Source organism: Lygodium microphyllum, chromosome 1 (assembly GCF_053477565.2).
Source record: "Lygodium microphyllum isolate KBCC chromosome 1, Lygodium_microphyllum_v1.1.10, whole genome shotgun sequence".
Lineage (NCBI taxonomy): Eukaryota > Viridiplantae > Streptophyta > Polypodiopsida > Schizaeales > Lygodiaceae > Lygodium > Lygodium microphyllum.
Window position 1 is genome coordinate 106546676 of NC_141135.1, and position 72089 is coordinate 106618764.

The following is a 72089-nucleotide window of genomic DNA, read 5'->3' on the forward strand; positions in this document are numbered from 1 at the left end:
TGTCAATAAGTCCATCATGGACAAGTTAAATTGTGTTCCCACAGACTTACAGCAGCCCATTAGAGTTCAAGTGGCTAATGGTGAAGAAGAAATCAACACACAGATTTGCCCACAGGTTTCTTTGCAGTTGGCTGAAAATTTTGAAGCCAAAGTAAACTTGATCACTCTGGAAATGGGGCCCATAGATATTGTACTTGGTTGTGATTGGTTGATGACATTAGGCAGGATCACTATGGATTTCTCACGGTTATATATGGAGTTTATCTCCAATGGACAGCTTATCCATTTACAAGGAATTCCTAGTAGATCTGATTTTCAGCTTATCACCATTCAACAACTCAAAAGAGAGTACAAGAAGCGATCACAAATATTTGTTTTGCATTTGAACAAAGAAATACAGGATCAACCTAATAATTCAGCAAACCATCCAGCCTTGACAACTCTTCTTGAGGAGTATAGAGATTTGTTTGGAGTACCTACTTCATTGCCTCCTAAGAGAGCGGTGGATCACCCCATTGATTTGGAGCCCAACTCAAAGACAATCAATAAGCCACCTTACAGATTCTCAAAGTGTGAACGAGAGGAAGTAGCCAAGCAAATCAAAGAACTTCTTGAAAAGGGATTCATTGAACCAAGTTCTTCACCTTATGCATCTCCAATCCTGTTAGTTAAAAAGAAAGATGGATCTTTCAGAATGTGCATTGACTACAGGGATCTCAATAAGATAACAGTGAAGAACAGGTATCCTATACCTAGGATTGATGATTTTCTTAATGAGCTTAAGGGGGCTCGATTCTTCACGAAGATTGATTTGAGATCAGGGTATCATCAGATTCGCATGCGAGAGGGTGATGAAGTCAAGACTGCTTTTAGGACTGATCTTGGGCTCTACCATTTCTTGGTGATGCCATTTAGGCTTACAAACGCTCCAACTACCTTTCAAAGCCTGATGAATAAGATATTGCAACCTTTCCTCTTTCAGTTTGTCTTGGTGTTCTTTGATGACATCTTGATCTATAGCAAGACTTTACAGGATCACTTGGCACATATGAGGAGGGTTTTTGATGTGTTGAGACATCATAGGCTTTTTGCTAGGGAGAAGAAGTGCTCTTTCATGCAGACTGAAGTGGAATAATTGGGACATATAGTCAGTGAAAAAGGAATACAGGCTGATCCCAAGAAGGTGCAATGCATAAGAGATTGGCCAATGCCTACTACTACTACCTCTCTTAGAGGATTCCTTGGTCTATCTTCATTCTATCGCCGATTTATAAAGCATTATGCGGCAATTGCAGCTCCTTTGACTGACAGGTTGAAGAAGGAGGCTTTCTTTTGGGATGCTCTTGCAGATAGCAGCTTCAACAAGTTAAAGGAACTTCTTACTTCTGCTCCTATCTTAGTATGCTCGGATTTTTCTAAAGAGTTTACTATACAGTGTGATGCCAGTGGCCATGGCATTGGGACTATTTTGCTTCAGGAGCATCGAGTAATTGCATTTGAGAGCCATAAGCTTATAGATAAGGAGATGGCCATGAATGTTTACGACCACGAGATGTTGGCTATCCTACATGCAATCAAGAAGTGGCACCATTACTTATATGGCAGCCGATTCAGAGTACATAGTGATCACCCGGTACTCAAGTATTTCCTTACTCAGTCAAATCTCACTCCAAAGCAACGTCGCTGGGTAGCTACATTAAAGAATTATGATTTTGGCATCACTCATACAAGGGGCAAAGATAACATAGTGGTTGATTCTCTTTCTTGTATGTGGGCTTGCAAAGTTTCAGCTATGACAGAATTACATAATGACTGGATTGAAGAACTACAGGAGGCCTATCTTTTAGATGAGGAATTCTGCCAAATCTTTCAGAAATTACAGCAAGGTCTTATGGAAGAAAACTCGCATTACCAGCTTAAAAATAGTCTTATTTGGTGGAAAGGCAAGATTGTTATTCCCTCTACTTCTTCTTTTAAGCGGAAAATTATGGAGGAGTTACATTCTTCGCCTTTAGCTGGACACTTGGGAGTTTTCAAGACTTATGACAGGATTAGCAAAAGCTTTTATTGGAAAGGACTGTGGAAAGATGTCAAGGACTTCGTTATGAAGTGTATGCCTTGTCAGCAAAATAAGGATAGCACCCATAAGCCAAGAGGTTTGTTACAGCCATTGCCTATTCCTACGGGTAAATGGACTCATATTACTATGGATTTCATTACTAGCTTACCTACTACTAAGAAGGGGTGGAATAGTATTTATGTGGTGGTTGACAGACTCACCAAAGCAGCTCATTTTATCCCAACAAAGATTCAGTTTAATGCTTCTCAAGTGGCCAACCAGTTTATGGAGCATATTTTTAGACTACATGGATTACCGCAGGTGATTGTCCATGATAGGGACTCAAAGTTTATGAGTAACTTTTGGCAGGCGGTATTTACATCTATGGGCACTAAATTGGCTCCATCTACGGCTTATCATCCTCAAACTGATGGACAGATAGAGAGAGTTAATAAATGGTTGGAGACTTATCTTCACCATTTTTGCTATGATGTCCAAACTTCATGGGATTCTTGGTTACACTTAGCTGAGTTTGCTTATAACAATTCCACTCATGCGAGCATAGGAGTTTCACCCTTTGAGGCTTTGTATGGTTACAAGGTGCCCTTACCCACAGTCATCTTTAATGAAAAGATCAATCCTCATGGGAAGGAGGAGTTGGAAAGAATGCAAACCCTTCTTCAGCAATGTAAGGTGAATCTAAGGAAGGCTCAAGATCAAATGAAGATGTATGCTGATGAGAAGAGGAGGCCTTTAGAGTTCCAAGAAGGAGAGCTGGTTTTGTTGAAGGTGCCCAAATCCAAGTACTCTATGTTAAAAGATGGATCCAGTAATAAGCTTGCCCACAGATTTTATGGCCCTTACAGGATCCTTAAGCGAATTGGAGATTTGGCATACAAACTAGAGCTTCCCTCTTCTACAAAGATTCATAACGTCTTCCATGTTAGTCAGCTCAAGCCCTATTATGGTGATCCAGTGGATATAGTTGATGAGCTGCCACCCATTGATGAAGATGGTCTTGTTCAGTATATCCCAGAGGCTGTTATAGGTCAGCGTGAAAAGAAGCTTTGATCACGTTCTATTGTGGAATATTTGATCAAATGGAGAGGTTTACCATCTGAAGAGGCTTCTTGGAGACTTGATTCTATATTGGAGGAGTATCTATACTTGAGGGAGACATTGGTGGGGTTGAAGCCTATTGTTTATGGAGCTAGTAATGATGCAGACTGGTTCAGGACAGCACGCTATTTTAGAACAGTTTTTATCGTACCTAATTTTCAGAATTAAGCTATCTATATAAGCTTAAAGTACTCTTCAAGAGCTTCGTTTTGATATATGGTACATCTCATTTGGACACTTCTATCAAAAGTTATGGCAAATTTGGTCCAGCAGGGACTGTTTACTCAGCAAGCTGTCTACTTTGTTCTGGGATTATTTGTTGAAGACTTTATGGCTCCATTTGCTTCTGAAGTATTTCAAATCATGTATACAGCTGAGGCTTACTTCCGTTCTTCAAATTCAGCTCATGTAGTGGTCATTTTTCATTCATTTCCCATTTGTAAAGCTGTAAAACAGAGTAGTACTCTGTTCTATCCATCTTCTTTCTAGTTGTTTCTAGGTTTGTTTTTGAGGACAAAAACTTTTGGGAAGGGATGGATTGTAAGAAGTTGGGAATAACAAATTAGTGTTAATAATATTGATATTATGCCATGTCACACTGACATTAGTATAAAAGGAGAGAAGATGTAATTTTTCACATCTTTTTGACACATTAATACAATTACAGTCTTTCTCTCCCTTCTTGCTCGCAGCTTCTATGGCTTCCCCTTCTTTCCTGTATTTCTCTCTCTAAATCTATTATTTCTCTCTCCTCATCACGCTTCTTCTCTCTTCCTGCAGTATTTCTCTCTCTTCTGCAGTCTTCTCTCTCCTCTTTCTCTCTCCCTAGTTCTCTCTTTGACAGTGATGAATAATACGAGTGCATAAAAATAGAAAGGAGAAGATGGAGCTAGTGCTAGTAATTACATGATAACCATTTGAAAAGTGGGGGATAGATTTTGTAGGGCCTATAAGTCCTACATCTCAATATTTATAGGACTATTGATTACTTGACCAAATGGGCTAAGGTTAAAGCCATGTGAAAGAATGATGCATGAACGACAATAAACTTATTATGGGAGCACGTGATGTCATGGTTCAACTACCCGATTGAGATTGTAAGTGATGAGGGTACACACTTAATCAATGAGGTGATCCAGAAATTGCTATCCACATTCATGATTATACACCAAAAATCTTCCCCATACTACTCACAAGCAAATGATCAAGGTAAAGCTATGAACAAAAACCATGTAAACATTCTAACCAAATAGTCTCTCCTTCTTAAAGTGACATGGATAATAAACTTATGGCATCACTATGGGCATATTGAATAGCTTGCAAGATTGCAACTGGCTAAGCCCCCTTTAACTTGACCTATGATACTAATGCAATCGTGCAACTTGAATTCTTTCTCAATTCTTTGTCCCTAGAGCTGCTTTAGGCCAGCTATACAAGAAAGGTGGGAAGGCCAAGGGGCTTGGACCAACCACTTAGTGGAACTAGAATGACCCATGATACTAATGCAATCATGCCACTTGAATTCTTTGTCCCTAGCTTGAGGCCGGCTATACAAGAAAGGTGGGAAGGCCAAGAGGCTTGGACCAACCACTTAGTGAAACTAGAATGATTCTCTAAAACCTAGTTTAGTAGCAACACATGCTCTAATTTGTGAAAAAGCATGATGAAAGATCTACTTTGATAGATATGTCAAACAATAATGTTTTGAGAAGCGTGATCTTGTTGCTCTACTTCATTAAGGGGCATAACAAAACTATGAAATTCTAAGGCCTCTTCCCTTTTTGAGTGCATGCAATTAGTAGAGCTAGCAAAATTGAGCTCTAAACATTGGATGATGAAGGCATAGGCTTCTTTAACAAGAGTTGAATAAAGAAATATTATCCACTACCACATCATGAAGAAACCCTAATGGCATTACCTCCTACTGCCATATGGGTTGCTAGAATCACTAAGCTCAACTTTGCAGATGAAAATCCAATACCACCAACTTAGTTGAGAGTCACCTCATGTATTACTTTTTTCTTTGCTTTGTTTTTTTTGCAAGTATTTCTTGTAAGTTGTAGCTAGGAATGTTATAGAACAGTGGCAATTTCCCAACTTCCAAAGACAACCAATGCGTCTTTCTTTGACCTGCCTAATTCAAAGTTAAATTCTAGTTGCAAGAAAAAGTCACTCGGGATAGAGCAGTAATTTGCCGAAAGCCTTTTAGGTGGATATATGCATTGGGAGTGAAATTTTTTCCATGTCACTTTCTTGATCTCTGTGCTCAAGCACATCTAGATTGTCTTCACCATTCTTACATTCATTACTTTATTGACCTCCTTTCACTGCATATGGGCTGGATTAGCCCATTGTGAGAGGTATTGCACTATGTGTTGGGCCTTCCTCCCATCCAAGATGATCACTAAAATCTTTAAGTGCTCATATGCCTTTCAAGTGCATTTGTTGTATGCTCTCTTTAACACTATATTAGGGAATTTGGAAATTTCCATGTACTTTCGTAACCCCCAATACCTTTATTATTTGACCACATGGTCAAATCTTGTTGTCTTACTTAAAGGTGGAGTCTACCCTAAATACTATATAAGCTACCATTCCAAATCCCACTTTCAAATATAGATCAAGATTTAGCCACGTGGTCAAATATTTATCACTTATTTGAAAATAGGACTTGGAATTTTTTTTAATTCTCTAATATGTTGTTATTTTCTTTTTGTCATGCTCATCTACCCCTTGTCATTGATCTTCACCCTCTACCACATTGCCTTTAAAATGGAAAGATTTATCATGTTACTCTCCCACAAATTGATTCAAAGAACGATAATGGGTATGAGCAACCGGATGCAACATATAATAGGAGATATATAAATGCAACGATTAGATAGAAAATAAGTCACTATAAAGAGATATAGATATATAAAACATGTTTGCACCATAACAAATTTGTACCATGATAATTCACAAAATAAGTTAATATGCAATGAAAGTTAACAAATAACAAGTTCACCAAAAAAATTGATAATGTATTTTACAAAACTTGGAAAGGATTGGGCTAAACTATTCAAAGAGGGTGGGCTATGACAAGCTCACCAAGTAGCCATTGAGTCTTTGCAGCATCTGAGTTCCACTCTAATCTCAAGAAAGCATTCAGATCGATGAAGGACACTCTTGCAACCCTATCATCTAACTTCATGTGATCCCTTGCCTTCCATTCTAGTGATACATGAAGTCTTTATTGTCTAGACCATCCTTCACCTACCTAATTAACCACTGGCACTAGCCAAAGTGCTAGAATTTGACAAGGGAGATGAAGAGCCTACCAAGCACATAGACATATGTCTCCTTGCTATATGTGGATTAACAGAGTGGATTATAGATTTTGGGCTTAATACATGGTTTATTTCTCCATTCTTTTTTTCCTCTTCACCTAGTACATGTGGCTTCGCATCAAACATATTAGTGCTCAAATTGAAAGTTGGCCTCACCATACCAGATGAGAACATCATGCCCCAAATGATAATACCCACTCTCATGGTAATATCCCTAGTAAAGTATATTACTATATTTTTCCCATGAAGGCTCAAATGGATGACGCTATCAAGAGTTTTCACATAAACTGAAAACTCCTGGAAAAACTTTAGATTGGTAGGATGTTTTATAGCTTTGTTATTTATCTAATTGTTTGTTTTCTTGTGGAGCCCCAAGAGGAACACCAAGCAAAAGGGGATTCTACTGAAAGAAAATCTATCTTGTAACATCAACAAGCTTTTATTTCATTCTTTTGATGACCAAAACAAAGAAAACAACAATTCTTTACGCAACATCATAGTAGATATCTCCCACGGAATTGATAGAATCAATCATAATATTCAACATCTTCATAGAATCCATCAATAGAACAATGAACACAAAAGAATACACCATTTTTGAATTGAAATTAATCACATATTATTCATCTTCAATGTCTTCATATTTTTCTCTCTCAATCTCTCATATACAGTTACATTGTTTTGATAGAAACGGCTATCTCTGGCTCTCTCTCTCTCTCTCTCTCTCTCTCTCTCTCTCTATCAATAGTACATCATATCCTCATTACAATACTCTCATAATGACTCTTAATAATCCTTCTTAGGTCGTGGATGCACCTCCCAAGAGGTATGTCTGATGTGAAGAGGCACCAGAGCTACTACAGTGTCTCTTCATATAGCTCACTATTGTCAGTGTCACTCTAGTCTTCTCTTCAGTCTTCAGCAGCTGCTTCTTCCATTTGTTTTAGCTCTTTTGAACTTAGATTCATCCTTTTCAAAAGTTAGAAAACTTTCCCAAAGTCAAGCATACATTCTACAGAACACTTACAGAAGATCTAAAGAACAGTACAGTACAGTACTAGAGCAGATACAGAACAGATACAGAGTAGAGACAGAGGCTCTACAAAAGGTTTACAGAGGGTTACAGAAGGTCATCAAAACCTCATAGCTCATACTAAAACCATTCCAAACTATCAAAAACTATTCATTAAGCTTTCAAAAGATTTCAATCTTCATCAAACATCAATCCATGCTTCATATAGAAAAAAATCAGAACAAAACAGAAGCTATACAGAACCAATCAGAACCTCAACAAAACCTATAAGAACATTACAGAGCTTCATATCTCCATTGAGAATCATCATGAGCTTCCAAATCATAATCAATATCATCCAAAACACTCTCAAACACTTTCATTAACAACTATACATCACTCTAAATCTATCAAAAATTAATAATTCAGTCATCAAAAATAACAAAAATCAGTAAAAAATTCAGTCTTTTTCCACTCTCAACATATCCCCACACTTAGAAAGGAAGAGTCCTCGTGACCTAAGGAAAAGAAGAATATACTTTCATTAAAGAGCTCAATTTCGATCTTTAATAGTATCTTCAATAATCTCGCTAAAGCACCAGGACCCCAACTTATCACTTGTATCTCTAAAAAAGAATACTACTAAAGGAAAACTTCGTTATTCATTAACTCATATGATAATGATTTGAAAGTCATAACAAATTTGTAAAGGATATAAGAGATTCGTCTTCAGCTTTCCATCATAGGCTTTCCATCCACTATCAATAGTTTGAAAAGAGCTCTCGAACAAATTATTCAACCAGCACGAACTTATCATATACAATTATTACAACACACACAAACACTAACACAACCATCTGAATGACAGCTCCAAAAAAAGAGATATATATATCATTAAGAATCATCCAAAATACATTGCAAAGGTATCAATGAAGGTGATCCCTCTTGAAGGTTTGGTGGTTTCGAAAATGATCCATGGAGAAGGACTCATCCTCAAATATCTTTGGAGGATTTTGAAATAAATGAAGATAGCACATCCTTTCTAGCAAAACAAGGTATCTGCTAGGTAGACATAGGGCATGAAAATATAGGACATCCAACTGTTGGGAATCAAAGTTCACATTGACATTCATACAAAGCTTTGGAATGGCCTTTTGATCGTTATGGGAATGCCTATGCATATATGCTAGATACCAAGCAAAATGAGCTGTCAATCTCACTGAAGGATCTAGAGATTGTGAATATTGGTGAGCAAAATGGAGGTAATTCTGGTATGCTTGACTAGCAGTTGTCCAATCCCCTAGAATTAATGGCCAGTTAATCTGTGGTCCCGTGAGAGAATCAGTCGAGCTCCATCCTCTTCTTCTCGCAATCTGCTGATTAAATCCTTCATACTCACTAACCAACTAAGGGGGTTGAGAAATAGAAGTTGCAGGAGATGGAAGTGGAATAAGTAAAAGAGGATGAAGAGATGGGTAGGCAAAATCATAAAAGGAGGAATAAGGTAAAGAAGGAGTGGCTACAAATTTAAGTGAATCAGTTAGGAAAGATGTCAATTGATAAACAGGAAAAGTAGAAGGTATATGGATAGATGGAGAAGGGCATGGTGAAGGGAAAAAAACTCGATCTTCGATAAAAGAACAATAGGTAAATATAGGAATTTGAGGAAAACACTGAGGTTGGAAAAGGAGAGATAAGATAGCTGCTGAGTTAGATTGATAAAGGGAAAGATAAGTATCATAGCGATGGGCCATTTGTTGATAGTACAATAGGCTAGGAACAGAGGGACCTAAAACAAATCTTCTTTGATAGACATAAAAGAAGGATGAATCAAATGGATGGTTCTTGGAAAGATAAGCTAGGAGATCCACCCTCAGTTGGTTAGTACTCTGCTCATAAGTAGAAGTTGTATTCTGACATTGATTCAGGACCACAAAATCAATCATTGAATGCCATGGATTGTTAAGGCAAGTAGCCATTTTTGAAGAATAACACTGGAACATGTCTTCTATCCTCAACTCCAAATAGTTGACATATAAAACAGCTTGCAAAACCATATCCCCCACATATCAGGCCAGATCGACACCATCTGAAATCAACAGATCACCTCGTAGATATATGTAAGACAGCAATATGGCATCCGTCATCACAGAATCTTCAAAAACCATATGGACCACTTTTGCCAGCAAATCAAAAGACCAAGCCTCACTCCAACCATCCTCTGGAAGAGGAAGATCCATCGTTGAAAGCTTCATATAGAAGGCCAACTTCTACAATTGATAGTGGACAAAGAAAGAATGGTCCGGAGGAACATACTCCTGAAAGTGCTCAAATGTAGACTACAACAAATCCATCCTGGAGTGTAATATTTCCACTTTATCTTGAAACAAGGGACACAATGTGGCTTGTCTCTGCAAGTCATGCTTTCGCTATAGGCTCAAAAGCCAGTAGGGAAGAATAATCCCTACTGATCAACGTGACATACTAGATAGGAGGAGGAGCGTAAGGTACCATTCAGATGGAAAACACACACACACACACCACAAACACAGACAATCACAAAGAATGCCTATAAAACAACAAAATAGCTATAAAAAAGAAATCGATCAAAAGAAGTACACACACAGACGTAACTAACCAATTTACCACCCCAAACAATCCACATCCTAGAAAAAATTTGGCATGACCTCTACACATATGTGATCGAAAACTTCATGTGATGCAACAAGCAATCACTCAAAATCTCGTATCATGAAAAAAAAGAGAAAAAAACTACAAACCGCATCCGTAATTGTAGCACATAAGCAAACCATTATACCATAAAAATCTAATCAGGACCTAACCATAGCTTTGACCAAATATTTCAGCTAAGAGGAATTTACGTGCCCATCCCACGAAGCATGTTTATTAAAAAGGGGAAAAAAAGTGCAGTGAGGAGAAATGGTTTTAATGAAAGGTTCATTTTAAGAAATTATTAACAATGGGTGAAATTTTATTAGGTTATAAACCTTAATAAGAAAACGACGGTTCCTTTTTAAAAATTTAATTACAATTTATTAGGGTGAAGTGGTGCTTTAATGAAACTCGGATTGCAATTCCCAGACTGGGGTCTCTAAATGCAAATTCATTAATTAGAAATTAATGGTGATGTGGAGTGTTTTTTTGCCAGCGCGTGCTTTTTTGTGATGGTTGATTTTTTCTTAAAAAAAATTAAAGTGCCTCTGAAGCACACGTAGCATGTGCAAAGTGAACGGCTCGTTGATTTTCAAGTTATTAGAAACTGTGTTTAGCACGAGCACGTGTAAAAAAGTGAGTGAATAAGTTTCATTTTAACAATTAACTGTGGTTAAGAGATGATGAAAATAAATCAAGCTAAAAAAAAAAAACCTGATAGGGGTGTGTATGCAATAGACTGAAGGCACACGGAGTAGTCCCAAATGCAAGGAATCTAGTAAAAAAAACAAACACCACTAATTAGAAAAAAATAAAGCACCTTAGTGTGTTTTTTTAAAATTTATTTATTTATTTTCTTTTAAAAATAAGATTATAATTTAGGTGTGTTTGTATTGTGTATAGTGTTTGGTTTTGTTTTTTTTAATTTTTTAAAAAATAATTAAAACAGGATATATGACACATGAATATGTTGTAAAGTATAAGAGTGGGATTTCAGCAATCCAACAAGTGTCAACAATGTGTGTGAATTTATCCATGATTTTTCAGTTGTTTTTTGGAATTTAAAATGAATTTTCATGAGATGAAGTATTAAATTTTAAAATTTTGGCTTCAAATAATACTTTGGCCATTTATGGAAGCATTTCCAATTGAAAAATTATTGGCAAAAAGAGCAAGGGGTTTTGTGAAATTTTTTGAAATTTTTTTGAAAATATTTTTGAATTTTTACTAATTTTTATTGAAATTCTCTCATTTTACATGTATTTTTGAAGTAATTTTGAAGTTTTGAACTTTTTGCAATTTATTTTCTTGAATTCCCACTTTAGAAAATTTTGCAAATGATTTCAGCAATGGTGGAAATTTTTAAGGATTTTTTTTGCAAATTTTTTAGATTTTAAATGATTTTGCGGGTTTGGAAACTAAAAGGTGGTACTCGAGCTGCGTGTGAACAGCGGAGGATGACTACGTGTGAATGGATGACTGCAACATACCACCGCACGGACAAATCGGAAGCGCGTCCTCACGCATAAACGCCCGTGATCCATACCCGTATACTCACACACACCGAAAGGGGCACACAACATGGGAACATGGGAGGGAGAGGGGAGGGGTTCTGCGGGTGGAGAGGGGGGGTGGGTGGGAAGGGGCGTGGGTAAATTTGGAGGGGAGGGCTAAAAATAGGGGGGGGTGTAATTGGGGGGAGTGGGGGTAAAATTGGAGGGGGGGGGGGGATTTAGTGTGGTGGGGGCTAATTTGGTGGGGGAAGGCCCAAGTTTGGAGGGGTCGGCTAATTTTGGAGGGGGGGCCCAAAAATGGCGGGCGGGCGGTTAGGTGGGGAGGAGAAGGAGGAGGAGGGCGAGGCGGAGGAGGGTGGAGAAGGTGGAGAGGAGGAAGGAGGAGGGCGGGGCGGAGGTGGGTGGAAGAGGTGGAGAGGAGAAAGTGGGGCGGAGCAGGGTGGAGGAGGGGGAGAGGAGGAAGGAGGAGGAGGGCAGGGCAGAGGTGGGTGGAAGAGGTGGAGAGAAGGAAGCGGGGCGGAGGAGGCCCAGCAAGAAGAAGGTAGGCGGAGAGCAAGAGGAAGAAGCCGAGGCGAAGGCGAGAAGGAGGGAGAGGGATGCTAATGAGTGCGGACGAAGAGGAAGGATGGAGCGTGCAAGTAACCGTGTGATGTTTTTTTTTTGTTCTTTTCTTTTTTTTTTGTCTTTTTTGTTTTTTTTTAAAGTGTGGGGTCGTGTGTGTTGTGTGGTTTTTTTTTGTGCCTCTTTTTTGTTTTTTTTTTGTGTTAATGGGTTATTAATGTGTGTTGGGTTTTTTAAAATTTTTTTACTTTTTTGTTTTTGTTGTTTTTTTAAAAATGTGGGTGGTATATATATATATTTTTTGGTTTTTTCTTTTAAAGTTTTGTTTGTTGTTTTTGTTTTTTTTAAATGGAGTTTTAAATTAAATTTATTTCTTTTTCTTTAAATAGTGTGTGTTTTTTTTTTTGTTTTTTTAAATGGGTGTGAAAAAGAATGCACCTGCGCGCGGGGCGGGAGTAAAAAAATTTGTAGCGGCAGGATTAGATAGGGCAGGGAAGAAGGTGGAGAGGAAGAAGGAGGAGGGCGGGGCGGAGGTGGGTGGAAGAGGTGGAGATGAGAAAGTGGGGCAGAGCAGGGTGGAGAAGGGGGAGAGGAGGAAGGAGGAGGAGGGCAAGGCAGAGGTGGGTGGAAGAGGTGGAGAGAAGGAAGCGGGGCGGAGGAGGCCCAGCGAGAAGAAGGTAGGCGGAGGGCAAGAGGAAGAAGCCGAGGCGAAGGCGAGAAGGAGGGAGAGGGACGCTAATGAGCGCCGACGAAGAGGTTCTTTTCTTTTTTTTTGTCTTTTTTGTTTTTTTTAAAAGTGTGGGGTCATGTGTGTTGTGTGGTTTTTTTTTGTGCCTCTTTTTTGTTTTTTTTTTGTGTTAATGGGTTATTAATGTGTGTTAGGTTTTTTTAAAAAATTTACTTTTTTGTTTTTGTTGTTTTTTAAAAAATGTGGGTGGTATATATATATATTTTTTGGTTTTTTCTTTTAAAGTTTTGTTTGTTATTTTTGTTTTTTTTAAATGGAGTTTTAAATTAAATTTATTTCTTTTTATTTAAATAGTGTGTGTTGTTTTTTTTTGTTTTTTTAAATGGGTGTGAAAAAGAATGCACCTGCACGTGGGGCGGGAGTAAAAAAATTTGTAGCGGCAGGATTAGACAGGGCAGGGACGACGATGCATGAGCCACAAACGCCACGGGGGTGTCTCGAGGCGCGTAAAACCAAAAACAGGCGCGTTCACACGCGACACGAGAAACGCGGCCAGACGGCAAAAAGGAAGAAAAATTAATAAAACTCAAACCGCACATCGGATTGAAAAACCATAAAAAGGAAAAATGTGTTGAGAGACGAGGGAAAGATGATAGAAAAATGTGACACGAGTTCCGAGGCAAAATCAGGGTGTTCACATGGAAAAAACACAAGAAACAAGCCCGAAAACACATACATGTATTAATATCGGAAAATCCGCGGATCGGAATGAAGTGTGGAAAGAAGTAAAATTGTGCAGAACAATGTGTCCAATAAGTCTACCATGGAAAAACACAGTTCTGATCAAGATAGGATGCATTCACATTGAAAAAACCCAAAAAACGGACATGAAAATGGAGTCAAAAATTAATACGGGAAAAACCGTGCATCGGAATAGAGGATAGTAAAAAGAAAAAATGTCTGAAAGAAAGGGACTCATAGGGTTGGGATGTCAAAACTCAGTTTGGAGGGAATGAGGAAGGGTTCACATGGGAAAAACACAAAAAAGACACCCGAAAACACTCGAAAAAATTAATAACTAAAAATCCAATAGTCAGAAAAGGGGGGAAGAAAAAAAAGGAAAAGGCTCGCAGCACACAACTATCAAGTCAAACTGAAAGTTTGATGAAAAGAGGGCAGGTTTACATGGAAAAATGTGAAAAATAGGCACGAAAAGGGCTCGAAAACCCACAAATTTTAATAGCGGACCAACCGTGCTTTGGAAGGACAGGGTGTAAAAAGGAAACAATGTCAGGGGGAATGGGAAGAACAGGGCTGGTACATTAGAAAGCAATAAAGACATGTTCACATGAAAAACCATCCAATTTATGGGAATTGCTTCAAAAATTAATAACTTTAGAACCATCTATCCGAATAGGGGTTGGTAAAAAGGAAAAATGAGCAGTTCAAAGGGACGAACAGGGCTGTAAGGTTGGATGTGATTCTCAGTGAATGTAGGGTGCATTTGCATGGAAAAATTGCAAAATAAAGAATAAATGCAAACGGTCAAGGAACAACTTCGAGGACAGGGTGAAATAGAATAGAGGAGTGGGGAAGGGACCCCATCAAGGTAAAATGAAGTCATGGCATAGATGCATGATCATAGCAGGGTATATGCATGGGGGTATACGACATAGATGCGCAGGGACGCGTCCCCACACTTAAAACCTTAACATGAAGGGTAAACCGAACATTAAGGACCTAGTACCACACATTAGACCAACCACGAACGTCCCCACACTTAAGACATGACCATCACTGAGAAACAGAAGGTGTAGGGTTAGAAAAACTTGGCCCATATTGCCGAGGAGGAATGTTGACTATCGAGGTTGCATCTTATATCATTGTCGGCTGTAGGAGGTACCAAGGTGTCTTCACAACACATGTCCGTCGTGGCAGGGACTATGCGGTAGCACCCAAGGAGGTAGCTGGTTGAAGGAATTGCAGGAAATTCATCGATGACGAGGGATATTACACTCAACTTATGATCACTCAAAGGGGATGCAAGAACAGTCACTCGCTCCATTACTAACATCACTCAAGGTAATAATGATGGGATCTGAAGCTCACACCCAGTTGGTCGGCAAAAGGGATAGGGAAATGATCATTCTCTGTCTTCAAATTGAGCTTTCGAAAGTCCACACATATTCAAAGTTTCCCGTTCTTTTTGGGTACTACCACAATGGGCGAAACCCATTCACTGTTAGCCACGGGATAAATGAACTCGGCTTCTTCAAGAAGTTTCAATAATTCAGCCTTCACTAGAGCAGAATAATTAGGATTCATACGTCTTTGTCTTTACCTTATAGGTTTGGCATCAGGCTCTAGGTCAATGTGATGTTGACATACTGTGGGATCAATCCCCTTTAGATCTTTGTATGACCAAGCAAACACGTCTAAGTTCTCTTTTAATAAGTCTCACAAGACCACTAGTTCTTCTTCTGGAAGATTGAGAGCCACTTTCAGGTGACGTTTGGTACCATCAGTATCCAAGAATGTTACTTACCTTTCACCTTCCACTTCGCGGATGAATATCCCACGGATTGCTTTTGGAAAGAGGTCTGACTCTTTCAAGAGAGTAGTGCCTTCGTCTAATGTTCCATTAGAACTAGTGTCCTCCTTCTAAACAGATGACTCATTTGTCTGTTGAGGTTGCTGGAAGGGTATCAAAGCTTTGTTTGCTTCTGTGTAAGTGGTAATTTCTTCTAGGCTTAGGGATTTACCTTTAGAGGATGCGTCAAGAATGTCACATAGCACGGACCTTCTAAAGGCAGTGGCTCTGATGGCTTTGGCTTCTTTTGACAAGAGGCATCATCATCGTCTTTTCTCCGGACTGAACGGTCAGGGCAATAGGAGCCACTAGTGAACTTAATTTTTATGCCTTTAATCCATTGCTTATACAGATTTTGCATACTTTGTGGTCCTTTGGCCAACCCAAATGGAACCGTGGTCATTCCATCCAGCACCCTGAGATCTTCGACTTCTGAGATCTCTGTAGGGACATCAACAAGATCATCCCTTATCAGAGGAAATTCTTCATCTACACTTTCATAACTTGCTTCGTTTTCTTCCTCATCATTTTCATCCTCTTTCTCTGGAGGCTCTGTCTCTGCTTCTGTATAGGCTCTGTAGGAGAAGAACAGATCTTCTGCCTCAGCATTTGCTTCTGCTTCTATCTTTGTTACAGTCACTATCTCTGTGACTGTCTTTGGTTTTGTCTCTGACTTTGCTTCTGCTCTGTCTCTGTCCTACATCTGCTTTGTCTCTGTATCTGTTACTGCTCTGTATCAGTTTTGTCTCTGTTCTGTCTCTGCGACTATCATGTAACAGGGAGAACAATATATCCATGCTTCTATTTCATTGTCAAAGGTGATTTCAGAAGTCAATTCGATTTGAGGCAGGAGATATTCTCCCATGGACAAGGACTTTGCTTCCCTTGGCAGTTGGCTTACAATGGCCACTGTTAGGGACTGTGCCTCTATTTTCTTAGGAAAGATCTGTTTAATAGCCTCTTCATCTCCTGATGTACCATCTATTACCTCATTGGAGGAGTCAGTAATGACTTTGATGGATGTGGATCCATTGCCTTTTTGCGATCCATATAACTTCAACACCACTTTGCTGGGTCCTCTGCCTAGGGTTAGGGTTCCTTTGAACCAGTTCGTCCTGGCTCTTGCTTCAAAAAGCCAAGGCCTTCCCAACAGCAGAGGGTATGAGGTCCCATAAGAATTTGGTTTGACCACTAAATATGTCAGCCAATAATCTTTTCCTACAAGGGTTGTTTTTACGTATGGGAGGATGCCCAACGGTTTAATTCTGCTTTGGTTTGCCAATTTGATAAGCCACTGTGTAGGTTGAATTCCTTGCAACCCTAACTCCTTCATTGTCACATCTGTCATTATGTTTATTGATGAGCCTCCATCAATCAATACATCTGAGATGAAGCATCCTTCTATCCATACACTAATCTCTGGGGTTCCAGGATCTAGGAAGGCGTTAGCCACATCTACTTCCTTTACAGGCTCTGGGGCCTTATTGGTCTTGGTTGCTATTGAAGGAGCGATCCTTAGTCCACGTCTTCTTGTCAAGATGCTTTTGAATTTATTTCGGCTGCTGGGAGACAACATTAGTAACTGTCGGAATGTTAAGTTTGGTTTAAAAGTGTCGAGGTCTTTTACCAAGTCATAATCTTTGATATTATCCACAGGCTTCTCCAACTTGCTGGGGAATGGGGCTACACCCATTTTCATCTTTCCTTTTTCTTCTAATAATTGCACCATCGGCACTTCCTCTGTTTCTGGAGATTCTTCTGCATCATCTATCTCCTGGACCTCTGGTCCTGTTTTCGGGATTGTCTCTGTGACTCTCTGTGGCACTACAGTGCTATGTACTGCAATGTTCTGTCCTGTACTGCTCTGTCCCTCTATTGGTAGGTTGAACTTTACAGTCTTGGCAGGAGAGTTTTTCTCTTCTTGCACAACTGGTCCCTTCTTCTTGGCGCGCGTGACAACGGCAACTTCCAACTCTACCAAATTGGAGGTAGGCTCTTGTACCTTCTGTTGGCTATCAGTGCCATTGACCTTTACAGGGGCTAGACTTGGACAGTCCTTTGCAGTGTGGCTTTCTCCTTTGCATTGGCTGCATAAGGGCTTGTAATCCGCAGATCGTCTAGGGTTTGGACAATTTGGGGAGATATGACCCTTTTCTCCACACCTGTAACATTCCACCTCCAATCTCTGACCACTGCCAGACTGTCGTCCCCTCTGTAACTTTGAGAGGGAAACCTCCTTGGACCAAAATTATAACCAAACTCCCTAGGATTTGATCCAATATCTTGTGTTGTCATTTTGGATTCTAGCAAGTTGAATCGTGCATTTTCATCCTTTTGTCTTCGTTCATGCATCTCTTTCAGAGATTAGATATCCTCTATATGGTTCTTTCGCAAATAGTAGGAACAGAAGGCTCCAGGAATGGTTGGTTTTCAAGTACATTCAGTAGCTAAATTTCTTGCTTGATGACACTTTCCACACCATGTATTAGAGCGCATCACATCTCTTCCAACTCCCGCAGGAGTGGATATATTGGCGGTATTCACCTTCAGCGTCTGTAGTTGCTCTATAATCACATCCATAAGCTCTTTCTTGATACTTGCAATTGAGTTGGATAAGTATCCTTCAGATTTTCACCTCCTAAAGTACTTGTAGTAGGGTTTTGGGAAGCTTATGTAATTACTGCATACACTGGTTGGGTCGATCAAGAGGGTCCTCTGTTCTGGTTCTAATTCAAAGCTCCTGCTGAGACTTGGGGTTGTTGATTCCAGTTGGTAGGGTTCCACTATTGTGGAGTCGCCATTGGAGGAACTGTTTGAGGCCACTGTTGTTGTGGTTGAACCATCATTTGAGGCACTGTCATCTGTGGTGGCCACAGTGGATTAGGTGCATTATACTGCGGCACTGTTTGCATTTGGGGATAGGGGTAGGGAACTGTCCCTGGGACTGCATTTGGTGGGTATACCATTCCTGGCATAGGAGGAGGTAAGACTCCTCTTCCTGGAGTCATTGAAAACCTTGCTTCAACTTCGTCATACAATCTTACACCTTCCACTGCAGCTTGCAGATTGACTGGTCTTCTCAATTCCACAAACTTGCATACTTCTAGTTGTAGGCCTTTGAGAAACAATCCTTTTTGAATGCTTTCATCCAAGTGATGCTTAGTCCATCTCTTCAGGATGGATTCCATTCGCGAGACATAAGCTTCTAGTCTTTCTCTAGAGGACTGACTTAGGTTCATGAACTCCTCTCGCAGCCGCTCTTCAAAACCTTCACGCCTGAATTTAGTGAGGAAGGCCAACTTCAGGTCGTCCCATGTGCCAAAATTTCCTGCTACTTGTCTCTCATACCACTGAAATGCCGCGCCCTTGAAAGTGGCGGGGAATATTGCTAACCAATGCTCAAGGGTTCTGACATTGTTAGCCACACATGCTACCATAAATTCTGCTACATGAAGATCAGGGTCTTCATTGTACTCTCCCTTAAAAATTGGCAATGGGACTACATTTGCTGGCTTGTCATCAATATTTCCAGGATGAATCTGACTAGGAAGGGAACCTTGAGTCACCATGCGAACTTCTATAAAGAGTGCTTTTAGGGCGTCAAAGGAAGCTTCTGTTGGGAGCTCATTCTTAGGTTTGATTTTTGCCTTCTCTCTTCTTACGTACCTCGGGACTCATTCTAACACTTGCCTCTTGATTGCGTCATTCATCAGGGGCTTGACTCCAACCAGTTGGTCTGTACTCAATAGGATTGTATTAGAGAGGGGCTTCAATCTCTAAGGAATTCTCTGGCCAACATCTCTTCTACTTCCTTCTTTTCAACATCTCTGAATTTGGCTTTCAAACCACTACAGAGGGGGAGATATTCCATTCTGAAAGTATCAAAACTCATTCTTCTTAGGATCGTTGTTGTGTCATTATAATAATGCCAGCTTCTGAGGGTTTCAACAGTGTATGTTGTGAAAAACACTCCGTCTACCAACTTCGAGTGGGTTGCTAATTGAACAAACAGAAGATTTTCAATGCACCAAGCATCCCACATATCTTGCTGTTGAGCATCCATGAACAAATTCCAACTCTTTTCCTTCTTATTTTTGTGAACCTCCACAGACCATGACTCCTGAAGCTTCTTCACGATCTCCCACTTGATGATGTCTAGAAACTTCTCAATGAATACCAAATCTTCCATGGATGGTCATTCTCTATGTTTCTACTCTTCAGTTTGTTTCCAAACAATTTTCCACCAAGATGCAACTTTCTGCTGCTTCAACAGGAAGAGGAAACAGTCCACCACATAGAGCATGCATCAGATGGTGATATGTTTCCGCCATTGTGAGATGAAATTATTGTGGAAAGTGGCTTTGATAATGAGAATCTCCAACTCTTCACTGGAAGAAGGAACTTTGCAAACATCCATTGAATTCTCATCTTCTTGGCAATGCCATTTCCTTCATTTTCAGCCTCTTCTGATGCTTGTTGATGGCAAGTCTTCCCCGACTGCGCATAAAAAACATGGAGCCCCAAGAGGAACACCAAGAAAAAGGGGATTCTACTACAAGAAAATCTATCTTGTAACATCAACAAGCTTTTATTTCATTCTTTTGATGACCAAAACAAAGAAAACAATAATTCTTCACGCAGTATCATAGTAGATATCTCCCACGTATTTGATAGAATCAACCATAATCTTCAACATATTCATAGAATCCATCAATAGAACAATGAACAACAAATAATACACCATTTTTTAATGGAAATTAATCACATAGTATTCATCTTCAATGTCTTTATAGTTTTCTCTCTCAATCTCTCATATGTAGTTACACTATTTTGATAGAAATGGCTATCTTTGGCTCTCTCTCTCTCTCTATCAATAGTACATCATCTCCTCACTAAAATAATCTCATAATGACTCTTAATAATTCTCCTTAGGTCGTGGATGCACCTCCCAAGAGGTATGTCTGATGTGAAGAGGCACCAGAGCTACTACAGTGTCTCTTCATATAGCTCACTACTGTCACTGCCACTCCAGTCTTGATCTCTTCAGTCTCAGCAGCTGCTTCTTCCATTTGTTTTAGCTCTTTTGAACTTAGATTCATCCTTTTCAAAAGTTAGAAAAATTTCCCAAAGTCACACATACATTCTACAAAACACTTACATAAGATCTACAGAACAGTACAGTACAGTACTAGAGCAGATAGAGAACAGATACAGAGCAGAGATAGAGGCTCTATAGAAGATTTATAGAGGGTTAATAGAAGGTCTTCAGAACCTCATAACTCATACTAAAACCATTCCAAACTATCAGAAACTCTTCAATAGGCTTTCAAAAGATTTCAATCTTCATCAATCATCAATCCATGCTTCATTTAGAAGAAAATCAAAACAAAATAGAAGCTATATAGAAGGTATACAGAACCAATCAGAACCTCAACAGAACCTATTAGAACATTACAGAGCTTCATATCTCCACTGAGAATCATCATGAGCTTCCAGAACATAATCAATATTATCCAAAACACTCTCAAACACTTCCATTAACAACCATACATCACTCTAAATCCATCAAAAATCAATCATTCAATCCTCAAAAACAACAAAAATCAGTCAAAAATTTAGTCTTTTTCCACTCTCAACATCTTGTATTGTAGTTGAATTTTTGTATTTGTTTATTTTAAGAATTGTTTTTGTCAATTTTTTTTGACTTTTTTATCACGGAAATTTGATAGCCTTGGTCAAGATTGGTGTTTTCCTTGGACAGATTGGAGTTGGAGTTTGTCGGTAGCTGTTGATCATATTGAAACATGTATGATTTTTGCTGATACTCTTGCACACGATAGGGATTATGGGTTCACTAGCACTTCACGTTGCACTTGTCAGATACACTATACTTGGGGGTTATCTCCCAATTTTATCACATACTTACATGCCATGGGTTGGGTTGATGCATGTTTTGCACCATCGTTGAGCACTTGCATGACATGATGCCTACTGCTACAATTATATGCAATAAATCTTAGATGCATGTAGTGCACTTGAGAGAGCACCCTTCATTGTGCACACACAGTTCTTTGCACTCACTAGAGTTGTAACTTAGTATTCTTTTGTCCTTAAATTAAAAATAATTTCCTTCAAATTCTTTTTCAAGGCATTTTATCATCATGAACCCATGGAGTGCAAAGATTAAGGGTCATGTATAAATCCATGAACCAACCTTGAACTTCTCCTTTCATTGAGTTCTAATCTTTATCTCTTATTTTGAATAAGGTTAGCCTTGTAATGCAACTCTAATGAAAAATCTTTTAACAAAGTCTCTTTGCGGATGATTCCATTTTTTCTTATAGAAAATAACCTTTAATTAAAAATAGGGACCCTCTATTCTATGGAAAGGATAAAGATAGATGTAGAAAATAGGCTTTCATTTGTTTATGGGGGTTTCTAGAGAAGATAGGCTAAAAGGAAAAATGAAAGCTCTAACTTGTAGCAAGAATAAAAGTTTCAAGAGTAGAGAACTTTAAGGAAATTATACTTTCTCAACACATATGTGACTAAGCATTTGAGTATATTTTTGAAGCATGGATTTTTCGAATAGGAAACAATTGCACTAAATCAAAAGTAGGTAACTATGGAAAAAAACATTATTGGGAGACTCAAGGGGAGGTTTGAAGACAAATTTAGAAGACTCGTGCCTTTGGTATCTTGATTTTTGATAATATCATAAATGAGAATATTTAGATATCAATGGGTTATGGGAAAGCTCCATTGGTCGATATCAACATCAGCCCCATCTCAGGAGTTGGATGAAAATGCAATCAATGAAAAAGACATTTTTCATGAAGGATATTAAGGTGATTACTGCAAAGCTTCAGGCAGAAATCTTGACAGGGTCATTTGGTATTCTTATTATGATGGGTCACCTTCTATAAAGGAAGTTACCATACTATTTTGCACATATAAAAGATCATTTGAGGATGAGGGAACTTTGAACACTTCAAGAGACTTTGATGGGATTTGGAGCAGTTGAAAGCTATTTGCATAAAACAAAATATGAAGTTCTCTATTGTGAACGAGTATGATGAAACCTCGGTCATGATTTTTGACTTTGAGGCCCCATCTAGTTTTCTGAACCCAAGGAATAATATGCCTTCACTCTGAGGGAACTTTATGATGCTACAAGAAATCATGAGCTGCAGGAAGATGTTCCAAGGTCCAGGCAAGAAATTCAAGGATATGTTCTTCATGTGCTCTCACTTACTTATCAAAAGTTGCCAAGGCTTGTACTTGTTAAGGCTATCAATATTGAAGGTTTGCCACTTGACAAGTTAGAGAAGAAAATTTCTTGGATCCACTTGTATTTATAGTAGTTCGGTTTTAGATTGAGCATGCAGATTTTACTATAGTCTGTTTATGAAGAAGATATAGACATGTTATGTATTGTTGGTTGTGCTTGTAGATGACTTGATCATTACTAGAGATAATAACCATGGTATTGCTGAAATTAAATCCATGTTACAGGCTCACTTTAAGGGAGTAGTAGGGCAAGAGACATGCAATAGCCTAGGAGAAGCCGCTTGGATAAGCCACTTGTAGGAGTGTATCCTTGAAAATCAGATGAGTGACTCAAGACACCAGAGACAAAGATCTAGGGAAGACATAATCCTCAGACCACAGAGGGAAGGAACAACTAACCCGGTTGGTCGATCGAAAAAGGATGTACTGTTGGAAAAGTTATACACTAGACATACAACTTAGATGCAAATTTATACCCATTTGGGTCTTCTCCAATGAATATTTCAATCTCTGCAAAGGTGTTCATGGCATTTCAAGCACCCATACTAGTGATATTTGCCTTGACAATCTATAGATCTGCTCATGTTGTTGAGTCTCATTCCAAAGTGGATTCAATGGAGTTTTATGTGAAAAAGTAGCACAAGAATATCTTCAAAATTAGGCTTTATCAATTGACTTGTTGTGTGATGCATAGTTTCACATTTTTGTATTTATGACAACACCAATGTCCAGTTAGTGATGTTTCAAGATCCAATTAGATTAGTAGTGGCAAGAGAACAATAATATATGGTCAATTCCCCTAATAATATCGTGGATGAAAGTCCAAAAGTAATGTTAAAGAGGATCTTAAACATGCAAAAACAAGTAGGCTTACAAGTAATATGAATCAGCATTCTACGGATGATGAAACAAGTAGTAAGGGTCCCAAATTAGCAAAAGATACTCTAAGCTCAGAATCATTGGCGGAAACTTTGAACTTGGAGAGTGTTGGGAATGCAGATAATGTTAGCTGCAAAGATCGAGCTTATGGAGAAACACAATATTTTTAAGATGGGCAAGTTCTAAATAGTAGTAGTGACCAATCAAATGTGGAGTTTTTAGTGAAGCCATTTGTGGATGCTTTCTCATAGGAATACCATGTCTTTGGCGACTTGGAGGAGTCCAAGCATGATGATTCTCTTCAGAGACTTTGTTACCACAGAAAACTTGTAAAGCTTTGACGAAGACAGAAAGATATGTTTTTCCGAGTCAAGATAACATGCCCAGATCACTTCACTCAATTGTTGTAGTAGTAGGGAAAAAGACAATCAATAGTCAGCGTTCATCAAGTATCAACCTTGCTTAATAAAAAAATCTTTAAGGCTAATAGTCAAAAAGAAAATGTGAAGGAAAACGAGGAAACATTTTTGTAAGCTTTATGGAAAGCTTGAAAGTTTAAAAGCCTTTAGGCTTTTCAAGTATTCAAAATGATAAAAGCTTAATGAAAAGCTTTAAACGTGGGTGTACAAAAAGAAGAGAAACTATATAAAGAGGGGAGAGAGAAAAACATTACGAGCTCTTCTCTTGAATGCAAAATTTGTATCTTGTGTGAGGTGAGAGAAGGGTCACATGCAAGTGTGTGGGGACTTGTTGTGTTGGTCGAAGCGTTTGAAAAATTGGATGCAAAAGTTTCAAAGTGTTGTAACAAATTTCAATGAGGTATGAGAACTTTACGTAATTGGTGTTTTCACGAAGTTTGTGTTTTTGAACATTGTGCAAGGTGTTAGATGCTCTACCTAGTAACACAATATTAGTGAGTTTGGGAATCTCCCAATTCCCAATTTTTGAATACTAAAAAGGTGGCACCCAGAAAACATGCCCATAAGTTTCTCGAAACCATATGATGTGACCTATCATTGGAAAGTGCTTGAAAAATAGAATCTATTGAGCTTATAGAACACTCAATTTCAAGTTATAATGTTCAAGTTATGATAAATCCAAAGATTTGACCACATGTCCCAAATTTATGAAAAATTCCCATATTCCCCAATATGGTGTTTAGTACAATTTTTGCTATGTTTTTAAAGCTACAAGAGGTATAATTGGTCATTTGTTTTGGTGTGTTGGTTGTGTTGTGGTTTTCACAATTTGAAAATTCTTGTTTGTGTTGTACTTCAACAAAGTCAATTCCCTAACTGACACTCCTTGATGTCTCATTTTCAGGTTGTGTGAGAGGCTTGTCTTTACACACCACTCATTAAACAACATTGACATGGTGCATGGCCTTCATCCCATCCACAAATGCATGAATGATATTGGCCATGTAAAAGTAAGAAAATGTGAAGCCTAAGAAAAAACGTCTTGGATGTACATTGCTATTCGATGTCAAAATTGTAATGGATTTGAAAAAGATACTTAAGGAGCCCATTCTAAACAATGTTTCTTGGTATTGTGAAGAGGGAGTTTCAGGAGAAAATTATTGATATTATCAAGTCAAAGAGAGAGATTGTTGAAGATCATATGTACAACATATTCATGTGTTTCATGAATATGATGCACGTGCTATAATCAAATTGGTTGGAATTAAAAAGCTGTAGCTTTGTTTACAAAGAAAGCGTAAGATGTTGAAGAAGAAGTTGAGTGTTCAAAAGATAATTGTTCTTAACTGTAAGAGATTCCTAGAGTACCAAAACAAAAGAAATTACATGTCAGAGAATGCACATAACTTGCATAGGTTTTGTCCAAACGAGATAAAACTTTACCATAGAACATCCATGGATGAGAACAATATACCTGTAAAGTTTTGTGAAGAAAATCTTAGGGCTTTGGTAGAACAAGCTCTACTCTCATAAAACACATGAAACTCACTTTGTGTTTATATAGAGGAAATGAAATTTCACAGGGTTACAGATAGGGCAAGCAACAATGAGGCTGTAAGTTTTTGTTAGGAAAGAAGAAGCGGGAAAAGAGATATGATAAATTTGAGTTCCGCCTAAGAAAGAGGGGGAAACTAAAAAAGGGAGAAATGAAAAGTCAAACATTAAAAAATAAAAAAAATGAAAATTCGATTCAGAAACTTCCAAGAAGTGTCAGTATTGTATTCCCCACATTTCCCCTTATTTTATTGCTAAGGGAAGATTTGGGCCAAGATATGGCTAGAAGATTCATGTTACAGGATTCATCTAGAATCCCAGCTCTCTCATTGGTTAGGCCTATATTTCTTTATTCACTCCTTAAGGGGCAAAAAAGAGAGTCCATATTTTTCCTAATGCTTCTCATAAAATATACGACAAATTGACATCTTGGCTCGCTAACCCTGCTTTTGTAGTTGGCATCATTGATAAATCAGGTGTAAGGTGTGAGATTGTCTCAATTAGTTTGAGAACTTTTGTGAGGATATGGTTTGCTTAAAAGAGTATAATTTGGTGTTTTACACATAACAAACAATGCACTCCGCACATAATGATGTGCAAAAACCCAATAGTGGCATGTAAGTATGGAATATGCATGACTATTAGGCCTTTGGAACAACACTAGATTGATTTAAAAAGTCAATGGTTAATAGTGATTGATTTACTAATCCACTCTATTTTATGCTTTGGTAGTAGATTATGTATAAACCCACACCTTGGTTTACCAAGGAATATGGTAGTCTATCAATGTACTAATAAACTCAAGGAATGAAGAAAATCCATTATCAAGCTCGTATTAGTTATTTTAGCCATAAAAGAAATGGTAGAGGAGTGGAGAAAGACAACAATTTAGAATAATAATACAAATGAACCTATAGAAACCTTGTCTATAGAGCTAACATGAAGGAAACACTAATAATACCAATGGACCTATAGAAACCTTATCTATAGAGCTAACATGAAAGAAACACTAAGAAGATCTAAAATTAACAAAGCAATGCAAGATTTGGAGAGACAAACGAAGAAGAAATGAATCTTAATATAATTCTAATGCAATAGTGAAACATACTATGCAGTGACAACCTAGTTAAGGCAAGGAAAGGCTTGCACTACAACAAAAATGAGGCATAGACGCGCATGCTAGACACGCAAAGTCGAGCGCGTCTATCAGTGGGTCTATATGTTCGTATAAAAGAGCGTGTAAATAGACGCGAATTTTGCATCTATATATCCACGTAAATAGATGCCAATATAGACGTGCCTCCAAACGCGTAATTATTTAACCACCTAAATTTGGACTTAATATAATTAAAAAACTAGCGTTAATAATTATTTAACCACCTGAAATTGATTCTTGAGTATACACGTGTGCGCATGATAGAAACCATAGAATTAAGAATACACATTAAATCATTGAATAAAAAAACTGGAGTTAATAATTATTTTTGCATTGCTCTCTAATGAATGGCAGTTCCTCCAGTTGACAAGCCTGATATAAGTAATTAGCGGCAAGCGACAAAAACCTTATTATACAATTAGTAGCAAGCATTGCAATATGTATATCGTAATTTTTCTACTTGAAGATCGTGATAAAAAATACTTCATTTTTATTATGAAAAATTCAATTCAGCTTTAAACTTGACTATTGATTCTTGAGTATGCACGTGTGCGCATGATAAAAACCATAGAATTAAGAATACACATTGAATCATTAAGCAAATTAAGTATGTTACAGTGAATGATCCATCTCATCTTCAATGAGATTAGCCCTTGCTAAACTATCTACTTCTGGGTCTATGTTACCAAGAGGAAACGAAACAAATAAGTCTATCCCACTATCAGATGTGTTGCTATATTGCTCAATAACTTCATCAATATCATCGACAATCACATTATTGTCTTCTTCTGCATTTCCTTGAGCATCCTCGCGAGGTTCATCTTGTACTATATCACGCATATCATCCATTATGGTGTCATCATGTACATCATCATTAATTGTTGAATTGTCATCTGCTATCTCCATGTCGGTAATATTACCATGTATTGGTTTTGAATGATTAGATATAGGGATGACATACCACCATCGGTTATTGTTTACCATTGGATGATACACAACCTGTATTTGAAAAAAAAAAGCAAAAAACTTAAATACTTATTATATTATGTATATGTATCACATGTATACATATTAAAAAATTAGCTTTTGCATATATACCTGCTCGCATTGTTGAGGTAGTACTAATGTGTTATTCTTGTTTTAGTGAAATTTTGTAGAGCCAATGATTACAAAACCACTTGGATGACATCTGATTGTGCGATGCTCACCATTTGTTACCACTTCTTTAAACCACTTCACATCCAGTACATATATAAAGAATTGTCTGAAGTCAAGCCTTAGAGTATCTTGGATCAAGCCACAATAACCTTCCATGCTACCATTGGCATCCTCGAAGTGAGCAAGGATACCACAATCTTGGGTATTTCTCTTTTCATCTATACGTTGAGTTCGAAGATGTTTACCCTTACACCAAATAGCATTAAATAATGTGCACTAGTAGTAAAAGATAAAAGATCAAACATATCAATTATTTATATAAAATATAACTTATAGAAACAAATTAATTGATAGTATCTCTCACCTTTGATAAGCAACCTCGTGTGTATTTCCACTCTTCTTGAGATATATTAATTTCCTCCTCTTTTTCCATTCTCTCCATTTCCTCATGTAACCAATCTATATCAATATGACGTGGGAGCGCATTTAGATGATCTAGAAATGAGACATTACATCCATATCTGGTGCGAAATGCTGGTCTTTCACTTTTTCTTCTTGCCCTTGCTTCATTATATAGTGTCACCCATTTGCTCATTACATCACTATTGAGCACACAAAAACTATTTAACTTACGAAGTTCTTCTTTTGTTAGCACTTTACTCATTCCTTTTCCTTGAGGTATTATAGAGGTCATCCTCAAGTCTTCATCATCTTTCCATAGTCGTGGTTGAGAGGGGTCCACTTCAGCAAGATATTCAAAGATATAAACAAGGGATGATTGCACTAACCAACCCTCATCCATGCTTCCCTCAGGATGTGCTTTTTGCCTCACAAAATCTTTCAAGGTTTTCATGAAGCACTCAAGAAAAAACATCCACCTTGCATGAACTGCCCAACAAAGTGCGATCTCATCAATCAAATGTACGAGTAAATGTAATTGAGTAGTCAAAATGGATCGAGGAAAAATTTCCTCCACCAAACAAACCACCTCAACAGATAATACTCGAGCATCTTGCAATGTGTTTGGATCAATTTCCTTCGAGCTCACGTATCTGTCAGGATGTATTTGACAATTGTTTATTTTTGTGTAGAAATTCAAAGATATATAATGAAAAAATACAATGTATACACACCTCACAAGCTCTCTCATCTTGTAAATGATATCACGTACATCTTTGGATACACAATGGGATATGCTAGTAGGAAGTACGAACTGAATGTAAACAATATTTATAGATCAAATGATTAGTTGAGGAAAAAGTCATCATACCCCAAAGTTTACACATAGTTACTCCACTAATTACTATATTCATGGTTAGAGATACCCTTACTTGAATCATTTTGTGCCAATCGTGGGACTTCAAACCAAATAGTTGCTCCACACCTCTTTTCTTTTTCTTTATAAAGGCTCCCTTGAGACATCTCATACATCCTGTGGGTGTTTGAAAGCTACATATTTGTTCCTTCACTATTTTTTCCTCGTTCTTTGACAACATCAAAGGTGCATGGGGTAGCTCAATCTTTCCTCTGGGTCCAATGCGTGGCCAGGCTCGTCTCATGCGACCAATTTTATGTAGTAAATTCTCCGTTACATTGACTGAATCACGAGCCCCTATCAAGTGATCCCATAATGTAGATACAACATTTTTGAATATGTGTATGGGGTCCACTAAGTGATTGATCTTGAGTTCAGTCCAGTACAGAAGACAAAAAAATATAGAGAACCTAACAAACAAACAATATATTATGTAAACAATTCATCATGCTAGATACTTTAAAGTCAATCGAGAGAAATGCACTTCTTACCGACTCATGCCGAGTGGAGGGTGGCTGTCCGCATTAATCCATCTCTCCTTCCAATCTTGAGTGGTCATTCCATTAGTAGGGAGAACATATTTGGGATGGTCAATAGGAAGAAATCGATGATGATTGTCGTAGATAATCTTCTTTAAACATGCCGGTGTCGTATTGCTGCGCATTCGAGGTGTGTAAACCACCCAAAAGTCATGTGTGTGATTTGATACGTTGTACATACTTAGTTGTTATGTTTGCTCTTTCATTCTATGCCGAACAGGGAGAAGAATAAGGAATTTTGGTAGACTGGTAACTCGAGATGCAATCTCATGGGTACACTTATTTCAAGATATGCCGATTATGGGCTTTGTGAGGATGTTTCCAATAATTACAAATGGATGAGGCTTATCAAGTATTTGACAGACTTTCAGAACAAGGGAACGAAGTCAGTTTGGTTTTGAATGCCATACATGTAGGTAAACTTAATGAAGTTGGGACATCATCCCTGTATCTGTTCCTCCCTACTTGTCATGGTGCGCCCCTAATTGGATGAAGAGGGAACTATGCAAGCTTGTGTTGTTTGGTTGGACTGTATTTGAGCCAGACTCCACCATTTCCAATGGGCTAGCTGGTAGTCCGAGGAAGATATAGAAGAAAACCTCACTTGTGACCCAATTGGTCATATCGTGGTTCTGCTGCTTCTTGTCAAAGTTCATTGGTATATGCTGTTGTGACTAAGAAATTGCTTTGATGCAAAGGATAATGATTTGATTAATGACTGGCACTTTGGTCACCATCTTGTGATGTAATGACAATCCAAAAAGATTGGTTTGGACCGTGCTCATATGACAGTGCTTGCTTTCTTTTATCCTTCAACCTATATTTCGGAGGAGGAACAGGGTCTAAAAAAGGAAGAAAAGCAAATGGCTATTTTTGAAAAGGGAGCTTTTTGAATCGAAAAGAAAGAGGGAAAAGCAAGGAGTCTGAAAAAGGGAGAAAAAGGAAGACAATACTCGGCGCAGAAATCTGAGGAAGAGAGAGGATTGGGGGAGAAAGCTCGGAAGGGAAACTGAGTGCTGAAGTCTTGCTGAAGAGAAAGGATTGGAAGAGAAACAGGGAAGATGGCGGAACAGGAGGGAGCATCTGACAGACTTCGCAGCTGCTAAAACGGAACCCATATATGGTATCTTGGCATCCTAGAGCCTGCGGCGGCTCTCTTTGTGTCTCTCCGTGGATCTGCTCAAAACCTTCACCAAATATGATGGTTGGGGATTGAATTGGAATGGGGTATACATCTGAAGCAACATGAGGCATTGGATTACTAGTCATATGCACGCATGTGAGTGTGTTTGCTGTGAGTGAATCTGAGGGGCCAAGATTACAATTCGAGGAAAGGGAGCTATGAAAGAAGGAAAAGTGCATTAAGTGATGTTGCTGCCTGTCTGGTGATACGAATTTTGAGCAGACTCGGGCGGAGCAGATAGCTACACAGCTGGAGTCTGGTAACTTGGAGCTTGAAAACAGTGAGAGAGAGCGTTCTCCTTCTCCACCACCTATTTATGATTCTCTGGGGCACAGAGTCAACACTAGAGAGGGAAGAAAGCGAGAGAAATTGGACATTGAAAGACGTGAAGCTATTGGAGAATGCATGAAGTTAAATCTTTTTTATAAACCCCCATCTGGATTCAAGGCTGTTGCTAAAGAGGCCAAATTATTTATTCCAGCAAAGGAATATCCTGGCTATAACTTTGTCGATTTGATTCTGGGACCTCGTGGAAATACTCAAAAACGAATGAAAGCAGAAACAGGAGGCCATCAATGAAGACTATGGTCCCGACAGACACTTCTTCACGTCGTTGAAGGAATCAGCCCAGAAGGCAAAGGAGTGGGTCTGGACTCCGAGCGAGAAAGAACTCGCGGAGATAGAGAGGAGAAGGCGTTTGCTTGAAGCTAAGGAGAGCAACGATGGTTGAGGCCAGGGATTGCATATTGAATGAAGTTGCAATTGTTGCAGGTTTATTTTTTTTCGGCTTGCCAACAGTGTTTGGCATGTCCATCCCGTATTTCTGTTTACAGGACAGAATGCTCATGTGAAGGATTGATGGAAGGCTACGAAGGGCTAGTTCTAGTTTTTAGGAGTGGAGCAGAATGTTTTGAGCTTGTTGGTGATTCAGCATAGCTTCCATTCAGTGAAATTTATATTAAACTGTTTGACAGAGACACCTTTACAGCAGATGATCCTCTGGGGGCTGCTGTGGTTCCATTGAACAAAGTGTTTGTGAAAGGATTTTTAACTGCCAATCTCTTACAAAGTACTCGGGAAACAAGGACAATCATAGGGAGAAGTCCAAACAGGCTTTAAATTTGATGTCCAAGGTGGAGTTTTAAGACAAATTCAGTGCCTTTGACTACAAAGTTTGGTCTCACAATTGAAGATGTGCTTTCTCTTTCTGCTATCAAGGCTGCTTATTGTTCCACAGGATTTGTTGAATCAATGATTTAAAGAGTTCCAAGAGAAGCTTCATAGGGATACAGACTACATGAAAAATTCGTTGATATGAGTCTTTGTCTTTGTCAAGACGTTTATTGAAGATGCTCCTAATCAGATGTAGCTGATTGTATGTCTCATATTATCTGAAATTGAGCTTTCAAATTGAATCTTATATCGCTAGATTGATCTTCTATCTTGAAATTTATCAAGGTCTTCTGTAGACGCGACTTTACTTTCGAAAACCCTTCGACATCTTTGGTGAACCCGACGTGAAAGCGTCGCACAAATTTCAGGATGGGAGATACTTCAGCCTCTATTTCAGCTTCCTCTACAACTCCAGCTGCCTCTACTTCAGCTCCATCAATGACTGCTGCGTCAAGTACTTCAACGGAGGATCTAAAACAGATTTTGCAGAATATGTCCATGTATATGCAGCTCCAAAATCAGCAAACACAAATGTATATGCAGCAGCAACAACAATTGCATCAACAGCAGTTGTCTCAGCAAAGACAACTCTATTCAGAGCAGGAGAATGCAAATGGCGCGACTAAGGCTATTGAAGCAGTTGAGACTGAGAAGAAGCTATTTGACGGGCGTAATGTTTCAGCATATTTGAAGACATATGAGATCAAGATGGGGTTTTTTGGAGTTCCTGCTGGACTTATGAGTAAGTACTTCCTTCGTCTTGTCACACCTGCTTTGAGGACAAAAGTGACTGATCTTTTTATTCAAAATACACATTGGCAAGATTTTAAGAAGGCTCTAAAAGAAGAATACTTCCTTGAGGACTTTGCTATGGCTACTCGGCGGTCATTCCGAGAGTGGGTCTACATGCCAAACAAGGGTCTTGCTGCTTCGGAGTTGATTTGAGAATTCAAAGAGAGGTATAGTCAGCTTGATGCCATTGAACAAAGAGCATTGGATGTTGAAAAAGTTGAGCTTTTCTTGCAAGCTGCAGATCCTGCTCTTCAAGAAGAATTGGGTGAGCTTCTTGAAGATCGCACAAAGCCTATGGGTCTTAAAACTGATTGGCAGGATGCTCAGGATGCAGTCTCGACTTTGACCAAGAGGAGGATATGGAAGACTCGCTTACAGAATGGTTCCATGACACCTACACCATCATCAGCTCCTATGCCTACTTCTATCCCTGTTATTTCTTCTCCTCCTCAGCCAGTTTCTTGGCCTATGCCAGTGCCTACTATTTCCACTCCACCTATTCCTCCTGTTCCACGACCGATGCCTACACCTTCTGCTCCAAAACCATCCGCTCCATCGGTGCCTACCTCTATTGATGACATAATCAAAGGCATCACAGATTTGACACTTGAGTCAGTCAAAGCGGAGTTGGTGGGTAAGTTGAAGGAGCAGTTTGCTTCAACTGTGCCTACTACTTCTTCTAGTGCTCCTACTGCACCTAGGAGTGCTCCTAGTGCACCTAGGAGAGATCGGAGATGTATTTGGTGTGATAGTACGGAGCATCAGCATTGCAGGGATTGTGACTCTTTCCAGGATGCAAGGAGGCAGAATTTGGTATATTAGGGGCAAGATGGTAAGATTTGGTTGACTGAGACAGGAGCTCCACTTGCTACCAACTTTGGTAAAGGTGGAATGAAGAAGTTAGTGGAGGACATGGCTGCGCGTACTTCTTATGTGACAGCTAGAGGTGATGCTTCTGCATATGGAGTACAGATTGAGAAGGGATCGGAGACTCAGTCCACACTATGGACTTATGCTATGGAGACTGCAAATAAGGGAAAAATTCAGCAAACTGTTTTGACTAGTGCAGGCTCTAGCATCAGATCAGAGACAGGTTGGGACTCGCCTGTTGACAGGTATTCTATTTATGCTTATTTGGCTAAATCTCATGGTGCAGATGTATTTGTTGAGGAGAAGCGTAAGAGGGATGAAGAAAATCCAAGTGCAACTAAGAAGACTAGAGGGGGTGAGTTTGTTACTCCACCTACTGCAGGACCGTCTTCAAGACCAGGGCCAGATCGACAGATGGAGGATGCTCAAAAGAGAGAAAAGAGGCAAGAGCCTAGAGAGAGAAAGCAGCCAGGATTCAGATTGATGTCCGATATTGAGACATCTACAGACATGAAGAAAATCTTTAATGATAAGATACTTGGCAGTGAGGTGACTTTCACTATTTCTGAGATTTTGGGCATCTCAAAAAGAGAGTTTCAGGATCAGTTTCAGGAGGTCCTGAAGAGGAAGAGACATGCATTGGCTACCACTGACACACAGGGAGTTTTGATTGGAGAGTTGGATGAGGCTGATGATGAGGTTATGGTTGATAATGCTTCTGTTTTTCCGCAGGTAGAGAAGAGGGTTCAGCCTATGCATTATGCTGAAATTGATGAGCCTGTTTTGATACCGCGTAGTCACTTTTCGCGGAGCCATTGGGCTAGGGCAACTACAGAGACGATGGTAAAGGTTGGTGAAAAATAGGTGCCTTATGTTGCATTGGTTGATCATGGTTCAGAGATTAATCTCATAGTACATGGAGTTTATGAGAGTAACAGATGGCCTATGGATGTAGAGCATGGGTGGCGTATAAGAGCCGCCAATAACACTGCAGGTGATTTATATGTTGCTTGCCCTAGTGTCAGGGTTTCTATTGGTGATGTAGAGGAGGATTTTCATTTCTTTGTGCACGATTCATGCTCTTATCCCATAATTCTTGGTCAGCCATTCATTACAGAGATGCGCATGGAAACAAAGGTCATGGATGATGGATCTGCTTATGCACGGATTCGCAGTAAAGATGGTATGAGAGCAGTTCAGTTTATGACTGTATGTGTGAACCATGTTAGAAACAGAGATACTCTTTGAGATGCACCCTTGCCCACTGTGAGGGATTCGGGTTTTCATTAGGTACCGCTGTTTCGCGAGACGACGGTGGTACAGAGGAGAGGAGATTGGAGTTCTCGCCTCCTGGCAACAGCAGTGTTTTCTCCTCCGGTTATGTGGGGATTTCAGCAAACAGTTCGATGAGCTATCAGAAGAATTCTAGGTTGCCTAGAGCTGCCAGGCGGTATATATGCAGGAAGGAGAAAAATTTGAAAAATGCAGGAATTTTGGAGGATGATGAGCACATAGATGGTATGTATGACAGTGTGATTTGTGCAGATACGATGGCAGAGATGGGAGATATGCTAAAAACTGATATGCTGAATTGTCATGGTAATGTATTAGTGCAATCCCTGGACATGTTTAATGAAATTGTAGATTTTGTGTCACAGATTGAGTCAGAGGCTGAGGAAACTCAGCAAAGAGTGTTGAATGCTGAAGAAATTCAGCAAACAGAGTTTCCAGCTGGTTATGATCAGCTTTCAGAGAGACAGAGGGCTGAAAATTTTCAGCCAACAGAGTTTACTGCTGAAATATTTCAGCATTCAGAGTTAGGGGCTGTTTCTATGCAGTCCATAGAGCAGAGGGCTGAGAATATTCAGCCATTGGAGTGCAGAATTGCTGATTTACAGCAAGGTTTATGTAATGCAGAAGAGCATAATGAAGCCAGGGTTGACACGAAATACAAAACTGTGGATAAGAAGGTGAAGCCGGTTGCTGTACCGCTTCCATTTGACATTGATCAGCAAATAGAGAGGGCTGCTAAACAGCAAATTTTGAGGAATCCGGAGCATATTGGTCATAAATTTTCAGCAGAGATACTTGCTGAATTGAAAATTGGAAATGGTGATTTCTTGTTACCCATAGAGGAGAAATGCTTTCAGGATATGCTTGAGCATCATGGAAGGGGATTTGCTTTTTTGCCACATGAGATTGGATGTGTGAATCCTGATATTGTTGCTCCTATGGTCATCTTTACTATTCCTCATATTCCATGGAATCTCCGACCTATTCCAGTGCCTAAAGCACACTTGCCAAAGCTGATTGATTTATTGAATGAGAAAATCAGGATGGGAATCCTTGAGCCTTCATCTGCACCATACTCAAACAGGTGGTTTACAGTTCCAAAGAAGAATGGTACTCTTCGATTTATTCAGGACATGTAGCCAGTGAACAGAGTTACTATCAGGAATGTTGGTATAGGTCCAGTTGTGGATGAGTTTGCAGAGGCATTTGCTGGACGTGCCATCTATTCTTTGGGTAATTTGTATTCGGGTTATGATCAGTTTCAGCTGGCTTTGGAAAGCAGGGACATAACCACCATGAGAACTCCTATTGGGCTTGTGAGGATGTGTACCTTGCCTCAAGGTGCCACTAATTCTGTTGCGCATATGATGAATGCCATGCATAAGGTCCTTCGTGATTACATACCTCAGCTTACTATGCCTTTCTTGGATGATGTGCCCATTAAGGGGTGTGCAGAAGAAGAGAAGAATGAGAGCCTAAATGAGCAGGGATGCAGATACTTTGTGGCTGATCATATTTCAGCATGTGAGAAGATTTTGGCCAGGTTAGAAGAAGTGAACTTGACACTTTCAGGGCAAAAATCTGTTTTTGGAGTGAATGAGGTTGTCATTGTTGGGCATATGTGTGGATATTATGGCAGGAAACCCTCACCTGATAAGGTGAATGCTATAGGCAAGATTGCAGAGTTTTGTTCTACTACTTCAGAGGTACAGAGATTCATTGGTGCTTGTGTGTTTTATATGATTTGGATACCTCATTTTGCACACATAGCAGATTGTTTGTATCAGTTGCTTCGAAAGGGGCAGAAATTCTATTGGGATGAGAGTCACACTAGAGCCATGCGAAAATTGAAGAAGTTATTGCAAAATGCTCCTACTCTCAGAAAAGCGGATTATAATTGTGATAGGCCTATTGTATTGACAGTTGACACTAGTCCAATTGGTATAGGTTGGGCTGTGGGTCAAGATGATGCAGATGGAAATAGGTATGCTATTCGGTTTGGGGCGAAAGTCCTAAACGAGAGACAGAGGAGATATCCGCAAATCAAGAGGGAGTTATTGGGGATTGTTACGGCTCTCAAATGTGACAAGGAGTACTTTATTGGAGCTTCAGTTGTGGTAGAGACAGATTGCTTGCCATTGATTGGTATGATCACGAGTTGCTCTACTCCAGATATAGCCATGTTGAGATGGATTGCATACATCAAGTCATTAAATCCGGAATTTAGACACATAGCAGGGAAGGATAACCTAGTGGCAGATATGTTATCTAGAGCCAGATATGATGATGAGGAGACTCTACTTGCAGAAGAGGATGATGCAGAAATTTCAGCCACTATGGTTGATCATGTTTGTCATGTTTATGATATTGTGGCTTTCACAGAAGAACTCTATATTGGAGATTGGTTGCAGATTGGCAGGTACCTTAGTACACTAAGCAAAAGAGATGAATGGACAGATGAAGAGTTCAAGAAGATCAGAAGGAAAGCCTATGGTTATTTTCTCAAGGACGGATTTCTTTGGAAGCATCCGAAGAAAAGAGGCGGATTACCTTTGCGGGTTGTCTGCGATAGAGAGACACAGTTACAGGTGATGAGGGAGTTTCATGAGAGTCCTTGGGCTGGTCATAGAGGAGTATGGGCTACTTATGAGAAAATCAAGGAGAAATATTGGTGGAAAGGCATGTATAGAGATGTTTCTCACTTTGTTGAGACTTGCAGAGACTGTCAAATGTATTCAGTAGTGCGTCATAGAGATGAGCTTCATCCGACCTATCCGCTATGCATTCATTATAAGTGGGTAGTTGATTTGGTTACCATGCCTATGGGTCTATGGCAGATGAGATACATTGTTTTGGCTAGAGAGGATCTTACCAATCATGTTGAGGGCAGATCTTTGAGAACGAAGACCACTAGTGCAGTGTGTAAGTTCTTATTGGAGGAAATTTTTTGCAGGTATGGTTGTGTGGGTAAGATCACTGCGGATCGTGGTGAATTGGATGCAGATGAAGCTAGGGAGTTTTTCTCTCAGCTAGGAATCAAGTTGGCTCTAACCACATCATACAATCCAGAGGGAAATGGAAAGGGTGAAAGAGGGCATCCGCCGATAGTGAAAGCATTAGCCAAAGCATGCAGAGGACGGATTGGAGAATGACCGAGACTTCTACCATTTGCTTTATGGGCTGATCGTACGACTCATAGTGTTACCACAGGATATATGCCTGCAGAGTTGATGTATGGTCAGAAACCTGTTATGCCGATTGAAACTTGTGTTTTGACTTGGTCAGTTTTACCTTGGCAGGAGGATTTGACGAGAGAGGAGCTCTTAGCTCTTCGGATTCGACAGTTGGAGAGGAGACCTGAGGATATTCAGCTAGCTACTGACAGGTTGAAGGTTGTTAGACTAAGGAATAAGGACAGGTTTGACAGCAGGCATCGCTTGCGGCCAAGAGCAATAGAAGAGGGAGATTGGGTATTGGTCTTTGATAGCAGCCTTGAAAATCAGCATACTGCACTTTGGAAGATGGTGAAAAGATGGTTTGGGCCGTACATAGTCAGACATGTCTTTGATAATGCAACATATGAGCTGACAGAATTGGATGGAATAATGCTTAGAGTGCCTATTGCTGGAAAAAGAATCAAGATTTTCAAGAAAAGAGATGATGAGGATTATGCATTGGAAGAATTTTCAAGAGAAGAGCAACGACAAGAAACTCCAATGGAAGAGACATATGATATGGCTGAAAATCTTGTTGATCTACCGGAAATGCATAATGAAGAGATTGATATGTTTGTGAATCTTGATGATAATGATCATGGGTAGTTGGCCCATCCGGAGGATGCGCAGGATTAGAGGGGGTGGATGTCGTATTGTTGCGCATTCGAGGTGTGTAAACCACCCAAAAGTCATGTGTGTGATTTGATACGTTGTACATACTTAGTTGTTATGTTTGCTCTTTCATTCTATGCCGAAGACAGAGAAGAATAAGGAATTTTGGTAGACTGGTAACTCGAGATGCAATCTCATGGGCTACACTTATTTCAAGATATGCCGATTATGGGCTTTGTGAGGATGTTTCCAATAATTACAAATGGATGAGGCTTATCAAGTATTTGACAGACTTTCAGAACAAGGGAACGAAGTCAGTTTGGTTTTGAATGCCATACATGTAGGTAAACTTAATGAAGTTGGGACATCATCCCTGTATCTGTTCCTCCCTACTTGTCATGGTGAGCCCCTAATTGGATGAAGAGGGAACTATGCAAGCTTGTGTTGTTTGGTTGGACTGTATTTGAGCCAGACTCCACCATTTCCAATGGGCTAGCTGGTAGTCCGAGGAAGATATAGAAGAAAACCTCACTTGTGACCCAATTGGTCAGATCGTGGTTCTGCTGCTTCTTGTTAAAGTTCATTAGTATATGCTATTGTGACTAAGAAATTGCTTTGATGCAAAGGATAATGATTTGATTAATGACTGGCACTTTGGTCACCATCTTGTGATGTAATGACAATCCAAAAAGATTGGTTTGGACCGTGCTCATATGACAGTGCTTGCTTTCTTTTATCCTTCAACCTATATTTCGGAGGAGGAACAGGGTCTAAAAAAGGAAGAAAAGCAAATGGCTATTTTTGAAAAGGGAGCTTTTTGAATCGAAAAGAAAGAGGGAAAAGCAAGGAGTCTGAAAAAGGGAGAAAAAGGAAGACAATACTCGGCGCAGAAATCTGAGGAAGAGAGAGGATTGGGGGAGAAAGCTCGGAAGGGAAACTGAGTGCTGAAGTCTTGCTGAAGAGAAAGGATTGGAAGAGAAACAGGGAAGATGGCGGAACAGGAGGGAGCATCTGACAGACTTCGCAGCTGCTAAAACGGAACCCATATATGGTATCTTGGCATCCTAGAGCCTGCGGCGGCTCTCTTTGTGTCTCTCCGTGGATCTGCTCAAAACCTTCACCAAATATGATGGTTGGGGATTGAATTGGAATGGGGTATACATCTGAAGCAACATGAGGCATTGGATTACTAGTCATATGCACGCATGTGAGTGTGTTTGCTGTGAGTGAATCTGAGGGGCCAAGATTACAATTCGAGGAAAGGGAGCTATGAAAGAAGGAAAAGTGCATTAAGTGATGCTGCTACCTGTCTGGTGATACGAATTTTGAGCAGACTCGGGCAGAGCAGATAGCTGCACAGCTGGAGTCTGGTAACTTGGAGCTTGAAAACAGTGAGAGAGAGCGTTCTCCTTCTCCACCACCTATTTATGATTCTCTAGGGCACAGAGTCAACACTAGAGAGGGAAGAAAGCGAGAGCAATTGGACATTGAAAGACGTGAAGCTATTGGAGAATGCATGAAGTTAAATCTTTTTTATAAACCCCCATTTGGATTCAAGGCTGTTGCTAAAGAGGCCAAATTATTTATTCCAGCAAAGGAATATCCTGGCTATAACTTTATCGGTTTGATTCTGGGACCTCGTGGAAACACTCAAAAACGAATGGAAGCAGAAACAGGAGGCCATCAATGAAGACTAAGGTCTCGATAGACACTTCTTCACGTCGTTGAAGGAATCAGCCCAGAAGGCAAAGGAGTGGTTTTGGACTCCGAGCGAGAAAGAACTCGCGGAGATAGAGAGGAGAAGGCGTTTGCTTGAAGCTAAGGAGAGCAACGATGGTTGAGGCCAGGGATTGCATATTGAATGAAGTTGCAATTGTTGCAGGTTTATTTTTTTTCGGCTTACCAACAGTGTTTGGCATGTCCATCCCGTATTTCTGTTTACAGGACAGAATGCTCATGTAAAGGATTGATGGAAGGCTACGAAGGGCTAGTTCCAATTTTTAGGAGTGGAGCAGAATGTTTTGAGCTTGTTGGTGATTCAGCATAGCTTCCATTCAGTGAAATTTATATTAAACTGTTTGACAGAGACACCTTTACAGCAGATGATCCTCTGGGGGCTGCTGTGGTTCCATTGAACAAAGTGTTTGTGAAAGGATTTTTAACTGCCAATCTCTTACAAAGTACTCGGGAAACAAGGACAATCACAGGGAGAAGTCCAAACAGGCTTTAAATTTGATGTCCAAGGTGGAGTTTTAAGACAAATTCAGTGCCTTTGACTACAAAGTTTGGTCTCACAATTGAAGATGTGCTTTCTCTTTCTGCTATCAAGGCTGCTTATTGTTCCACAGGATTTGTTGAATCAATGATTTAAAGAGTTCCAAGAGAAGCTTCATAGGGATTCAGACTACATGAAAAATTCGTTGATATGAGTCTTTGTCTTTGTCAAGACGTTTATTGAAGATGCTCCTAATCAGATGTAGCTGATTGTATGTCTCATATTATCTGAAATTGAGCTTTCAAATTGAATCTTATATCGCTAGATTGATCTTCTATCTTGAAATTTATCAACGTCTTCTGTAGACGCGACTTTGCTTTCGAAAACCCTTCGACACCGGCCTAGAGGAAACTAGAGAGGAACCGCAAATAGGACATGCATGATATCCTGATGTGGTTAAACCTGAACAAACAAGTGAATTAATAAAACGCAATTGATTCAAGTCTTGAATTTCAAATATAGAGTTATATACATGTACGTGAACACTCTCCGTATCATGGAAAGTCATGCATGGTCCACAATAACATGGCCTTCAATGTGAAATCTCTAGAGGATGCAGATGCAGTTGTATCTTGCACCTCAATACCCTTCCATAACATTTCTAACTCTTCAATCAAAGGCTCTAAGTAAATGTCCATGTTTTTTACCTTGTGCTTTCTAAGAATCAGAAGGGAAAACATTACATGTCCCTTTTTAATTGCCATGGATGGAGGAATATTATAGTTCACCAATACCACTGGCCATACACTGTATGATGTGCTTTTGATGCCAAATGGATTGATTCCATCCATACCTAAACCAAATCTCAAATTTCTTGGCTCTTCTTTGAAAATGGGCCACAAATTATCTATATGTTGCCATGCGGGTGTGTCTGCAGGGATCCTCCATTTTCCATCACTTGAACGATGACTCGCATGCCATGACATGAGCTTTTCAGTAGACTTACACTTGAACATAAGTTTTATATGTGGAACAATCAGAAAATATCACAAAACCTTATGAGACACATCCATTGACTTCATCTCCACTTCGTAACTTGATTCGCCACAAACAGGACACTCTCGTGCGAACTCATGAATCCCACGAAATAAGACACAATCATTGACACATGCATGGATCTTGACATAATCGAGGCCTCCCAGAGATGTCAAGTAATGTCTTTCTTGCTCTCTCTTAGTTGGCAATTTGTTTCCTTTTGGAAGCATTTGTGATAATAACCTACATATATTTTTAAAAGTGAGTTAAAAAACCACCAACATATATTTCTTTCTGATTTCAAAATAGAATAATTAATATTATGATTCATAAGCCAAACTGAATTGATACCTACTTCAATAACGCATCCAAACTGACATTACTCCATCCATAAATTGTTTGCAAGTTCAGTATCTCGAGGGACGCATGATGAATGGAGTATGTACAACCTTCATACAACGGAGTAGATGATACTACGTATAGTGGATCATCTGGCTTCATAGAGTGACCTTCTCACTGAACCGGTTGTGAAAATAGATGGTGTACCATGTTGTCCAAAATCTCATCCTCTACGACTTGATGCGGCATTTCATGAGGGCTACTATCATGGTCCTCAGTCTCCACTCTTCTTGAAGACTCTGCCTTCCTGCGTCGATGTTTTGCAGCCTCTTGACGCTCGGGAGGGAGCATCTGAGGATGTGGCGCAGCATCCTGCTCAACCACAAAAGGGAGTTTCATGTACGTTGATATATATTGAGTAATATAGACTAGCAATCTTAGTATTTTAAAAAGACAATGAATATTGGTGATTTTTCTCGGTTCCATTCTCCATACAAGCTAAGGTGTGACATTGCAATTCAACGTGCTCGAAAAATACACCCTCGACAACGATCACACATGCATTTAATTTTTCATCGTAGCCATGCATCTCGATTATGAAGACGTAATGTTTCATCCTCACTTGAGGATGTGCTCATTGACTCATCAGCATGCACCGCACTAGGTGATGACGACGACATGATTAAACCTAATTCATGACAACATCAAAATATTTGTCATTCATATGTTTACATAAAAACTTCAAGCTAGCCTATTAATTATCCTAAGATCTCAATTTTAAATACACAAAACTCATCATAAATACATTAAAACTTATGATAAGAATTCACTATAAAAAATTATCTTAAAAACAAAAAATATGATAAAACTTAAATGCGCGTCTATATCTGTGTTTACGTACGCATCTAAATTAGCGTCTATTTGGGCATCTACGTTCGCGTCTATATGTGCATTTACGTAAACTTAGACACGCATATACACGCCAAAATAGACGCACATGTCAAAATTCAAAACATACTTAAATCATTTCTTTTTAAACTGCGCCAGTCCTTTCTTGCGTTTTTTGCGGTTCTGAAGCTCGAGTTTAGCCGACATGCAGTCTCTTCATGCCTCACCTCCTCATGACTCACCTCTTCTTTCATTTCAAACACACAAGAAGGAAAAAAGGAAAGCCAAGGAGATGAAGAAAGAGAAAACAAGAGAGAGGAGAACAAGAGGAAGAAGAAGCAGCAAGCAAGCATCAAGGGAGAGTAACTTACCAAGGAGAGGAAGAAGGAGAAGGAAGAAGCGCTACCACCCACCACACAAAACACCCAAGGTGAGTCCTCTTTCTCTCTCTCTCTCTCTCTCTCTCTCTCTCTCTCTCTCTCTCTGTATTAGGATTTGTGTATTAGGATTTCTGATTCCATTAAGTATTGCATTTTGTAAATCATGAATGGCGGTCAGTCGGACTGAAATCAGCTGACTGAGCGCGTCTGGCAGTGCATCTACATTTCAGTGTAGACGAAGGAATAGAAGCAAAGTAATATTTTCTCTCATTGCATCTGAGGCCGCGTCTCCTGGCGCGTATACTCTGTAGCCTACACGTGATGATACACGCACGTGACAGAAGCATTGACCTAGAAACCGCGTCTGATAGCGCATCTATACTGCATCTCGGATGCGGATATAGACGTGCTCTGGACAGAGGGTTGACTTTAGGGACGTGTCTGAGAGCGCGTCTATCCTACAATTTAGATGCGGTTATACACGCGCCAATGCCAGCTCTGATAAAACACAATTTTCATTGCTTAAACAATATATTTTTGCAATGATGAATGTGACCAATCCCATGTTTGTGTTTATCAATTTTCTTGTTTATGAGAAGCATTAGCACTTCAGTTTTATGCTCAATGTCTAAAGAAAGCTAGATTATTAGCACTTTCAAGTGCCATGAGAATCCATGTATTTTTTCTATGTGTGAGCATCAAAAGCCTTCTCTTACGTAATGATTCTAGGCTCACTGAATGATTTTTCATCATTAACGTTGGATTGGATCAATGATTATGACTCTTTGAAAATGTTTAGGTGTGGATGAAGGTAATATATGATTTTTTGTATGCAAACAAATTTGTCTTTTTCCTGTGTTTTTTTTACAGATGTCGTATCTTGGTTCATCTAGTAATGACCTGGATTCAGATCGCATGAATGATACATTGGCCTTGTTTGGCATGGGGGTCAATGCATTTTTTGGAGGTTTTCCTAGTAGGGAAGACTTCATGGGAGAGATGACCAGACACCTTGGCCACTCTCCCACAGCAAACGAGGTATTCAGCGTCATGTCTGGAATGCCTCTGATGCCTTTGCCTAGCACTACTTCCCAAACTCCAATTGCAGGTACTCCACGTGCAGCACCTGTACATGCATCGGCTGAAGCACAAGTGTTAGCCGACGCACGTGCATCTGCAGAAGCACATGCATCCAGCGAGGTAGAGGGTAGTCGACAGAGAGGGAGGAGGGAGAGTCAAGGGGGAGGACGAGACTTGTGTGGGGGTTGCCTAGGAGGTGGCGAGCGATCACCCTCACCAGTAGATTATGTAGAGGAGTCTGTACGCCAATACTATAGAGTTACAGATACTGGTGGCATCTTCCATGATGATGAGGGAAGGGATGTAATGGCGTACATGAGGAGCATCGTGCATGCGATGCATAAAGATTGTTTCGTCTACTTCAAAAATCAAAAAAGCGGCTTGTGGCAGGAGGTGTTGAGGGAAGTCCATAGGAGATACCCAAATCTTGAGGGTCAGCGATTCTCGGATGATTGGAGACGCACAAAAGTGAGGGATTTGCTTCACAACAAAAGATCCCACCTCATGACACGCGCCAAGGACTCACTGCGGAGGCAGGAGGAGGGGCGTGGAGCCTATAGCCAACCACCTATGTGCCACCGCATAGAGTGGAAAAAAGCCAAGAAGAAAGCAGCAGAGAAAGTGAAGAGTCGCCAACACGCAGAGGCGCGACGGATCCAAATGGAAACCATGGAATCGTCGCATTACGGATTGGGCGGCAGAGAGTCGTGGGAGGCGGAGTTTGTAAGGATATTTTGATTTCTAGTTTTTTTAAATTTATATTTCTTTCAATTATTTATATAATGTGATCTAATATATTGTGTCTCATAATTGTTTGTATATATTATGATTGTTTTGCAGACTACTATCGTTGGTAGGATACCTACTCCTAGAGAGGTAGGTTACCATCGAGGCCATAACCGTGCAGCCACATGGCTTCACTTCTATGAGGAGTGTCTCATCACTGAGGACCAATACAACTGGGCTATGAGGATTCGACAGCCAGAGGAGGTATATTTTTCTTACTTTCCTATTAAAAGTATAGCTAATTATAACATTTTCTCCACCATGTTTACGTAAGCAACCTTGTTCTTTTGTGTGTGTAGGCGAACCCGGATGTGGAGCAAAGCGAGGAGGGGGATAGCAACGCTAGTAGCCATGGTGGTGCTAGCGAAGATGTTTTTCTTCAGATTCGTAGAGGAGCACCATACCTCCTCTATGGCCTTGTTTTCTTATATATATATTATCCATCTTTGAGCCTACTGCTTGCAGCCATGCTTTAGGTCACAAGCACTTAAACTCCCCATGTAAATGCTTTTGATCTATAATGAATACATGGACTTTTATTTTCAATTCTCGTGCTTTTAGATCCATTGTCTTTTTTCCAAATGCACAATCTGATGTATGGGAGGGAAAAAAAAAAACCAGAGACCATGTGGTTACACCCGCTAGATAATTCAAATTTAAAAATGAAATTAAATATCTTTTTTTAAAAATGAGATTTTTTGTTTTCCATTCGCGTCTATGAGTGCTTGTAAAAGCGCGTCTACAGGCGTCTAATTTGCCACATAGACGCGCTGGTAGACGCACATAATAAATTAAATAAATAACAATTTTGGTTTTTTTTTGCACTTATATTCACACGTGTATATGTGCATCTATTGGGCATCTATTTTTGCGTGTAAATTCCTTTATACATGCGATAATAGACACGAGGCTATAGACGCGCAAATAGACGGGCTGATAGAAGCGCCCGTAAGATTTTCTCTATATTCAAAAATCGCGTCTAAGAGGCCTTTTTGTTGTAGTGTTGGATATCCACAACCACTAGTTTCTCACAAGCTCACACCTAATCAAACACTTGGTAACTTTTGTAGAAATCTTGACAAAATGAAACATTGATTAATTACTAGAATTGAGCTAGATCTAAGTAAGCACCTTTTTTTCATATTCTACAAGTAAATTTGGATCCTTGATTCCACACATTAAGCCAAACTATGCATAGGCTAAATGGTATTTACCACATCGTAGGTTATCATCCTGTTGTGCATCCACTTGTGAAAAACTTGGGAAGAAGGACGTGAGTTAGATGTTTTGAGTGGTTGAAGCCAGTATCACTATCAATATGTTTTGGGTTTCTAAGTACAGTAGCATATACAATTGTTTATATCTTGTATGGTGGATGAACAAAGAGCAAGAGGTGCCCATGCCTATGTCAAAGCCTCATATGCACTTTGACAATGGTTTTGGGATACTCTTTATGGTTGGAGGAGTTGGGGCAATGACATAAAATGGATTGAATGACATTAAATCACAACATCTTCTCGGTGATGGGGGTAAGCTAATGTTTCATTCGCTATTCACTCTACCATCTCGAGTATTGGGCTGTTTAATGGTACTCCGCCATGCGTGGTGAATGGGTGCCACCCATTGATACATTGGACGTCAATTACAAGAAGGTATACATCTTGCAAGGTGTTTACATGGATGGGTGAATAAACTTTTGTGGGTTTAATGCAAACGTTTAGGTAAAGAAAGACTATTGTTAGTCTTAGAGGCTTTAATGTGCATGGAGAAAAACAATTTAAACAGAAGAGCGGTGATTTAAGGTAAGGCCGAGGAGGCTATTATCGAAAAGCAGGCGGTCGATAGCTGCTACAGTTGGGGGTGAAAATCAATGCAAGTCAGTGTTTTCTTTGCATGGAGTCTCTGTGGATCGAATGGATAGCTAATCCTCATTAGTACGTAGAGATAAATCAATATGGAAGTTTACTCGACGTGGGAGAGAGAAAAAAGTGATGTTCCATGAGGGTTGTAGCAGCTTCAAGCTTCTTATGGTACTGATTCTTCCAAGGCCATAAATTATACGACGTTAGCTAAAGAGTCTAGCATATGACAATATCCATGATTCCGTTTACTCATGCCATTGATTCTGTGATAGCTTTGTGAAGATAACAGTGTTCGGTGTGTAAAAGAGAAAGGAGCCTCTTCGTATAGTGGCATGACAGGGCAGCAGACTGTGATAGCTTTTGTGAAAATAACAATGATTCAGTGTGCAAAAGCCTGAAAGGAGCCTCTTCGTATACTGGCATGACAGGGCAGACCCACAAGTCTATAGTGTAGTCGAAGGTGACAGAAGCGTGTAGCTACAAAGTGCATAATTGAAGAAGGCTTTTTTCTACTTGGCAACTTTTACTGATTGGTATGGCGGTGGACAGAAGCGCAGATTTCCTGGGGATTAAAGTGTTGGTGGTGCAGAGGCTGAGGAATATAGTTGGAGGAGGTCATCATCACACAGAAAGCTCCTTTCTTGATTCTTACTTGTGAGTCGTCACCTGATTAATGGGGGATGAGGACAGAGCCTGCACTCGATTGGAGGAGAGGTTTTTGTCATTTTAATAGCACCCTACGACTACTTTTAATCGGGAAGAATTAGAGACTCTGAAGAGGGGAGGCCATCATCATGTTTATCCTGCAAAGGAGGAAAAGCATCGTTTGAAGACAGGGATGACAGGCCGGAGAGTGAACCAGAAATTTGCGTTTGATGACAGTAATTGCAGTTTGATGACAGTAATTGCAGTATTTGGGAAAAAGACAATGTATCTTACGGGCACGAGAATTGAAAATAAAAGTCCATGTATTCATTATATATCAAAGCATTTACAAGGGAGGTTTAAGTGCTTGCAACCTAAAGCGTGGCCGCAAGCAGTAGGCTCAAAGAGATATCATACATATACAAGAAAAGAATGCCTCATGAGGAGGTATGGTGCTCCTCTACGAATCTGAAGAGGAAACATCCTCACTAGTACCACCATGGCTACTAGCGTCGTTATCCCCCTCCTCGCTATGCTCCACATCCGGGTTCGCCTACATACACAAAAGATCAGGGTTGCTTACATAGACAAGGTGGAGAAAAAGTTACAATTAGTTATACTTTTAATAGAAAAGTAAGAAAAACATATCTCCTCTGGCTGTCGAATCCTCATGGCCCGGTTGTATTGGTCCTCAGTGATGAGACCCTCCTCATAAAAGTGAAGCCATGTCGCTGCATGGTTATGGCCTCGATGGTAACCTACCTCTCTAGGAGTAGGTGTCCTACTAACGATGGTAGTCTGCAAAACATTTAGAGATATACAAACAATTATGAGTCACAATATATTAGAATAAAATATATAAAGAATTGAAAGAAATATAAATTTAAAAAAAATAGAAATCAAAATATACTTACAAACTCTGCCTCCCACGACTCTCTACCGCCCGATCCGTAATGCGATGATCCCATTGTTTCCATTTGGATCCGTCGCGCCTCCGCGTGCTAGCGACTCTTCACTTTCTCAGCTGCTTTCTTCTTGGCTTTCTTCCACTCTATGCGGTGGCACATAGGTGGTTGGCTATAGGTTCCATGCCCCTTCTCCAGCCTCCGCAGTGAGTCCCTGGCCTGTGTCATGAGGTGGGATATTTTGTTGTGAAGCATATCCCTCACTTTTGTACATCCCCAATCATCCGAGAATTGCTAACCCTTAGGATTTGGGTACCTCCTATGGATTGCCCTCAACACCTCCTGCCACAAGCAGCTTTTCTGATTTTTGAAGGCAACGAAACAATCTTTATACGTCGCATGCATGACACTCCTCATGTACACCATTACATCCCTTCCCTCATCATCATGAAAGATGCCACCAGCATCTGTAACTCTATAGTACTGGCGTACAACCTCCTCTACGTGATCTACTAGTGAGGGTGATCGTCACCACCTCCTAGGCAACCCCCACACAAGCCTCGTCCTCCCCCTCGACTCTCCCTCCTCCCTCTCTGTCAACTGCTCTCTGCCTCGCTGGACGCACGAGCTTCTGCAGATGCACGTGCTTTTGGAGATGCTTGTGCTTCAGCTGATGCACATGGAGCATGTGGAGTACCTGCAAATGGAGTACCTGCATATGGAGTACCTGTATGTGGAGTACCTGCATGTGGAGTCTGGGAAGTAGTGCCAGGCAAAGACGCCAGAGGCGTCCCAGACATGACACTGAACACCTCATCCGCTGTGGGAGAGAGGCCAAGGTGTCTGGTCATCTCTCCCATGAAGTCTTCCCTACTAGGAAAACCTCCAAAAAATGCATTGACCCCCTACCAAAGGAGGCCAATGTATCATTCATGCGATCCACATCTGGGTCATTGCTAGATGAACCAAGATATGACATCTGCAAAAAAAACACAGGAAAAAGACAAATTTATTTGCATACAAAAAATCATATATTACCTATATTTTCAAAGAGCTTTCTCTAGATATTCAGCATAACACTTAAGTGCTAATGCTTCTCTTAAACAAGAAAACTGATAAACACAAACATGGGATTGGTCACATTCATCATTGCAAAAATATATTGTTTGCTATCAGAACTGGGAGACCTGGTGCGTGTATCCCCGCGTCTACATTGCAGGTTAGATACGCTCTCAGACGTACTCCAAAGTGAACCTTCTGTCCAGCGCGTCTATCTGTGCATCTAACATGCAGCACAAACACGCTATCAGACGCGCATTCCAGGTCAATGCGCGTGTATAATCGTGTGTAGACTATAGGTCAACCTTCTGTGTAGCGCGTGTATCATCGCGTGTACACTACAAAGTACACGCACTCTAAGACGCGCCCTCAGACGCTCTGAGAGGAAACATTTTTCGCGTCTATGTCTGCGTCTACACTAAGATGTAGATGCGCTATCAGACGTGCCCGGTCGGCCAATTTTAGGCCGATGACCGCCATTGATGATTTACAAAATGCAATACATAATGGAATCACAAATCCTAAATAAACAGACAGAGCAGAGAGAGGAAGAGAGAAACAAAGAGAGAGAGAGAGAGAGAGAGAGAGAGAGAGAGAGAGAGAGAGACTCACCTTAGGTGTTTGGTGTGGCGGGTGGTGACGCTTTTTCCTTCTCCTTCTTCCTCTCCGTGGTAAGCTACCCTCCCTTGATGCTTGTTTGCTTGCTTGCTGCTTCTTCTTGTTCTCCTCTTTCTTGTTCTCTCTTTCTTCCTCTCCTTGGCTTTCCTTTTTCCCTTCTTGTGTGTTTGAAATGAAAGAAGAGGTGAGTCATGAGGAGGTGAGGCATGAAGAGACTAGGTGAGGCATGAAGAGACTGCATGTCGGCTAAACTCAAGCTTCAGAACCACAAAAAAAGCAGGAAAGGAAACGCGCAGTTTGAAAAGAAATAATTTAAGTATGGTTTGAATTTTGACATGTGTGTCTATTTTCGCGTGTATATGTGCGTCTATTGTTCAGATAGACGCGAGTATAGACGCGAATATAGACGCGTAGTTAAACGCGGATATAGACATGCATTTGGGCTACGACGAAAAATTAAATGCATGTGTGATCGTTGTCGAGGGTGTATTTTTCAAGCACGTCAAATTGCAATGTCACACCTCAGCTTGTATGGAGAATGGGACCGAGAAAAATCACCGGTATTCATTGTCACTACAACAGAAACGAGGCATAGACACGCATGTTAGACGCGCAAAGTCGGGCGCATCTATCAGAGCGTCTATAAATGCATGTAAATCTGTGTGTAAATAGACGTGAATTTTGCGTCTATATATCCGCGCAAGTAGACGCTAATATAGATGCACCAGCAGACACACAATTATTTAACCACCTAAAATTAGCAATTCACATAATTGAAAAACCAAAGTTAATAATTATTTAACCACCTGAAATTGATTCTTGAGCATGTACATGTGTGCATGATAAAAACCATAGAATAAAGAATACACATTGAATCATTGAATTAAAAAAATAGAGTTAATGATTACTTTTTCATTCCTCTCTAATGAATGGCAGTTCCTCCAGTTTTGACAAGCCTGATATAAGTAATTAGCGGCAAGCAACAGAAACCTTACAATTAGTAGCAAGCATTGCAATATGTATCTCGTAATTTCTCTATGTACTTGAAGATGATAAAAGATACTTCCTTTTTATTATGGAAAATTCAATCCTTGCTTTAAAATTGACTATTGATTATTGAGTATGCACGTGTGCGCATGATAAAAAACATAGAATTAGGAATACACATTGAATCAATAAGCAAATTAAGTATGTTACAGTGAATGATCCATCTCATCTTCAATGAGATCAGCCCTTGCTAAACTATCTACTTCTAGGTCTATGTTACCAAGAGGTAACAAAACAAATAAGTCTATCCCACTATCAGATGTGTTGCTATATTGCTCAATAACTTCATCAATATTATCGACAATCACATTATTGTCTTCTTCTACATTTCCTTGAACATCCTCGCGTCGTTCATCTTGTACTATATCACGCATATCATCCATTATGGTGTCATCATGCACATCATCATTAATTGTTGGATTGTCATCTGCTCTCTCCATGTCAGTAATATTACCATATATTGGTTTTGAACGATTAGATATAGGGATGACATACCACCATCGGTTATTGTTTACCATTGAATGATACACAACCTATATTTGAAAAAAAAAAGCAAAAAACTTAAGTACTTATTATATTGTGTATATATATCACATGTATACATATAAAAAATTTAGCCTTTGCATATATACCTACTCGCATTGTTGAGGTAGTACTAATGTGTCATTCTTGTTTTGGTGAAATTTTGTAGAGTCAATGATTACAAAACCACTTGGATGACGTCTGATTGTGCAATGCTCACCATTTGTTACTACTTCTTTAAACCACTTCACATCCAGTACATATATGAAGAATCGTCTGAAGTCAAGCTTCAGAATATCTTCGATCAAGCCACAATAACCTTCCATGGTACCATTGGTAGCCTCGAAGTGAGCAAGGACACCATAATCTTGGATATTTCTCTTTTCATCTATACATTGAGTTTGAAGATGTTTACCCTCACACCAAAGTGCATTGAATAATGTGCACTAGTAGTAAAAGATAAAAGATCAAACATGTCAATTATTTATATAAAATAAAACTTATCGAAACAAATTAATTGATAGTATGTCTCACCTTTGATAAGCAACCTCATGCGTATTCCCACTCTTATTGAGATATATTAATTTCCTCCTCTTTTTCCATTCTATCCATTTCCTCATGTAACCAATCTATGTCAATATGACATGGGAACGCATTTAGATGATCTGGAAATGAGACATTACGTCCATATCTAGTGCGAAATACTTGTCTTTCGCTTTTTCTTATTGCCCTTGCTTCATTATATAGTGTCACCCATTTGCTCATAACATCACTATTGAGCACACAAAAACTATTTAACTTACGAAGTTCTTCTTTTGTTAGCACTTTACTCATTCCTTTTCCTTGAGGTACTATAGAGGTCATCCTCAAGTCTTCATCATCTTTCCATAGTCGTGGTTGAGAGGGATCCACTTTAGCAAGATATTCAGAGATATAAACAAGGGATGATTGCACTAACCAACCATCATCCATGCTTCCCTCAAGCCGTGCTTTTTGCCTCACAAAATCTTTCAAGGTTGAAGCGCTCAAGAAAAAACATCCACCTTACATGAACTGCCCCACAAAGTGCAATCTCATCAATCAAATGTACGAGTAAATATAATTGAGTAGTCAAAATGGATCAAGGAAAAATTTTCTCCACCAAACAAACCACCTCAACAGATAATACTCGAGCATGTTGCAATGTGTTTGGATTAATTTCCTTCGAGCTCACGTATCTGTCAAGATGTATTTGAGAATTGTTTATTTTTGTGTAGAAATTCAAAGATATATAATGAAAAAATACAATGTATACACATCTCACAAGCTCTCCCATCTTGTAAATGATATCACGTACATCTTTGGAGGCACAATGGGATATGCTAGTAGGAAGTACGGACTGAATATAAACAATATTCATAGATCAAATGATTAGTTGAGGAAAAAGTCATCATACCCCAAAGTTTACACATAGTTACTTCACTAATTACTATATTCATGGTTAGAGATACCCTTACTTGAATCATTTTGTGCCAATCGTGGGACTTCAAACCAGATAGTTGCTCCACACCTCTTTTCTTTTTCTTTATGAAGGCTCCCTTGAGACATCTCATACATCTTGTGGGTGTTCGAAAGCTATATATCTTTTCCTTCACTATTTTTTCCTCGTTCCTTGACAATATCCAAGGTGCATGGGGTAGCTCAATCTTTCCTTTGGGTCCAATGCTTGGCCAGGCTCATCTCATGCGACCAATGTTACGTAAATCCTCCCTTACATTAATTGAATCGCGAGCCCCTATCAAGTGATCCCATAATGTAGATACAACATTTTTGAATATGTACATGGGGTTCAATAGGTGATTGATCTTGAGTTCACTCCAGTATGGAAGATGATGCTATATATAGTGGATCATCTGGCTTCATAGAGTGACCTTCTCCCTGAACCGGTTGCGAAAATAGATGGTGTACCATGTTGTCCAAAATCTCATCCTCTACGACCTGATGGGGCATTTCATGAGCGCTACTATCATGGTCGTGAGTCTCTACTCTTCTTGAAGACTCTGCCTCCTCGCGTCGACGTTTTGCAGCCTCTCGACGCCCAAGAGGGAGCATCTGAGGATGTGGCACTGCATCCTGCTCAACCACAAAAGGGAGTTTCATGTACGTTGATATATAATTCCCGTAACATAGACATGCAATCTTAGTGGTAAAAAAAAACTATGAATACCAGTGATTTTTCTCGGTCCCATTCTCCATACAAGCTGAGGTGTGACATTGCAATTCGACGTGCTCGAAAAATACACCCTCGACAATGATCACACATGCATTTAATTTTTCATCGTAGCCATGCATCTCGATTATGAAGACGCAATGTTTCATCCTCACTTGAGGATGTGCTCATTGACTCACCAGCTTGCACCGCACTAGGTGATGACGACGTCGACATGATTAAACCTAATTCATGACAACATCAAAATATTTGTCATTTATATGTTTACATAAGATCTTAATTTTAAATACACAAAAATCATCATAAATACATTAAAACTTATGATAAGAATTCACTATCAAAACTTATCTTAAAAACAAAAAATTATGATATAAATCCCAAATGCGTGTCTATATCTGCGTTTAACTACGCGTCTATACTCGCGTGTACCTGAACAATAGACGTGATTATACACGTGAAAATAGACGCACACGTCAAAATTCAAACCATACTTAAATAATTTCTTTTCAAACTACGCCTTTTCTTTCCTGTGTTTTTTGCGGTTCTGAAGCTTGAGTTTAGCCGACATACAGTCTCTTCATGCCTCACCTAGTCTCTTCATGCCTCGCCTCCTCATGACTCGCCTCTTCTTTCATTTCAAACACACAAGAAGGGAAAAAGGAAAGCCAAGGAGAGGAAGAAAGAGAGAACAAGAAAGAGGAGAACAAGAAGAAGCAGCAAGTAAGCAAACAAGCATCAAGGGAGGGTAACTTACCAAGGAGAGGAAGAAGGAGAAGGAGAAGCGCCACCACCCGCCACACCAAACACCCAAGGTGACTCTCTCTCTCTCTCTCTCTCTCTCTCTCTCTCTCTCTTGCTCTCTCTCTCTCTCTCTCTCTCTCTCTCTTTGTTTCTCTCTTCCTCTCTCTGCTCTGTCTGTGTATTTAGGATTTGTGATTCCATTATGTATTGCATTTTGTAAATCATCAATGGCGGCCGTCGGCCTAAAATCGGCCGACCGAGCACGTCTGCTAGCGCATCTACATCTCAATGTAGACACAGACATAGATGCTAAAAATCTTTTTCTCTCAGAGCGTCTGAGGGCATCTTAGAGCGCGTGTGCTGGCGCGTGTGCTCTACAGTGTACATGCGATGATACACGCGCTGCATAAAAGGTTGACTTGCAGTCTACACGCGGGGATACACGCGCATTGACCTGGGAGGCGCGTCTGACAGCGCGTCTGTGCTGCATGTTAGATGCGCAAATAGACGCGCTGGACAGAAATTGACCTGGGATGCGCGTCTGGCAGCGCGTCTTTGCTGCATGTTAGATGCGCAGATAGACGCACTGGACAGAAGGTTCACTCTGGACCGCGTCTGAGAGCGCGTCTAACCTGCAATGTAGACACGAGGACGCGCCAGGTCTCCCAGTTCTAATATTAAACAATATATTTTTGCAATGATGAATGTGACCAATCCCATATTTGTGTTTATCAGTTTTCTTGTTTAAGAGAAGAATTAGTACTTAAGTGTTATGCTCAATGTCTAAAGAAAGCTCTTTGAAAATGTAGGTAATATATGATTTTTTGTATGCAAATAAATTTGTCTTTTTCTTGTGTTTTTTTTACAGATGTCGTATCCTGGTTCATCTAGCAATGACGCAGATGTGGATCGCATGAATGAAACATTGGCCTCCTTTGGCAGGGGAGTCAATGCATTTTTTGGAGGTTTTCCTAGTAGGGAAGACTTCATGGGAGAGATGACCAGACACCTTGACCGCTCTCCCACAACGGACGAGGTGTTCAGTGTCATGTCTGGGATGCCTCTGGCGTCTTTGCCTGGCACTACTTCCCAGACTCCACATGCAGGTACTCCACATATAGGTACTCCATATGCAGGTACTCCACATACAGGTACTCCATATGCAGGTACTCCATTTGCAAGTACTCCACGTGCTCCACGTGCATCGGCTGAAGCACAAGCATCTCCAAAAGCACGTGCATCTGCAGAAGCTCGTGCGTCCAACGAGGCAGAGGGCAGTTGACAGAGAGGGAGGAGGGAGAGTCAAGGGGGAGGACGAGGCTTGTGTGGGGGTTGCCTAGGAGGTGGCGAGTGATCACCCTCACTAGTAGATCATGTAGAGGAGGTTGTACGCCAGTACTATAGAGTTACAAATGCTGGTGGCATCTTTCATGATGATGAGGAAAGGGATGTAATGGCACACATGAGGAGCGTTATGCATGCGACGTATAAAGATTGTTTCATTGCCTTCAAAAATAAAAAAAGTGGCTTGTGGCAGGAGTTGTTGAGGGCAGTCTATAGGAGGTACCCAAATCCTGAGGGTCAGCGATTCTCGGATGATTGGGGACATACAAAAGTGAGGGATATGCTTCACAACAAAAGATCCGACCTCATGACATGGGCCAGGGACTCACTGTGAAGACTGGAGAAGGGGCGTGGAGCCTACAGCCAACCACCTATGTGCCACCGCATAGAGTGGAAGAAAGCCAAGAAGAAAGCAGCTGAGAAAGTGAACAGTTGCCAGCACGCAGAGGTGCGACGGATCCAAATGGAAACCATGGGATCGTCGCATTATGGATGGGGCGGCAGAGAGTCGTGGGAGGTAGAGTTTGTAAGTATATTTTGATTTTTAGTTTTTTTAAATTTACATTTCTTTCAATTCTTTATATATTTTAGTCTAATATATTGTGACGTCTAATTGTTTGTATATCTCTAAATGTTTTACAGACTACCGTCGTTGGTAGGACACTTACCCCTAGAGAGGTAGGTTACCATCGAGGCCATAATCGCGTAGTGACATGACTTCACTTTTATGAGGAGGGTCTCATCACTGAGGACCAATACAACCGGGCCATGAGGATTTGACAGCCAGAGGAGGTATGTTTTTCTCACTTTCCTATTAAAAGTATAACTAATTATAACTTTTTTTCCACCTTGTCTATGTAAGCAACCCTGATCTTTTGTGTATGTAGGCGAACCCGGATGTGGAGCATAGCGAGGAGGGGGATAGCGATGCTAGTAGCCATGGTGGTACTAGCGAGGATGTTTCCTCTTCAGATTCGTAGAGGAGCACCATACATTCTCATGAGGCCTTCTTTTCTTGTGTATGTATGATATCTCTTTGAGCCTACTGCTTGCCACCACGCTTTAGGTCGCAAGAACTCAAAACTTCCCTTGTAAATGCTTTGATATATAATGAATACATGGACTTTTACTTTCAATTCTCGTGCCCGTAAGATACATTGTCTTTTTCCCAAATACACAATCTGATGTATGGGTGCAACCACATGCTCTCTGGCTTTTTTTTTCCAGTTCTGTTTTGCGCGTCTATCAGCCCGTCTAAATTGCAGATAATTCGTGTTTATTCGCGCGTCTATAATGCAAACTACACGCACTTATACATATGCCTCATAATTCAAATTAAAAAAGAAATTAAATATCTTTTTTTTAAAGGACATTTTTTGTTTTCCGTTCGCGTCTATCAGTGCTTGTAAAAGAGCATCTACCAGCTTGTCTATATGCGCGTGTATATGTGCGTCTATTGTGCGTCTATTTGTGTGTGTAAATTCGTTGATACATGCGATTATAGACGCGGAATGATAGACGCGCAAATAGACGGGCGGATAGACGCGCCCGTAAGTTTTTCTCTGTATTCAAAAATCGCGTTTAAATGTGTGTCTATGAGGCCTTTTTGTTGTAGTGTGTTTTTTTTTTACCACTAAGATTGCATGTCTATGTTACATGAATTATATATCAACATACATGAAACTCCCTTTTGTGGTTGAGTAGGATGCGGTGCCACATCCTCATATGCTCTCTCCCGAGCATCGAGAGGTTGCAAAACGTCGACGTGAGGAGGCAGAGTCTTCAAGAAGAGTAGAGACTGACGACCATGATAGTAGCTCTCATGAAATGCCCCATCAAGTCGTAGAGGATGAGATTTTGGACAACATGGTACACCATCTATTTTTGCAACCGGTTCAGGGAGAAGGTCACTCTACGAAGCCAGATGATCCACTATATGTAGCATCATCTACTCCGTTGTATGAAGGTTGTACATACTCCGTTCTTCGTGCGTCCCTCGAGATACTTAACTTGCAAACAATTTATGGATGGAGTAATGTCAGTTTGGATACGTTATTGAAGCAGGTATCAATTCAGTTTGGCTTATATATGAATCGTAATATTAATTGTTAATTATATTTTGAAATCAAACAGAAATATATGTTGGTGGTTTTTTAACTCACTTTTAAAAATATATGTAGGTTATTATCACAAATGCTTCCAAAAGGAAACAAATTGCCAACTAAGAGAGAGCAAGCAAGACATTACTTGACATCTCTGGGAGGCCTTGATTATGTCAAGATCCATGCATGTGTCAATGATTGTGTCTTATTTTGTGGGATTCATGAGTTCGCACGAGAGTGTCCTGTTTGTGGCGAATCAAGATACGAAGTGGAGATGAAGTCAATGGATGTGCCTCATACATTTTCGAATTGTTCCACGTATAAAACTTATGTTCAAGTGTAAGTATATTTGAAAGCTCATGTCATGGCATGCTAGTCATCGTTCAAGTGATGGAAAATGGAGGATCCGTGCAGACACACCCGCATGGCAACATATAGATAATTTGTGGCCCGTTTTCAAAGAAGAGCCAAGAAATTTGCGATTTGGTTTAGGTATGGATGGAATCAATCCATTTGGCATCAAAAGCACATCATATAGTGTATGGCTAGTGGTATTGGTGAACTATAATATTCCTCCATCCATGGCAATTAAAAAGGGACATGTAATGTTGCCCCTTCTAATTCTTGGAAAGCACAAGGTAAAAAACATGGACATTTACTTAGAGCCTTTAATTGAAGAGTTAGAAATGTTATGGGAAGGTATTGAGGTGCAAGATACAAGGGCATCTGCATCCTCTAGAGATTTCACATTGAAGGCCATGTTGTTGTGGACCATGCACGACTTTCCAGGATACGGAGAGTGTTCAGGTACATGTATATAACTCTATATTTGAAATTCAAGACTTGAATCAATTGCATTTTATTAATTCACTTGTTTTTTCAGGTTTAACCATGTCAGGATATCATGCATGTCCTATTTGCGGTCCCTCTCTAGTTTCCTCTAGGTCGGCACATTTAAAGAAGGTTATCTACGACAATCATCATCGATTTCTTCCTATTGACCATCCCAAATATGTTCTCCCTACTAATGGAATGACTCCACAATCTCTAACCATTCGAGATTGGAAGGAGAGATGGATTAATGCCGACAGCCACCCTTCACTCGGCATGAGTCGGTAAGAAGTGCATTTCTCTCGATTGACTTTAAAGTATTTAGCATGATGAATTGTTTACATAATATATTGTTTGTTTGTTAGGTTCTCTATATTTTTTCGTCTTCCGTACTAGACTGAACTCAAGATCAATCACCTGTTAGACCCCATGCACATATTCAAAAATGTTGTATCTACATTATGGGATCACTTGATAGGGGCTCGTAATTTAGTTAATGTAAGGGAGGATTTACGTAACATTGGTTGCATGAGATGAGCTTGGCCATGCATTGGACCCAGAGGAAAGATTGAGCTAACCCATGCACCTTGGATGTTGTCAAAGAACGAGGAAAAAATAGTGAAGGAACAAATATATAGCTTTCGAACATTTGATTGATGAGATCGCACTTTGTGGGGCAGTTCATGTAAGGTGGATGTTTTTTCTTGAGCGCTTCATGAAAACCTTGAAAGATTTTGTGAGGCAAAAAGCACGGCCTGAGAAAAGCATGGCTGAGGGTTGGTTAGTGCAATCATCCCTTGTTTATATCTCTGAATATCTTGCTAAAGTGGATCCCTCTCAACCACGACTATGGAAAGATGATGAAGACTTGAGGATGACCTCTATAGTACCTCAAGGAAAAGGAATGAGTAAAGTGCTAACAAAAGAAGAACTTCGTAAGTTAAATAGTTTTTGTGTGCTCAATAGTGATGTAATGAGCAAATGGGTGACACTATATAATGAAGCAAGGGCAAGAAGAAAAAGTAAAAGACAAGAATTTCGCACTAGATATGGACGTAATGTCTCATTTCCAGATCATCTAAATGCGCTCCCACGTCATATTGATATAGATTGGTTACATGAGAAAATGAAGATAATGGAAAAAGATGAGGAAATTAATATATCTCAAGAAGAATGGGAATACGCACGAGGTGGCTTATCAAAGGTGAGACATACTATCAATTAATTTGTTTCTATAAGTTTTATTTTATATAAATAATTGACATGTTTGATCTTTTATCTTTTACTACTAGTGCACATTATTCAATGCACTTTGGTGTGAGGATAAACATCTTCGAACTCAACGTATAGATGAAAAGAGAAATACCCAAGATTGTGGTATCCTTGCTTACTTCGAGGCTGCCAATGGTACCATGGAAGGTTATTGTGGCTTGATCCAAGATATTATGAAGCTTGACTTCAAACGATACTTTATAAATGTACTGGATGTGAAGTGGTTTAAAGAAGTGGTAACAAATGGTGAGCATTGCACAATCAGACGTCATCCAAGTGGTTTTGTAATCATTGACTCTACAAAATTTCACCAAAACAAGAATGACACATTAGTACTACCTCAACAATGCGAGCAGGTATATATGCAAAGGCTAATTTTTTTATATGTATACATGTGATACATATACACAATATAATAAGTACTTAAGTTTTTTACTTTTGTTTTTCAAATACAGGTTGTGTATCATCCAATGGTAAACAATAACCGATGGTGGTATGTCATTCCTATATCTAATCGTTCAAAACCAATATATGGTAATATTACCAACATGGAGATAGTAGATGACAATCCAACAATTAATGATGATGTGCATGATGACACCATAATGGATGATATACGTGATATAGTACAAGATGAACCTCACGAGGATGTTTAAGGAAACGCAAAAGAAGACAATAATGTGATTGTCGATGATATTGATGAAGTTATTGAGCAATATAGCAACACATCTGATAGTGGGATAGACTTATTTATTTCGTTACCTCTTGGTATCATAGACCTAGAAGTAGATAGTTTAGCAAGGGCTTATCTCATTGAAGATGAGATGGATCATTCACTGTAACATACTTAATTTGCTTATTGATTCATTGTATATTCCTAATTCTATGCTTTTTATCATGCGCACACGTGCATACTCAAGAATCAATAGTCAATTTTAAAGCTAAATTGATTTTTCCATAATAAAAATAAAGTATCTTTTATCATCTTCAAGTACGTAGAGAAATTACGAGATACATATTGCAATGCTTGCTACTAATTGTAAGGTTTCTGTCGCTTGCCACTAATTACATATATCAAGCTTGTCAATTGGAGGAACTGCCATTCATTAAAGAGCAATGAAAAAGTAATTATTAACTCTATTTTTTTTAATTCAATGATTCAATGTGTATTCTTAATTCTATGGTTTTTATCATGCGCACATGTGCATGCTCAAGAATCAATTTTAGGTGGTTAAATAATTCTTAACTTTGGTTTTTTAATTATATGAATTGCTAATTTAGGTGGTTAAATAATTGTGCGTCTGCTGGCGCGTCTATATTAGCGTCTATTTGCGCAAATATATAGACGCAAAATTTGCGTCTATTTACACGCACGTTTACACGCACTTATAGACGCTCTGATAGACGTGCCCAACTTTGCGCGTCTAACATGCACGTCTATGCCTCGTTTCTGTTATAGTGCTCCCTCTTCCATTTCCTCCCTCTCCCTCTCCCTCTCCCTCTCTTTCTCTTTCTCTCCCTCCCTCTCCCTCTCTCATTTCCTCCCCCTCCCTCTTCCTCTCCCTCTCTTTCTCTCTCATTTCCTCGCCCTCCCTCAATATACACAAATTAAATCCTAAACAAGTAAATGAGAGAGAGAGAGAGAATGGACTCACCGTAAAGATTCAAAGGAGGGTTTGGCAGCTCCTCTTCGCCACGGCGGCTCCTCCTCTTCTTCATGAATGACGGCGGCGGTGAGAAGCCTTCTTCCTCTCCCTCTCTCACCCTCTTTGCAAAACGGTCGCTCTCTCTCTCTCGCACTCTCCCTCTCGAAAACTTTCACGAGTGCGCGAAATGAAATGCGCTCGGGTTTTGACCCGCATTTCTTTTCTCTGTGGGGCGTCGTTATTTGCGTCGCAAATACGATGCTAATAGCGACGTTGCTATTTATCGTTGCTAATCGGTATCGCTATGGCCTAGTTTCCTTGTAGTGACAGCATACTCATTAAGAATAGCAGGAGGCACTTCCCAAATGGAACACGCTTGCAACAACCCGATCGTTGGACTGCCCAAGCCCTCCTTGCACTACAGGAAGCTACCAAAGCTTACTCCATCGACTTGTTCAGAGACTTGGTCTATGCAACAATATATGCAAGGAGAGTCACCGTTACCGATAGGGATTTGTGGATAGTGAGCTTCTTCCGGTAATGGAAGGATAGTCCTCGCGGAGATCAACAACGAAGGGGATGTACTACCAAAACATGTATAGAATGTAGCTTCCAAAGAGATGTTGTAAAACCCTGGTTGTAATGGATCCCATGTAAAATGTTATGAATATGAATATCAATTTTTTGGCGTGTCTTATTTTTGTTTATTCACTTGTTATTTATTTTATTTATGTCTTTGAGTTATCATTACATGCGTTTGAACGGATATATATTGCACACGAACTCGATAAAGCACTACGTATTAAATTTAGGGTACGAATCGTATTACGTATAAATTAGATAAATAAACGTAATATTCAATTAAAAAACAATAATAAATGATGTGAATGAAAAACTACATTGCACACAAATCCAACAAATATCGATTTTCATTACTTCAAGAGAAGATTACAAATTACATTACATTGATGATGAGATATCATTTAGCAGTAAGTACATCTATTCTCTCCTAGACTTCTTTGAGCTAGACTCCCCATGGTCAGAGCATTTCTTGATCATCGGCAGCAATACATTTTGCCCTAGTAGTTCCTGCCTAATGACATTGGGGTCTTCAACACCAGCAACCATGTCACAGGCCACCATGGAAAAAAGTGGCCCAGACCTAGTAGTTGAGAATAAGTAGAGGAGCTTTGAACGTTGAAACAACAAAGCTAGAGTAATTTGTTGGGATGGTCTTGAAAGGCCCAACCTTCGTTAGTGCCCTCAACTTCAAGAAGTTCTTAGAAAAAGCCGGAGAGCTTGTCTTATGGAATACAAAAATGTTGCTCACAAGCTAGCCGATATACTCCTTCAATGCCGAGTCTTGCACCCTCTCTTGGCTACCAAATCAACCACCTTGTCTAGATGAAAATTCATCTATATAGACAATGTCATGCATCACACAAGTTTAGTGTGAGACTCACTGTGTCAAACTCACTATACATGGAGTGTGGTAAAGATATATACATCAAATTTGTGTCAAAATTTACTAGTACGGCCTCTAGGGCATCAGGAGTATGCATGTCAAATTTTGCTAGGATTGGTGGACGAGCTGCACATTCAGGCCCCCACACACGAGCCTCCGAACAAGGCAGCTCTAGGAGACCCGATCCTGGCAAAATTTGATGTGCATACTCCTGATGCCCTACTGGCCCTACTGGTAAATTTTGACGCAAATTTGATAACACTAATCCGATAACATTACCATCTCTGCATCATCTATCTGTTGTTGTAATGAAGCATGCAAGTTTGCTTTTGCAACTAGGCCACCCTTGTCTCTTTCTTGGGAAGATACTATGTTATTGGAATATAGAGGTCCAAAAATTCTTTCTTGCAACCACTCAAACTCCTCATCTGAGATCTCATATTGTGGGGCCACATTCTCAATCTGCTCTTGGATGCTCACAATAGCAGAGATGTCATCGACACTTGTGCCATCATATTGAGCCACCTCATCAACATGTGTTGGTGCATCTTATATATCAAAATCTATAAAATCATCAAGTGCATCATGCATCATGATACAATATAGCTCTTCTTCCCTTAGCTCTAAAATTTCTAGTATATCCTGCATAAGTAAATATTCCATCCCCTCGATGCTGATAGCATGGAGAGAAGCAAGGGGTGGCTCATCCCTTGTCGGCATCTCAACAGGGCAAGGAGGTGGGTGCACAATGGCTAAGCTTTGTGTTGCCTCTACTCTCGGATCGAGTGTGATCTCTAGAGGATCCCTCTCAAAATACTCTAGCTTTGACCGAGAGGGTGTGTCGATGTCTTCCTCACTGTCCTCTTGCACCTCAGTGCACAAAATACATATGGAAAATGCTACATCGCGCTCGATGAGATCCATCGTGGCATGGTCTTGGGATGAGGTGGGCACTGCTTTGGCACGGAGATGCTGCCCCACATGCATGAGGGCTCAATTTATTACCTTTGCATGGCTTGATCCAGCATGTAAACTATATAGGTAATCTATGGGGACCCATCTGAGAGCATAGTCTAGAAAAGAGCAGGTGAGAGGATTTGCCGCATCAAAAAATGATGCCAGTATACTAGAGCTAGGGTCCATGGTGGAAAGAAAGCTCTTTAGACTCAAGGTCGTGTAAAACCTAGGGTATATCTGGTCTCCTATGTGTGCATAGCGTGTGGAGAAAATACATGCGACGAAGGCAGGAGTGGTGGCCATGGCACACAAAGAGAGAAGGGAGGAGAGCACAAGTGCAGGAAAGTAGAGAATGAAAGTGAAAATGAGTTTGGAGTTATATCTTTAATTATGTATCTAGGGTTTTAAATAAAGGTTCTTTTTTAACCCTAAAGTTTCAAATTAAAACTCTTACCTTAGTTTCTTTATTTCAATACTTTAGAGTAACCATTAAAATTGCTCATTCAGGCAAATGCTTGGTTCTACATTATTATATCCTCGAATATACTTGGATCACTGAGTATATTCAAGTCAAACTATAGAAAATATAGAAAAATTTAAAGAAATGAAATTTGAAAGACCTTTAAAATCCCTTAGATCCAATTTAATATTTAATTTTAAGAAATAAGTAGAAGAGATGAGCTACAATATATCATTATGCAAAGATAATATTACATAGATTATAGAACTCTAGCTTGCAATTTAATTATGATTTTAACTAGCACAATTAACTAATTACAACATGAATTATCGCATGGTTGGATCATAGTAAACTAATATTATCTAAATTGAAAGTACTGAGAAGTTTAAAAAAAGTTTATATTCAATCTTTATATAAAAAAATTTACAAGGATTCCACTATCTCAAGGATATGTGGAGAAGCACATTGTTTACATGTCATGGATTGCTCACTACGAATCCTAACTTTTCTATTATCTAACTTGAAATAGAAGTTGCAGAGGGGCTCATTGGACATTAATTGGATTTCTTGTCTCAGAAAAGAAATGGGCCAATGGCTCTCTGCGTTGACCACGAAAGGATTATGACCATTCCACAAGATAACTACATCTATGAGAGTTGTATGTGTCTCATCTTGGGTATCTTGATCCAAGCTTATCCACTCCCCTCACAAAAGTCACCATCTTCTATATCAAAAGCGAATGCACGGAGTTTGTCTAGCGATGAAATACCTATAATAAAAACAAAAATAATGGTAAGTAAATGCAAATAACGCAACAATTCATCTAAGCAAGGCATTCAAAGCAGTAAAAAAAAATTAAGGCATTCAAAGTAGTAAAAAAAATTACCTGAATGTGAGATCAGATTGGTTGACCCTGCATTCAATCGTCTCATCAAAATGTGTTTTTTTGACTTGCCAAGACTCACCCAATAGCTGACTCATCCATTCATCGGAAGGACACTTGCATTGATAAGTAATCTTTGTTTTCTTCAGAATATCACATGAACCAAACAAATGTGCAAACAATGAGAATGGAATAAACCAACTAAGATGCACATCTTTGGAGCATATGGTGGGTTTCATAGCACTATTATGTTAGATTTTATCTTGGACTTACACGCTCCTGACAAATTCAAGCTATCAATCAACCATTCACCACTAGATAGTGGTGGCAATGGGACATGCTGCAATCTCTAGGTTTCTACTACATACAATGAATTATAAAAATATATATTTTGAGTTGCATGTTGACTTCTAGAGTTATTATCATAGATCAAAGAACCTATGTCTTAATGCCAAATATATATCTTGCTGCTCAAACATTCCATATTCTGTCATTCATGCAAAGTTGATGGATATAGAGGTGCCAGTAAAACAAGATTGAATTAGAACACTGCAAAGATTTTTAAAACAACTCTGATGCAAAAGAATAAACAATGATAAAATTTAAAAACTTACTATTTTATTTATAATTTGCAATGTAGTTCTTGTAGTGTACATAGATTTGTTTGTGCATATAAACATGTTGGATCAACACTTCTGTTATTGTACTTATTCCATTGAACACCTTTTTAAACTCTAAAATTCTACCTTTCCAATGTTTGCTAGGGTTTGTAACATCCTTATGCCTGACCTTGAAACTCCCTCAAGTACTTGGATGCATCAAAATCCAATCCAACTTATAGTACTTATCACAAATCTAATTGCTGCCACTATCTTTCCTATTGAAGACCTCCATTGCAAGTATGTTACTGATGTTTTTCCTTTGTGAAGACATCTATGATAACCAAATAGAAAAGTTACCTATCAGCATGTGTATAATTTACAAATGTTCTCTCCAAATGAAATGAAATTTAAATGGAGCAATTTAAAAAAAAATTGTATCTACATTTCTTTTCATAAAGAAGCCCAGAGATGTTGAACAAGAAGTTGACTTATAACAAGGCCATTGTTCCTTCACTGAAAAATTTATATAGTACAAAAACAAAAGAAATATGGAGACAAAGCATACATATAACTTACATAGGCTTTGTCCAAATGAGTTGAAACTTAACCATGGAGCAACATAAAAAAGTGGCAATATACACTACAAGGATTTGGGCCATTAGCGATGCCGATTAGCGACGGTGGATAGCGGTGTCGCTATTGGCATCGGTAATAGCATCGCTAAATGCGACGCAAATAGCAACGGGCCAGAGGGAAAAAAACGCGGCCGAAACCCGAGCTCGGTTTTCATTTCTTTTGCTTCAAGTTTTGAGAGCGAGAGCGAGGGAGAGAGCAACTGTCGTGAGAGAAGAAGAGGAAGAAGACTTGCCACCGCCGCCGCCGCCGCCATTGTTCGCGAAGGAGAGGAGGAGCCTTCATCGCAAAGAGAAGCCGCCCCACGCTCGCCATATCTCATTGGTGAGTCTCCCTCTCTCTTTCTTTTGCTTGTTCAAGGTTTAAATCGCTCTCTTTTGCTTGTTTAGGAGAGGAAATGAAAGAGAAAGAGAGGGAGAGGGAGAGAGAGGGAGAGAAAGAGAGGGAGAGGGAGAGGGAGAGGGAGAGGGAGAGAAAGAGAGGGAGAGTGCATTCTCTCTCTCCCTCTCCCTTTTGCTTGTTTAATGTTTAAATCACTTTCTTTTTTGCTTGTTTAGGAGAGGAAATGAGAGAGTAAGAGAGAAAGAGAGGGAGAGGGAGAGGGAGAGGGAGAGGAAATGAGATAGGGAGAGAAAGAGAAAGAGAGGGAGAGGGAGGGAGAGTGCATTCTCTCTCTCCCTCTCCCTTTTGCTTGTTTAATGTTTAAATCACTTTCTTTTTTGCTTGTTTAGGAGAGGAAATGGGAGAGAAAGAGAGGGAGAGAAAGAGAGGGAGAGGGAGAGGGAGGGGAAGGAAATGAGAGAGGGAGAGAAAGAAAAAGAGAGGGAGAGTGCATTGTCTCTCTCCCTCTCCCTTTTGTTTGTTTAATGTTTAAATCACTTTATTTTTTGCTTGTTTAGGAAATGAGAGAGAAAGAGAGATAGAGAGGGAGAGAAAGAGAAAGAGAGGGAAAGGGAGAGGGAGGGGAAGGAAATGAGAGAGGGAGAGAAAGAGAAAGAGAGGGAGAGTGCATTCTCTCTCTCCCTCTCCCTTTTGCTTGTTTAATGTTTAAATCACTTTCTTTTTTGCTTGTTTAGGAGAGGAAACAAGAGAGTAAGAGAGAAAGAGAGGAAGAGGGAAAGGGAGAGGGAGAGAAAGAGAAAGAGAAAGAGAAAGAGAAAGAGAAAGAGAGGGACAGGGACAGGGAGGGGGAGGAAATGAGAGAGGGAGAGAAAGAGAAAGAGAGGGAGACGGAGGGAGAGTGCATTCTCTCTCTCCCTCTCCCTTTTGCTTGTTTAATGTTTAAATCACTTTATTTTTTGCTTGTTTAGGAGAGGAAATGAGAGAGAAAGAGAGGGAGAGGGAGAGGGAGGGGAAGGAAATGAGAGAGGGATAGAAAGAGAAAGAGAGGGAGAGTGCATTGTCTCTCTCCCTCTCCCTTTTGCTTGGAGGATGTTTAAATCACTTTATTTTTTGCTTGTTTAGGAAATGAGAGAGAAAGAGAGATAGAGAGGGACAGGGACAGGGAGAGGGAGGGGAAGGAAATGAGAGAGGGAGAGAAAGAGAACGAGAGGAGAGGGTGAGGGTGAGAGAGAGAGAGTGCATTCTCTCTCTCACGACGGATTTGGTTGTTTGTTGTTTGAATCACTTTATTTTTTGCTTGTTTAGGAGAGGAAATGAGAGAGAAAGAGAGAAAGAGAGAGAGAGGGAGAGAAAGAGAGGGATAGGGAGGGGAAGGAAATTTAAGATAATAGACTTATCGATAATGGTATGCAATGTGCTTTGCCATGGGCCACGTACATTGGTGACTCTTTAAGATGGCTTAAAAATGGTCAATTTCTTCATAATGTCCAAGTAGGGGATCTAATTGTGATATGCATAATTCATTGTTTTTGTATTAACTTTATAGGCATAACAAATTAGAAATCATGCCAACTAGTCAACGGAAGGACTAAAAGAAAATGATACCCTAGCTAATGGTCATTACGGTACTTCATCAAAATAAACCCGAAAGTATTGTTATAGAAGAAGAAACCCTTAAATTGAGTATGGGATATTTTCTCTCAGGTCTTATGACTATGAGTAGAATTGATCGAAATAAATTTTATTACTATAGTTATTAAATTTCATAGATGGCGCGCATTAATTTTAATACGCGATCCTAAGACAAAAAAACCACATTTCTAAGATGTTTTTTGTTGAGACTGATTTATTATTAGACTAAGATATCCTCAATGATGCTCAAAATGGATTATTTATACTCAAAGCCAAGATATAACAAATAATTATCTACCGGGACAAACAAATCCTTGAGCATGATACAAGGCCGAGATATAATATCGGAAAATCTCTCAACTACTATATACAATGCAAGATTTATGGTCAACTTGCAACTTGACGTACATCTCCATAAAGCTATCCATTTAAGCCTCGTTTGCTGTAATGTAGATAAGATGGAAAACGAAGAAGGTCTTATTGTTCAAGACCGCGAGACATATCTTAATCAGCGTATCCCATGTCCTTGCTCTCAATGCAAGTTGGCAATTAGACGAAAATGCCGATTGTCTATAGAACACGTACGGCGATTTGGCGAGTTTCAATCTGAGATCATTGATCAGGCGATTGCGGATTTTCAGCAAATGGTAATTTGAAGTTAATATTAATCATGCATTGTACTCTCAAGCTAATTGAAAACCATACATAATAAGATTGGGTCTTGTTGGCAAATTTTCTATCCAGGGGGGTGATGTCTCGACCCAAGGGGGAGTGCACCCTTTGCGGCCAATTAGAAGAGTTCGTGGACATGCAATGGATGGATTGCAGGAGCCAATCGACCACTCACAAGGCCCATCTATACCGTCAATGCCAGAGGAGACAGACAACCTTCCCGACCTACCTACAATCTTGGAGCCTGAGATGAAGGCAATGATTGATGCATTGATTCCCATGGATGTTGAGACATATGACCCGCTTAGAGAGGAAGCATCCATACCATTATATGATGGGTGCCGAGTATCTCGGTTGAAGACATTGCTTGCACTCTTAAGTGTGCAAGCAAAATACGGTTGGAGCGATACGAGTGTGAGTGAGTTATTCAGGTACCTTGCACATAGGCTTCATTGATTTTTTTTTAAACAGTATTATTGCAAACATTTGTGTTTTTTCAAGATGTTTTATGATTTTTTTCAGGTTATTGAAATATCATATATTACCACCTGCAAATACCATGCCTGAGTCTCGTGATGATGCACGACATGTTTTACAGAAGCTTGGCATGGACTACAATAACATCCATGCATGTATCAACAACTGCATAATATTGTTTCGAGATGAATACGAGACTATGGAGACATGTCCAAAGTGTGGTGCTCACAGGTATCGACAGGACTTGCAAGGGCAAACCATCCCTCAAAAAGTTCTCAGACACTTTTCGCTAATCCCCCGCATAAACCACATGTTTCACATGTCTGCCATGGCAAGCTTGACAACGTGGCATGTGCAGAATAAGTCCACGGATGGAGTTCAACGAATATCAGCAGATTCGTGCGCATGGAGCCACATCGACTCTACCTTCCCAGGCTTTGCGCAAGAGCCAAGGAATCTTCGGCTCGGTCTCGCCATGGATGGTGTGAACCCATTCGGTCTGCGCTCGACTTCTTACAGTGTGTGGCCTATAGTGCTTGTCAACTACAATATCCCTCCATGGCTTTCTACGAAGAATGGACATCTCATCCTTAGCTTGCTCATCTCGAGCCGCTACAAAGTAAAAAACATGGACATGTATCTTCGTCCATTAGTCGATGAGCTTAAGATTTTGTGGGAGGAGGGGGTCACTGTGCAAGATATGAGTAGGCGCGATGGTCGGCAGTCAGCCAACATTCGAACCATTCTCATGTGGACGATGCATGACTTTCCGGGATTGGGAGAGTGCTCAGGTGAGCAGACCTTTGTTCTCGCTGGTAATATCTATATTTTATTTCATTCAATCAAGTATTCACTAGGTCGTGGCTCGCCTTACAGGTCTGGTTACCTCAGGTTATCATGCATGTCCATTGTATGGGCCACAGTTAGACTCCCGAAGGTCACGAACCATGAAGAAGATCGTATATCAAGGACATGCCGCTTTCTTGCCGGAGGATCATGAACTCAGGGAAGGTTTTCTTGGACGACCTCCAGCACGTATGAACGCTGCAAGCTGGTATGAGCTGAAAATGGTAAACCGGGAATCACATCCAAATGGAATGCGACGGTTCTCAGTTTTCTACGAGCTGTCATATTGGACCCACTTACAAGTCAACCACTTGTTGGATCCCATGCATATTTTCAAGAATGTGGGCAGCTTGCTATGGGACCACATCACAGGAAAGAGAGACACTATAGGGTCACGAATGGATTTAAAGGAGGTAGGTAAGATGGAGGCACTTTGGCTGCAGTCGAGTGCTGAAAGGGGAGTGCAGCTTCCTCGCGCTCCCTGGGTTTTGTCTACCAAAGAAGAGCGCATTGTGAAGCAAGTAATCAAGTCTATCCACACTCCGACGGGTGTGATGCGTTCTTTCAGGTCCACATTTTCTAAAGATGACCAAATGTCTGG

General features: G+C 39.8%; 1 pseudogene; it reads left to right on the forward strand.

The window, feature by feature from the left end:
* Nucleotides 1-31760: 31760 nt before the first annotated feature.
* LOC148041504 (splicing factor-like protein 1 pseudogene) lies at nucleotides 31761-40683 on the forward strand (annotated as a pseudogene).
* The last annotated feature ends 31406 nt before the right edge of the window (nucleotides 40684-72089 follow it).